The sequence below is a fragment of the Rhinoraja longicauda genome, chromosome 1, assembly GCF_053455715.1.
Source record: "Rhinoraja longicauda isolate Sanriku21f chromosome 1, sRhiLon1.1, whole genome shotgun sequence".
Taxonomy (NCBI): Eukaryota; Metazoa; Chordata; class Chondrichthyes; order Rajiformes; family Arhynchobatidae; genus Rhinoraja; species Rhinoraja longicauda.
The window spans coordinates 115,898,878-115,970,966 of record NC_135953.1 but is presented as its reverse complement, the minus strand read 5'-3'; the positions used below and the strand labels follow the sequence as shown (position 1 = coordinate 115,970,966).

General features: G+C 39.6%; 1 protein-coding gene across 2 annotated transcripts; it reads left to right on the top strand.

Annotated features, from left to right (window-relative positions):
* The first annotated feature begins 13,492 nt into the window (after nucleotides 1-13,492).
* On the top strand, nucleotides 13,493-68,168 carry tbc1d9 (TBC1 domain family, member 9 (with GRAM domain)). 2 transcript variants are annotated; one of them, XM_078404885.1, is made up of 22 exons: nucleotides 13,493-13,597; nucleotides 14,272-14,410; nucleotides 27,194-27,304; nucleotides 30,125-30,243; nucleotides 30,557-30,785; nucleotides 32,808-33,069; nucleotides 33,224-33,431; nucleotides 37,434-37,634; nucleotides 39,245-39,421; nucleotides 42,824-42,974; nucleotides 43,770-43,984; nucleotides 44,422-44,539; nucleotides 46,376-46,661; nucleotides 47,093-47,222; nucleotides 52,279-52,377; nucleotides 52,483-52,551; nucleotides 56,304-56,544; nucleotides 57,388-57,453; nucleotides 61,817-61,906; nucleotides 64,938-65,012; nucleotides 65,154-65,257; nucleotides 65,358-68,168. In XM_078404885.1, the coding sequence occupies exons 1-22, from the start codon at nucleotides 13,538-13,540 to the stop codon at nucleotides 66,048-66,050; spliced, it is 3,843 nt and encodes a 1,280-aa protein (XP_078261011.1). In that variant the 5' UTR covers nucleotides 13,493-13,537; the 3' UTR covers nucleotides 66,051-68,168. The 2 variants fall into 2 exon arrangements, with proteins under 2 accessions (XP_078261011.1, XP_078261004.1); XM_078404878.1 differs by having other exon boundaries at nucleotides 65,151-65,257; nucleotides 65,358-67,768.
* The last annotated feature ends 3,921 nt before the right edge of the window (nucleotides 68,169-72,089 follow it).

Below are 72,089 nucleotides of genomic sequence, written 5' to 3'. Positions count from 1 at the left end.
ACCATCCGACTCAGCAGGACCGGTTCAGAGCAGCTATGGCCCTGGGGATGAAGCTGTTCCTGAGTCCGGAGGTGTGGGCGTAGAAGGTCTTGTAGCGTCTGCCAGATGGTAGAAGTTCGAACAGACTATTGCAGGAGTGTGAGGAGTCTTTATGAATGCTGGTGGCTTTCCTGAGGCATCGTATGTTGTAGATGCCCTCCAAGGCTGGTAGCTGTGTTCCGATATTCTTCTGAGCTCTATAGGCTACCTGCTGAAGAGCTCTCCTCTCTGCCTCCGTGCAGCTGAGATACCACTCAGGGATGCCATCCGTTAGCATGCTCTCTATAATGCAGCAGTAGAAGGTCGTCAGCAGCTGTTGGGGCATCTATGCTGTGAAGTATCATAAATCAGGTAGAATATTTTGTGTATTGTCCTTTCAATGTGAGCTACCACATTGTGATATATAAATCTGAAATATTTATGCAATCAATGTTCCCTAAATTCTAAAAGCATCAAGTATAGCAACATCATGCTTATATGACTACACCAATACCTGAACCAATAATCCAGAGATGTGAATTACATCCCATCATAGGAATTTTAAATAATGTTAATTAACTAAATCTGAAATAAAAAGCAAGAATCAGTAAAGGTGACCTGCTAACTACTTGCCTGTCACACATTTCATCTGATTTATCAGTTACTTACAGTGTAGGAACTCTGCTGGCTTCATGCATTCTGCCTGATATCATAAGAATGTGATTTGATTTTTATTGACCTGATCTATTGACAGAGTTGTATTGAAATGAGTACAATATCAATATCAAAAATAAAACCCGAAGGGCCACGCAGCATGGGTCTAACATCGAGCATGACAATGCTGAGTAAATATATCGAAGCCCTCCTAACTAACATTGGGGAGACAATCAGGAAAGCCTGGTTAAGAACAGCCTGGCATAGTTCTTGACCAGGCTTTCCTGATTCATAAACAAAAGACAATGTGCTGAAAGAACAGCAGGTCAAGCATCATCTGTGGAGAGAATTGAGATGATGTCTTGGGTTAGGACCCTTCTTCAGTCCTGAAATGTCATCTGTGCATTCCCTCCACAGATGCTGCCTGACCCACTGAGTTCCTCCAGCACTTTATCTTTTAGCTCAAAATTCCAGCATCCACAGTTTCTTGCAACATTCCAAACTCTCCATTACCATCCCTGGATATATCCTGGCCCATAGGCCACCAGAAATTCATTCAGTAGAAAATGATTGTGGGAATCTTTCATTAACACTCGACCCCATGAAATCTTTAAATTAGGCAATACATGTGCAAGGCCCTCCCTTCAGCTGACAAGTCAGCTGCCTTCTGTATAACACTCCACTTTGAAAAAAGAACACTGATGGTAGTGAGGACCAAAAGTATACACAATGCATTAGTAAAAGTTCCAAACATCACACAACAATTCATTCTAAGGATTTTGAAGAAGATCTATTCCTTTCTTTACAAATGTTTGAGGCAAACATTTTGAACTCCTGTACTGGCTTCTTTCTTACGTCTCCAAAGACGTACAGGTATGTAGGTTAATTGGCTGGGTAAATGTAAAAATTGTCCCTAGTGGGTGTAGGATAGTGTTAATGTACGGGGATCACTGGGCGGCACGGACTTGGTGGGCCGAAAAGGCCTGTTTCCGGCTGTATATATATGATATGATGATATGATATGAAAATGTTATTACGAGCAAATTTCATCACAGGATTTAGGGAAATATTTCAGATTTATATATCACAAAATGTTATTACGAGCAAATTTCATCACAGGATTAGGGAAGTGCAATTGTGTACGACTGTGCTAAACAGTGCTTGGAGTACAGGGCAGAGTTTTGGTCTCCTATTGATGAAAAGATGTATTTGGCAGGAAAAGATTGCAACGAGATACACTAGTTTGTTATCTGGAATGGCAGGTATCAGATTAGCCATGATTTTGATGAATAATGGTTCAGTGTCAAAAGGCTGAGACTGACTGTTATTAGTAGTAATAAATAGTACACTATTTTTATGTTCTTAAATACTACAGGCTTCCTGAAAAGCAAAGCAGGGTGTGTGGGACTAATTAATATATTGAATAAACAGATTTTTTAAACATGTAAACAGATGGTTTGGCTCAACAGGTATACACTGATGTATGTGCTTCACATAAGCTTCTCCCTCCCACTTCCTGCCAAATGTTTATTTTTGTTTCATTCAGGGAATATGAATATTGCTTAGATCAGCATTCTTTCTCCATTTCCAATAGCTCTTTGCAATAAGCCACCTTCTTGACCTACTGTAGTTTGTGAAATAATGGTACATCCATACTGTTGTTAGTATGGAAGCTGGCATGACCCCTTTGTTTTGATGCAATCCTCTGCCTAGATTTTCAGTCTTCATGCTGCAACGACATGGTGCATGCGGGACCTGGTGTAATCGCCAAATTTAGCAGTCATAGCCTTTGCCCTCTGCACTGTAATAGCTATCAAAAGAGGAGGAAGAAGGCAAGGCAGATGAAATAATATCAGGTGCATCTAATTACCCCATATTTAGTTAAGGACCGATCCATTGATTCAGAGGCATTATTTTAACCACATGCGATGGAACCTGATTTGGGCTGATGTGGTGAGTTACCATCATGACATATTAGTAATCAATTATAACGATCTCCAGCAAAAGACCACCATTTCCCTTTTGCAGTCAATGCTATTACCATCACTCAGTGTCGCATTATCAATCAGTTCTGTTGAAGTATCCTGGAAATGTCCTGACAATGATGAACCATTGAAATTTGTCTACCAGATTCAGATGAGTTTATTGTTATACATTTATTCCTACTACCTTTATTCCTACTACCAAAATGCATGACTCCACACTTTGCTACACTATATTCCACCTGCCACTTCTCTGCTCACTCCCCCAACCTGTCAAAGTCCTTCTGCAGAGCCCGTACTTTCTCTACACTATCTTCCACTTATTTTCGTATCATCCGCAAACTTGGCCACAAAGCCTTCAATCCCCTCGTCCAAATTATTAATATACAACGTGAAGAGTAGTGGCCCCCGCACCTACTAGTTACAGGATGAGAAAGAAGTGATTGATTCAGGGGGAAATAAGTTGTTTTTAAGTCTGAACATCTGGGTTTTCAATTTCTGATATCTTCTCCCAGAAGCCAGAAGTTATAAAATGGAATGGCAGGGAGGCAGGTCCTTGATGATACCACCAGCCTTCCTGATGCAATGTGCCATGAAGATGGACTTAATGGAAGGAGGTGATGGACTGGGCTGTGTTCAGCACTCTCAGCAAGTTCAGGCGATCAAGTGCAGAGCAATTGCTATACCAGGCTGAGATGCATTCCTTCGGAATACTTTCTATAACACATCTATAGATATTTGAGAGAATCTTTGTGTGCATACCGAATCTTCTGATGCCTGAGAGGAAATACGCTGATATGCGTTTTTGACCACCATAGCAGTGTGAAGACTCAGTTGGCTAGGTTGCCGATGATATGATGGCTAGGAACTTGAAGCTGTCAGTCATCTCTATAGCTGCTCTGTTGATGAGGACAACATTCTGTTCACCCCCCCCCCCCCAACCCCGCTCCTCACTGGCTTCCCTAGTAACCACAAACTCCTTTGAGTTGCTGAAGTGCTGAGGTTAGGAGCTAGAAACATAGAAACATAGAAAATAGGTGCAGGAGTAGGCCATTCGGCCCTTCGAGCCTGCACCGCCATTCAATATGATCATGGCTGATCATCCAGCTCAGTAGCCTGTACCTGCCTTCTCTCCATACCCCCTGATCCCTTTAGCAAAAAGGGTCACATCTAACTCCCTCTTAAATATAGCCAATGAACTGGCCTCAACTACCTTCTGTGGCAGAGAATTCCACAGACTTACCACTCTCTTTGTGAAGAAATGTTTTCTCATCTCGGCCCTTATCCTTAAGCTGTGACCCCTGGTTCTGGACTCCCCCAACATCGGGAACAATCTTCCCGCATCTAGCCTCTCCAACCCCCTAAGAATTTTATATGTTTCTATAAGATCCCCCCTCAGTCTTCTAAATTCCAGCGAGTACAAGCCCAGTCTATCCAGTCTTTCCTCATATGAAAGTCCCGCCATCCCAGGGATCAATCTGGTGAACCTTCTCTGTACTCCCTGTAAGGCAAGAACGTCTTTCCTCAGGTTAGGAGACCAAAACTGCGCACAATACTCCAGGTGCGGTCTCACCAAGGCCCTGTACAACTGCAGCAGAACCTCCCTGCTCCTAAACTCAAATCCTCTTGCTATGAATGCCAACATACCATTCGCTTTCTTCACTGCCTGCTGCACCTGCATGCTTGCTTTCAATGACTGGTGCACCATGACACCCAGGTCACGTTGCATCTCCCCTTCTCCCAATCGGTCACCATTCAGGTAATACTCTGCTTTCCTGTTCTTGCCGCCAAAGTGGATAACCTCACATTTATCCACATTATATTACATCTGCCATGCATTTGCCCACTCGCCTAATCTATCCAAGTCACTCTGCAGCCTCCTAGCATCCTCCTCGCAGCTAACACTGCCACCCAGCTTCGTGTCATCCGCAAACTTAGAGATGTTGCATTCAATTCCCTCGTCCAAATCATTAATATACACTGTAAATAACTGGGGTCCCAGCACTGAGCCTTGCGGTACCCCACTAGTCACTGCCTGCCATTCCGAAAAGGACCCGTTTATTCCTACTCTTTGCTTCCTGTCCGCCAAACAATTTTCTATCCACCGCAACACTGAACCCTCAATACCGTGTGCTTTAAGTTTGTACACCAATCTCCTATGTGGGACCTTGTCGAAGTCCTTCTGAAAGTCCAGATATAACACATCGACTGGTTCTCCCTTATCCACTCTACTAGTTACATCCTCGAAAAATTCTATAAGATTCGTCGGACATGATTTGCCTTTGGTAAATCCATGCTGACTTTGTCCGATGATTTCACCACTTTCCAAATGTGATGCTATCACATCTTTAATAACTGACTCTAGCATTTTCCCCACTACCGATGTTAGGCTAACTGGTCTATAATTCCCCGTTTTCTCTCTCCCTCCCTTTTTAAAAAGTGGGGTTACATTAGCTACCCTCCAGTCCTCAGGAACTACTTCAGAATCTAAAGAGTTTTGAAAAATTATCACTAATGCATCCACTATTTCTGAGGCTACTTCCTTAAGCACTCTGGGATGCAGCCTATCTGGCCCTGGGGATTTATCTGCCTTTAATCCATTTAATTTACCTAACACCACTTCCCGACTAACCTAGATTTCCCTCAGTTCCTCCATCTCATTAGACCCCCGGTCCCCCGCTATTTCCGGCAGACGGTTTATGTCTTCCTTAGTGAAGACAGAACCAAAGTATTTGTTCAATTGGTCTGCCATCTCCTTGTTCCCTATGATCAATTCACCTGTTTCCGACTGCAAGGGACCTACATTTGTCTTAACTAATCTTTTTCTCTTGACATATCCATAAAAGCTTTTGCAGTCAGTTTTTATGTTCCTTGCCAGTTTTCCCTCATAATCTATTTTCCCTTTCCTAATTAAGCCCTTTGTCCTCCTCTGCTGGACTGAATTTCTCCCAGTCCTCTGGTATGCTACTTTTTCTGGCTAATCTGTATGCTTCATCTTTTGTTTTAATACTATCCTTGATTTCCCTTGTTAGCCACGGATGCACTACCTTTCCTGGTTTGTTCTTTTGCCAAACTGGGATGAACACTTGTTGTAGTTCATCCATGCGACCTTTAAATGCCTTCCATTGCATGTCCACCGTCAACCCTTTCAGCATCAATCGCCAGTCTAGCTTGGACAATTCACGCCTCATACCCTCAAAGTTACCTTTCTTTAAGTTCAGAACACTTGTTTCTGTATTGACTTTGTCACTCTCCATCCTAATGAAGAACTCTACCATATTATGATCACTCTTGCCCAAGGGGCCTCGCACAACAAGACTGCTAACTAACCCTTCCTCATTACTCAATACCCAGTCTAGAATGGCCTGTTCTCTCGTTGGTTCCTCGACATGTTGGTTTAGAAAACCATCTCTCAAACATTCCAAGAAATCCTCTTCCTCAGCACCCCTGCCAGTTTGGTTCACCCAATCTATATGTAGATTGAAGTCACCCATTATAACTGCTGCACCTTTAGTGCACGCATTTCTAATTTCCTGTTTGATGCCATCCCCAACCTCACTACTGCTGTTAGGTGGTCTGTACACAACTCCCACTAGCGTTTTCTGCCCCTTAGTGTTTCGTAACTCTACCCATATCAATTCCACTTCCTCCAAGCTAATGTCCTTCCTTTCCACTGCTTTAATCTCCTCTCTAACCAGTAACGCTACCCCACCTCCTTTTCCTTTCTGTCTATCCCGCCTGAGGAGGAGTTGGCTGCGCCTAACGGCTGCGGCTCTCTGGCAGTCTGTTGTCTTTTTTTCTTTTTTTTTGTTTGTGTCGGTGTTGGGATGGTTTTTGTTTCTGTTTTTGGCTGTGTATGTGTGGTGGGGGTGTGTGGTGGGGGTGTGGGGTGGGGTGGGGGGGTGGGGCGGGGGGAAACCTTTATTTTATTAGGTCTCTTCCCCGGGGCGCGGCTCGGCTGCGGGCCTTAACATTGCCGGCGCAGCTCGGCTGCGGGACGTTTCAGTGCCCGGTGCGGCTCGGCTGCGGGCCTTAACATTGCCGGCGCAGCTCGGCCGCGGGACGTTTCAGTGCCCGGTGCGGCTCGGCTGCGGGCCTTAACATTGCCGGCGCAGCTCGGCCGCGGGACGTTTCAGTGCCCGGTGCGGCTCGGCCGCTGGACTTAACATCGCCCGGTGTGGCCGCGGGACGTTTCAGTGCCCGGTGCGGCTTGGCCGCTGGACTTAACATCGCCCGGTGTGGCCGCGGGACGTTTCAGTGCCCGGTGTGGCCGCGGGACGTTTCAGTGCCCGGTGCGGCTCGGCCGCGGGACGTTTCAATGCCCGGTGCGGCTTGGCCGCTGGACTTAACATCGCCCGGTGTGGCCGCGGGACGTTTCAGTGCCCGGTGCGGCTTGGCCGCTGGACTTAACATCGTCAGCGCTGTTCGGCCGCGGGACGTTTCAGTGCCCGGTGCGGCTCGGCCGTTGGACTTAACATCGCCCGGTGCGGCCGCGGGACGTTTCGGTGCCCGGGGCGGCTCGGCCGGGGGGGCCTTCCATCCCCTTGCGGGGGCTGTGCGTGTCGTTTGCCTCGGTAGGGGTCGAGCTGCCTGTCCGTGGGTGCGGGGGGAAGAGAGGGGAAGTTTTTGTTGCCTCCATCACAGTGAGGGGGTGTTTGGAGTCACTGTGATGGATGTTTGTGTTGGGGTCGGGTGTCCTGTGTTCTTTTCTTTTTGCTGTATTTTGTGTGACTGCTGAAATTTCGCTCGGTGTTGTGCCGAGTGACAATAAAGTGTTGTTATGTTATGTTATATAGAATATCCCTGGATGTTGAGCTCCCAGCCTTGGTCACCCTGGAGCCATGTCTCCGTAATCCCAACTATATCATAATCATTAATAACTATCTCCACATTTAATTCATCCACCTTATTACGTATACTCCTTGCATTGAGACACAACGCCTTCAGGCTTGTTTTTACAACTCTCTTACCCCTTATACAATTATGTTGAAAAGTGGCCCTTTTTGATTTTTGCCCTGGATTTGTCTGCCTGCCACTTTTACTTTTCACCTTGCTACCTGTTGCTTCTACCCTCATTTTACACCCCTCTGTCTCTCTGCTCCTGCTCCCATCCCCCTGCCACATTAGTTTAGACACAGCTAGGTTAGACACAAAGTGCTCAGCAGGTCAAGCAGCATATCTGGAGAAAAAGGATTATTTTTTTCTGATGTTGCCTGACCCCCTGAGTTACTCCAGCATTTTAGGTCTTTCTTTGCTCTTAACCAGCATCTGCAGTTCTTTGTTTCTACATTAGGGGTTCGGTTATTGTTCTGATACCACAATAAAAGACTCCCGATCCCTTGCCTGAATTCTGTCTCATCTGGCCGACAACAGTAGTAATAGCAGCAAAATTAGAGATTTGTTTTGTGCTTCCACTGCTATTTTATGCTTCTAATACTACTACTATTTTATGGCCGTGTTCTCTCAGTGGCTGCAGCAGTTGATGGGTAGCTGCTTCTTTGTAGCTGAAGAAGTTGCAGATGGCCTTGATAGACAACTTCAAGAACTTTCATCAGCTGGCCATGAGCAGTGCACCAAGAGTTACAGATGAAATTTGACCATTTTTATCAGCATAGCAATATACCCTGAGCCCGATTCATGTGGGCAATTCTTACGTTTGTATTTCTAAATACCCCATTTATTAATTTCATAATAATGTTTAATTTTTAAAAATGACAATAGGTTTGTTTTTAGAAATCATGATTGGGAATTTTATTTCTCTGTCTTTGTTGAGGAGATACAGCCACAACAATGAAAGGAGATTCGTCAAAGTGAACAAAAAGAAATATTGTTATCATCGGTAGCATCCGGTAATTGAAAAGATCATGTTTTAGTCTTTTCTGGAGTTTACACGCACTTAAAAACACTCATAAAGTAATAAAACAACGTTTACCAGTAATAACAGAGAGTTGGAAAAAGTAAATACAGCATTTTTGTATCTCGACACAGGCTTCTTTACATTGTCCTTAATGTCAATTTCCTCTTCTTCAGCAAAAGCCAATTGAAATTACGAAATGCAGATTACATTGGCTACTGTGTTGAGGCTACAGGTAGGCGAGAGTGCTGTGCTATTCTGGTTTCTGACCTCAGCATCTAAATTTCCTTCCTACATTATGAAGACAAACAAGTTTCACTCTCAGCGACCACCAGAGGGAAAGTCTAAACCACCAACAACTCATTTTAGCCACCCAACTGGCTTTTTGGTGTCTCAGCTCTCTTAGGTTGTTAACTGCAACATATATACATGATCAGACTGTGCACAGTGGAGAAAGCTTCACAACTGTGGTTAACCTTACTACCATTTTTTTTTAAAGTCCCATGCGTGTTAAAATTAATGGCATGTTAACAACTCTCACTAATGTGCAGGTTTATTCATTCCATACCTCTATCTCAAAACTGGAACATTCCCTAAAGTTTGACAGTTATTTTCACTTTCTCCTTATGAGGGAGCCTTCAATTGCAGATACATGTTCTGCAATAATGGGTTTAACCTAGAAATCAGTGATCACAATACCGACAATACCTGCATGTACAAATGTAAGGTGTTTGGTGCTGTGAGAACTTTGCCCATTTTCACATTTTATTAAAATCGTGATTTTATTTCTGAATATGAGAAGAATTACATGTGGACTCAAGAGACTGCAGATGCTGGAATCTTGAGGAAAACACAAAGTGCTGTGGAACAGGCAGCATCTGGGGAGGGAATGGATAGGCAACATTTTGAGTCAGGACTCTTCATCAGACTGATTGGAGTAGGGGGGAGAGAGTAGGGGGGAGAAAGTCTGAAAAGCAAGGTAGGGACAAGACAAAGCATAGCAAGTGATGTGCATACAGTTGAGGTGGGTTTGATTCGTAGAGGCATGGAGTAAGCGACAAAGGCTAGAGGTGAAAAGGAGACAAAACGGTTTCAGATAAGAAATGAGGAGGAGTGAGATGTAAAGGAAAAGGAAAGGATGTGTTTGCAAGGAGACAGGGAGAGTGGAAAGAGGAGAGAAAGGGGAATGGGGGACTTGGGGATGGGAGATGAGTGTATGATGGAAGGGAAATGAGTAGGGTGGCAGGAAGGTGTAGGAGATATTATGATACGATGAAAGCAACCCAAGTGAAAAATGAGGTGCTGTTTGTTCACTTTGAGTACGCTATCACTCTGGCAATAGAGGAGGCCCATGACTGAAAGTTTGCTATGGGAAGGACAGTTAATTATATGTAACTGATGCCAATAAAATACAGGCAGAGAAAAGTCACTCAGCACTGAACATTAAAATCCTATCTGGAATGGCTTCACAACATTTCTGAAAATTTTATGAGATCTACTGATATGTTATTTATTCAACCACATGACTACGCATTAGGCAATTTATTCAGAGAAGAGATATCTGAAAAGGAGGTTATGTTCTGCACCATTATATAAATTTAGCTGTCCATTTCTGTGCTAAGACATAGGAAACAAATTTCAATTTCATTAAATTAGAAGTATTTCTGCATTACTAGCAATTTATTCCTTAGGTCCTCCTCAAAGTCTTTCTTGGCAGTGTTCCGGGCCCAAGAACATGGGGGTTTCTGTTCTCTATAACCTTCCTGAAATTACATCTTTGATTTTCTTCTGTTATTCTTGTTCTGGGGAGTAAGATATGGTTATGTAATCCTCTACCTGACAGTCTGTTAACATACCATCCAAAAAAACAATCCTTCAGATGCCAAACTAAAAGCACGAACATCCAAAGATGATTCAGCAACAATAACATTCTAGCTATTTCACATGGCAGGATTTGGTAATCACTGTGAACCAAAGTTATTTCTCTCATTTATATCAAGAGTATGAATACACAATTTTATTAAGAACCAATACCTGGAATGAAAGGAGAGTGAGAGTGATCCCAAAGATGTGTGGATTGGTAGGTTAACTGATTGCTATAAATTCCCCCAAGTATGTAGATGAGTGAAAGAATCTGGAGGGCAGTTGATGGGGATGTGGGAAGAAAAGGTTATAGACAATAGACAATGACAATAGGTGCAGGAGTAGGCCATTCAACCCTTCAAGCCAGCACCACCATTCACCGTGATCATGGCTGATTATCCACAATCAGTACCCCTTTCCTGCCTTCTCCCCATATCCCTTGACTCCGCTATCATTAAGAGCTCTATCTAACTCTCTCTTGAAAGCATCCAGGGAATTGGCCTCCACTGCCTTCTGAGGCAGACTTCCACAGCTTCACAGCTCTGAGTGAAAAAAAAAATCCTCATCTCCGTTCTAAATGGCCTACCCCTTATTCTTAAAGTGGCCCCTGGTTCGGGACTCTCCCAACATCGGGAACATGTTTCCTGCCTCGAGGGTGTCCAATCCCTTAATAATCTTATATGTTTCAATAAGATCCCCTCGCATCCTTCTAAGTTCCAGAGTATACAAGCCCAGTCGCTCCAGTCTTTCAACATACGACAGTCCCGCCTTTCCGGGAATTAACCTCGTGAACCTACGTTCAATAGTAAGAATGTCCTTCCTCAACTTTGGAGACCAAAACTGCACACAATACTCCAGGTGTGGTCTCACTAGGGCCATGTACAACTGCAGAAGGACCTCTTTGCTCCTAGACTCAACTCCTCTTGTTATGAAGGCCAACATTCCATTAGCTTTTTTCACTGCCTGCTGAACCTGCATGCTTACTTTCAGTGACTGATGAACCCAGATCTCTTTGTACTTCCCCTTTTCCTAACTTGACACCATTTGGATAATAATCTGCCTTCCTGTTCTTACCACTAAAGTGGATAACCTCACATTTATCCACATTAAACTGCATCTGCCATGCATCTGCCCACTGACACAACATGCCCAAGTCACCCTGCATCCTCTTCACCTTTCATACGGCCACCCAGCTTTGTGTCGTCTGCAAATTTGCTAATGTTACTTTTAATCCCTTCATCTAAGTCATGAATGCATATTGTGAATAGCTGCGGTCCCATCACCGAGCCTTGTGGAGAATTAGTGTGAGAACAAGATTGCTCTGTGAGCTAGCACAGGAGAGCTGTATTGGTCTCCTATGTCATAATGAAGTATAGAAATTGTACAGTAATTCATGTTATGTTTTACATTTTTGCTCGGGCACATTATTGAGGAAAAGTAGAGAGTGCTTTATTTTGCATATAGCTGTGCTACATCTGAGAATGCTTAATGCTAAATGGAAAGCAACATCGCTCACGTAAATTGGCATCTCTATGCTTGCCCTGAAAAGATCTGAGAGATGTATCACCAATTGCAATGTTTACTTAAAAATGTTGAATGAATCTAGCAAATCAGTTTTATAGTATCTTACAAAAGATGGTTATGATTATAAGTAGATTTTCCAAGTCCTCTTTGAATGCTATAATGCAATGGCATAATAGCGAGGGAAAAACATAAAGAGAGCAAAATCACAATTTCCTTATCTCTATACAAACTAATTGATACTGATCTCATAAAAGCTGAAGCCAGAATTATGTTAATGACTTCCCAGATAAGATATTTTGTATGTTGCAAATCTATAATAGGAGCATACTAACATTGTTTGCCCTATCACTGGTTTATTCCATTCAAGACCAAACATGTAGAATATGGATAATGATGCAAGACCTCTGCAATTACTATTCATACATAAAGAACACATATTCAGCCAGGAGAGTCATAAATTCAAAAGGATGATTTCATTCCATAGTACGCAGCAGTTGTCTGCCAATCACAGCCTTTCTAGTTTGACTGGATTTTTACCATGCCTTTGTACAAAAGATAATCTCTCATTTAAACTGTTCAAACGAGTTTATGAAAACAAAACTGCCTAATGTTATCTTGTATGGGCCTACCATAGTTAATAAACGGATTATTATCAGGGAAATGTGTAGAACAACTGTCCACACAACATTTAAATCACCTTTCAATTGTTTGTTTACAATTGAGCAAGAGGCTGTTTGGTTAAATGGCACGCTTGAGAAATCTTTTTTTATCTTTTTAAAACAACTAAATGATTTTGAAAAGTGACATTTTTGTTATGGTGCTGCACCCTATGTAGAGTGGGAGTGAACAAAAAACAAGTGTCAGTTAAATCATATGTACTGGGTTCCCCAGAACTTGAGTTTGACAGGCTCTTTTTGGGGCAGAGCTTCAGCTTATTTTCTTTGTTTAGTTGCTGCACGATGTAAAACTATAACTTTATTCAGAAAAATTCATACCAACTCTTTTAAGAAAATGCAGCTACAAAAACTAATAATCAATTTGCCCTTTCCAATTTGATCACGTATAACACCAGGTTATGTGATTGGTTACAGCAACAGAAAGATCTTCCAAGATGTCCTATTTTCACCTTTTAAAATATTGGTTATTGACCTTTAATCGGGCTCGCATTGAAACGGGCTCGGTGATTTTATTTTCGGTTATTGGCCAACGATTTGTCAATTATATTGCTGGTTAATCCCAAATATTTCCGTGTCAATAAATGAAACAAACATGGATGGTGAGATCTGCTGAAGAGTACTGTTCTTGTTATTTAAAAAAAACATTGTCAAGGCTCTGCCAAGATTCCTGTCCACGAGGAAAGGTTTTCTGCAGCTTATTTATTAGTACAGTACTCTGATCCTCAGAAAGCACCAAGGGTCAACCAACCCCCGCGTTAAACCAGCGGCTTTTCTTCGCCACCCAGTTGCATTTTATTGGGTTCCAATATGGGTCAGACGCCTCTGCATTTCCAGATCCACGTTCGCGACGGTGTGGTCGTTGTTTTTCTCTTTCTGGGGCGGGGAGGAGGGGGTTTAAAATGCACACCGCGTCCTGCGACATTCACCCGAAACCCCAGAACAAAGTGTGTAGGAAGGGTGTGCAGATGCTGGTTTACAGCGAAGAAGATGGATGCAAAGTGAGTTGCTCCAGGACAATAGCCCAGGTGGGTGATGTAAGACGTGATGACTGATGAGGGGGGAGGGGGACGTTGCCGCCGCTGTCAGACGGTGCCCGCTCCGTCCTGCTCCGCGCCGCTGCATCAACAGGAACGGACGGACCTCCCTCCTCCAGTACCGGGTCCTCCCGCGACCCCCCTCCCTCCCTCCCTCCCCGCTCGCGCCGCCACTGACGTCCCTGGAATTCTATTTTTTGAACAACCGCGGAGTTCGAATCCGGTTGCTTGAGCCTGCGTGATGACGTAGGGCAGCAGCGCCGTGGGGGGACGGGCGCAGCCGTCGCTCTGCATCGGGCTCGGCGATTATTGTTATTGCTTTTTGTGTTGTGATCGTCACCTATTTCGCTCGTCAACAGCATCCCTCGTCGTTAAGAGATCCCCGTTTTTCGTTGTGAAAAGACAAAAAAACGTCGCGGGAGAGTGTCGCCGAGCGATTGGGACGTCGATATAGACTGGGCTGGGTGTTGGGGGAGTGACTGACTGACCCCTCATCATCTCCCGATGATGTCGCCACAGCTCGGCTCGTCCGTCCGCCGCTGCTGAGATTTATCCTGCTCCTCGCCTCCTGTCCTGCTTTATATATATTATTTCTCTCTCTCTCTCTCTCTCTCTCTCTCTCTCTCTCTCTCTCTCTCTCTCGGACTGTTTGCTTGCTGCTGCAGCTGCTGTCAGCTATGTGGGTCAAGCCCGAAGAGGTCCTGCTGGCCAACGCGCTGTGGGTGACTGAGAGAGCCAACCCGTACTTCGTGCTGCAGAGGAGGAAAGGACACGGGGAAGGCGGCGGCGGCGGCGGGCTGGCGGGTAAGTCAACCCGGTGCAAACCCACCTTGGCTCCGCGACCACACGGGCATGCAAACGTCCCACATGCGTGGCACGGCATGGCACGGCCAACATTTGTGTGCGTTGGGTTGCAGCGCGGAGAAACATTCATTTCTGCAAATTGTTAACTTAGAAGCAAAGGATTCTGCGTGTAATATCCATTGCTTGCATTATGGTTTTACAAACATAGATTACCCCCCCCCCCCCAAGGCAACATGTTACCACTGTGTGGGTACGAGAGTGTGATTTGTTAAAATATCAATAGTAATTGTGGGTGTATTTCAGGTGTAGACTTGGTTCCACAGATTTGTGTAAAATCTGTCAATTCAGCATCTCTCAGTTGAGATCGGTTTACCATAGGTCACATCAGAGCTGTTTAGTCCTTGCGATGTAACGTATCAATTCCGTTATCTAATAACACTACATAACACCCCATTTGTGTCTTTTCCCCCCGTGAAATACCGTGACCTCTATTTTGAATTTTACTGACATTTAAAAATCGGTTTTAATAAGAGTTTTAAGAATTGACTTATGGTTTTCTCGGATTCCAAAGAAACGATGATATATCCCATTAGTTGAATTCAACCCAGTGAAAAATACCTTTCTTAAATATCCTGTGATTGGTTTACACGGTTGCATTGTAACTACTGGAATTTTTCTCTTGTGTTAATGTTTTTCAACGTATATTAACATTTATTACAACATGTAAATATACTCTCTGTTGGCATTTATTGTAGTTTTTGCATTTGATAAAAATGGTTTTTGCTGAACTTGGTTGCATTGATTACAGGATCTTCCAATGCAGGAGGTTCTGCCAGGCAGATTAGACTAGGCATGCCTACACTTCCAGGGGTAAAAAGGAGGAAAGAAAAACAACAAGCTATGTCACTGTAGATAACAGATGCAGAAATGAAATCAAGTTACCTTAAGTTGTGGAATTCAATCATGAGACTGCAGTGTGATTAGATGGAAGATCTAATGCAGTGTGATTAGATGGAAGGGGCTGTTCATCAAGCTTGTGATGGGCTTCATTGTAACTCTGCAAGGGGCCACAGACCAATAAGTCAGTGGGAATGAGAATTAAAGTGGCAGGCAACAGGAAGCTTGGGGTTGCCTTTGTGGATTCAACGCAGGTGCGGTCAACCTGCGGTTGGTTTCTCCTGTGCAGAGGAGACCACGTGGAGAACACAGAATGCCGTACACAGGATGAAATGCAAGTGAATTGCTGCTTACTTGGAAAGAATGTTTGGATTACTATAAGGTGGGAAGAAAGGAAGTGACAGAGCAAGTGTTGCTTTCCCTGGGTTTTGGTCACCATGTTCGAGGAAAGACATTGTCAAGGTGGAAAGGGTTTTGGAGAAGATTTGCAAGGATGTTGCCAGGACTTGAGGGCCTGAACTATAGGGAGAGGTTGAGCAGGCTAGAACTTTATTCCTTGTAGTGCAGGAGGATGAAGTGTGACCTCATAGAGGTGTACAAAATCATGAGAGGAATACATTGGGCAAATGCACAGTGTCTTTTGCCCAGAGTACGGGAATCAAGAACCATAGGACATAGGTTTAAGGTTTTTACACAAAGGGTGGTAGGTGTATGGAATGTGCTGCTGGAGAAGGTAGTTGAGGCAGATACTATTGCAATGTTTAAGAAGCATTTAGACAGGTACGTGGATAGGATAGGTTTAGGGGGGTATGGGCCAAATTCAGGCAGGTGGAACTAGTGTTGGTTGATGTGGGCAGGTTGAAGGGCCTCTTTCCACGCTGTATGACTCTGACCTGCAGTTGCAAGGAAAAGTGTTGTATGGTGGGGTTATTTGAAGAACGAACCAGGGAGCCTTGAAGGGAAATGTTGAAGGGAGGTGCATCTGGTGGTGGAATCTCTTTGAAGATGGTGGACATTGCAGAAAATGATCTATTGACTGCAGAGGCTGGTGGATAGAAGGTGAGGAACAGGGGTGTTTTATCCTTGTTCCATCCAGAGGAGAGGAGGGTGAGAGCAGAAGTGTTGGAAATTAATGAAATACAGTAAAGTGCTTTGTTGACATTGGTAGGGGGAAAGCTATGGTTTGAGAAGAAGGAATACATTTGAAAGTGCCTATCTCCTATCCATCTCTTGTCATCTATCAATATCTTATAATTACAGATAATATGACAGGTGGGGGAATTTAATGCTTCATTCAACCCAACTGTTTCCTTTTAGTTGACTTCCTACTGCCCACGCCAGTATATTACCATAACACCATGGAAAGAGATAGGTCAATAAATTAGAGAAAGACATTTCTAAAATATTAATTGATGTCTTCTCACGTAAATAATTATAAAGCATAAATAGTTCTGTGGAGATTTGTTTAGAAACATGTATATACATAATGGTGATTAAAACTCTGCTGCTCCAGATATTTTTTAACACCTGCAAGGAAAGCTATTTCAATGATAATATAGGCAGGTCAAAGTTCTTTCAATTTTTTCCACAATAAAATGCTAATAATAGGACTTTTTTAAATGTAACATTCACCTTGCATCAAAAAGTTATATGGACTATTTTACAGATTGTTTACAAACTTGGAGACAGACAGCTCTAGATCAGCTGTTAAAATGACAGTTCCATTGAAAATTGATGGAGATGCTCTATGGCACATCTCTGTTTTCATCACTGAAGTATTTGTAACCCTGAAAATGGCCAGTAAATTGAATGATCGCTTCAAATGTTTTTTTTATTTATGTGAAGGCACTATAATTTCACACTTTTCTACTGTATATTTGAGTTATTTGCAATAAATTGTAGTGTAACATATATCATTTTGTTTTCAAATAAATGTTATTTCTTGCTGCAACATCAGCCTCATTCTTCCTCTAGGATGCTTCACTGACTCTAAGTTGGGAACTAAATTTAATCCAATGGGAAAATGCTAAATCAAGAAGCGTGCTATTGTTTATTCACACCGTTTAGATTTTACAACAGGTTATCCATATTGCAGATTGAAGTCTTTTGTGCTGAACGTATGCCTCTGGATATTCGGGCAACTTAGTATTGATTATGTATGTGCATTACCTATTCTTTGCAATGGCCAGTTTAATGTTGGTGTTTTGCTGTTTATCTTGTTGATAAATATTGAATTAGTACATCAAAATCAGTGTTAGTGGTTACATATTAAAATTTATATGTGACCCAATGAGCCTCTGTAGTAACTTCTAGTCCAAATAATTTGGTGATCGTTGATGTACCACTGTACTATAATATGAGCCATAATATTATGGGAATATAAAGGAAGTGAAAGACAAAATATAGGAACAGGGATTTTAAGTGGCTTAGCTGTTTTAATGCATTGGGGCATTTAAGTTTCCAGCTTAAAATTTGCTGTGCAAGGAATGTGGCAGGTTATTTCTATATCCAGCTACATTATGTTATGCAATTACAAAAAATATATTTATAATTCTTAATTTAATGATACAATTAGCTTATTGCCAATTAGAGACCGATGGACACATTTCTCATACATTTAAACACTGGTCATGTTCTATAAAGTTGGGAATTCACCAAAATGACATTTTCAGGTAAACACAGTTTTAAGGCAAAGACAATTGGAACAGGATATGCAATTATTATTTTTTTCTGTAGGATGTGCTCTCTATACATGCCTTTATGTAATAACTTTGAATTGGCTATTATTCAGTCAATTAGCAAAAGTGAGATGCTACAGTTCTGCCACAGTGACAGTCTGTATTTAATATGGTGTATTTACTTTGGCAGTTTCCAGTATAAATTTGTAATAACTTTCAAAAAGTATGAACAGTTGTAGGGGGGATAAAGTTACAAAGTGCTGACAACTCAGTGGGTCAGGCAGCATCTCTGGAGAACATGGATATGTGGTTTCAGGTCAAGACCCTTCTTCACAATGACTGTGGTAGGAGGAGGGGAAGAAAGCTGGAAGAGAGGTGGGGCAGGACAGAGCCTGGTGAGTGATAGATGAATACAGATTTGGGGGGGGGGGGGGGGGGGGTGGTTAGGCTGGACAAATGCCAAAGATGAAAAGGCAAAGTGTGAGAAGGATAGAAGAGGTGCACAATGAGGCCAGAGGAAGGAATATAGGTGGAGGGGAGAAATGGCTGCCAGTCCAAGTGTGGCACAGAGAAGAGAGGGGAAAGGAGGAAAGAAAAAATTAAGAAAGGGATTTGTTTGTTTGTTACCTAAAATTGGAGAATTCAATGTTTATACTGTTGGGTTATAAGCTACCTAAGTGGAATATGAGGTGCGACCTTGAATAGTTGTGAGTTGTTTCAATCTTAATGCAATAAAATCATACTTTATCAAAGAAAATAAGGCTACAGTTCAAATATTTTCATAGACTATCTGAATACCTGTGAAATGGTACCACGAGTTCATTTTGTTCCAATTAACATGTTTAACATGGAACATAGAACAGTACAGCACAAGCTGTTCGACCCACAGCATCTATGCCGAGACCAATTCTTATCTGCCTGCACATAAACCATAGCTCTCCATTCCCTGCATATCAACTTGTCTATCCAAAAGTCTCTTAAATGCCACTTTTGTTCCCGTTCCCCCATCACCCTGTCCGTACACCCTCTGTGTGTTTATTTTTTTTAAACTTGCCCCGCACATCCCCTGTAAACTTTGTCCCTCTCTCAAATCTATGACCTCTAGTATTTGAAAAAATTTCCATCCTAGGAAAATGGTTCTTATTGTATATCTTTGTCTCTCACAATTTTATATACTTCTATCGGGTCTCCCCTCAACCTCCGGGATTCCACAGCAAATAATTCACGTCTGTCCAAGCTCTCCCTGTAGCTAGTATCCCCTAATTCTGGTAAACCCCTGCACTCTTTCTTAAAGCCTCCACGTCCTTCTTGTAATGGGGTGACCAGAACTCATCAGTGATAAGTTGTACTCTGATGCATAACTAATTCAGCTTTAAGGGAACCTGGATACATGAACTATAAATGAATTATAAAACTTTAGTAAGAGAGATTTGATTTCAAATAAAAAACAAACTACTGAAGTAACTCAGCAGGTTGAGCATGTGTGGAAGCAAAGGAATTATTATTTTAAATTGAGATTCAACATCAGCACTGAGGCAAGTATAAAGAGGTGAGAAGGAAGGGTGGGCAGATGATGGGTGGAAACAGGTAATTAAGGGAATAATGGCCAGATGGGAGAGAGGAGGCGCTAAGAACAAAGGCTGAAAGATGATGTGGAGACGCAAGAGGCTTCAGATGTTGGAATCTGGTAACAAAAGAAAGGGATAAGTAGAACCCAATAACAGATGGATGATGGGCTGATGGAACCAGTTGGGGAAGTTGGCGATCCAGTGGGAAAAGTGTGTGGATGATAGGAAGATGTAACCAGGTGGGGGACAGAAGAACCGGCTGGATCAGAAAAAGAGATGAGAGTGAGAAAGTTGGAAAATCATTGTTCATTTATTGGATGGCCAAACATGATGCCAAGATCAACCTGCACATACATATCCCTCTATTCCCTGCATATCCATACGCCTATCTTAAATACCACAATCGTATCTGCCTCAACCACCAGCAACGGCAATGCACTCCAAGCACTCGCCATTCTCTGTTTTAAAAACTTTCCCCAAGCATTTCCTTTAAACTTTGCTCCTCTCGCCTTAAAGCTATGTCTTCTGGTATTTTATTTTTTTCCATCCTGAGAAAGAGATTTTGACTGTCTACCCTCTCTATTGTCTCTCATAATTTTATATACTTCTATCAGGTCTGCCCTCAACCTCTGGCTTTCCAGAGAAAACAATCCAGATCTGTCCAACCTCTCCCTGTAGCTAGTACTCCCTAATCCAAGCATCATTCTGGCAAACCTCTTCTGCAACCTTTCCAAAGCCTCCACATGCTGTAATGGAGTGACCAGAACTGCACACAATACACTAAATATGGTCTAACCAAAGTCCTATAAAGCTACATCATGGCTTCCTGACTCTTCTCTCAATGTCCCAGAATATGAAGGCAAACATACCATATGCCTTCTTTCTACCACTCTATCTACTTGTGTTGCCACTGTTAAGGGATTATGGACTTGGACCCCAAGATCCCTCTGTTCATCAATGCTGTAAGGGTTATGCCATTCTTTTTTTTTTCTCCATGTATTCGATCTCCCAAAGTTCAACACTTGCACAGGTTAAACTCCATCTGCCTTTTCTCCGTCCATTTCCTTAGCTGATCTATATCCCACTGTATACTTTAATGCTGTATACTTTATCATCCCCAAATGTAAGATAAATTATTTTAATTTCACATGTCCTGAATCTAACTGTGGTGGTTTTGCATAAACAATGAACAGCGTGAACAGTTTGCAGTAATTGAAATTTTGACCCCATTCTTAAGAGATTTGGTCTTTTTCCAATGGCAGATTCTTAAAGTAAAATTGGCTGTTTTCCCCAGAAAGTAGCTTGGCAGAGTTCATACTAAATAAACTGTGGAATATGGTCAGGTTTTTGTTTTGAAGTTATTAAAATTCAGACTAGTTCTTTAGCTACTTTGCCAAATTCAGATAGATCAGTATATCACCAAGGCTGATTTCCAGCTCTGTAACATTAGCTGACTTTCTTTTGCCTTTTACTTAAAACATGACTATTCCCATATTGTCTTACCCAGCAATCTACAGTCTACACATGTCATGCACCTTTTCAATCCATGTACCTGTCCAAATGTTTTTAAATATTATTATTGTACCTGCCTCAACTACTTCCTCTGGCAGTTCTATTAATACACCCACCACCCTCTGGGATTTAGAAACTGTCAAGCTCCTATTAAATCCTTTCCCTCTGATTTTAAACCTGTGCCCTCTAGTTCTTGATTCTTCTTCTTCTCTGCATAGTCTCCAGTTAAATTGCATCTTTCCCACAAAGGGTGACCAAAACTTAATTCTCTGACCAATGAAGGCCAGATTGACAAAAGCAATCTTCACCTGCTGCCACTTTCAGGGAACTATGTATTTGTACTCCTAGGGCCCTCTGCTCTGTAACACTCATGGGGCCCTGCTATTCATTGTGTAGATCCTACCTAGATTTGACTTCCCAAAATCCAATGCCTGACACTTTTCTGAATTAACCCCCATGAACCACCCAGTCGCCCAGCTTTTCAAAATCCTTTTGGTAATTCTTTAACCATCTGTCTATGCTACACCAATTTTTTGTATTGTCTAAAACATAATGTCTTTCCTTTTAACATGAAAGGTTATTTGGCTTGTTGAAATTATGACAGGTTTCAGAGCAATCCCATCAATTCTGTTCTCTCCATTTAGTTCCCTGTAATCTATTATCTATTACATGCCCATCAACTGTCCCCTGATTCTTCTAACACCTTTTATGCTTGGGGCAATTTATAGTAGCCAATTAACTTGCAAATGAGCACATCTTTGGGATGTGGAAAGAAACTGGAGCATCTTGTGGATATCCATGAGATTTTAGGATGATTATACAATCTCCATGCAGCAGTGCCAAGGGCTACAATCAAATCCAGCTCACTGGAGCAGTGAGGCAGCAGCAATAGCTGTCATCAACGTGCCTCATCTGTCAGACCCCTGGGTTTACTGATCTTGCTTAGTTCCCAGTTTAAAAAAATAAATTGAGGCATTGCTTATTGGGCAGTATTGTGCTTGTTTTGACCAGTGGTTTTCCTAGAAAACTGTCAGTGGTCATCTATTCACCAATAATGATATTCTTGTATTGTGTAGTCTTGCCACAAATCCATCTGACGGGGCTCTAATAACTGGATTGTGCATTTAAATGCATTTTAAATTTAAATGAAGAGGTAACCACTCTTTCTCATGTTGAGAACAGATAGAGGCAAAATTAAACATTAGCTTTTGAATATTCAGCATTGCTTGCTTATATTGAATTTGTTATTAAGCGCCTTTCAAGAAAAAATGTTTCTGAACTGCTGTTGTAGCCTTCGGAACAAGCTTTACAGCTCGTTTTCAAAGTGCCCATTTCCCTGCAGGAATCTTTATTTTCCAGAATGTTTTTTTCCCTCCAATTTTTGCATACCTTTTGGAACTCTATATTAAAATTACTACATGTGAATTAGAAAAGATGATTTCATATTGCAGCGATTCAAGACTGCTACTTACAGGTTAATTGTAAGATAATTTCAAAATCTCAAATGTAAATTCTTAAGTCAAGCAGCAAATGTCAAGGAAATAACAAAGTTTAATTATTAGCTGATGACTTTTATCAGAGGTCTTATCAAAGTCACAAGATGACATGTTATATTCAACCATTCTTTCAACCTTCTTTCTTTGTGCATAGTGCTCAATGTGGTTTCTTTGGCAAGGTTATCATTGCATCTAATTCCAATATCTTTCATTTGTTCATCAGCTGGAGAGCTGCCCTCACCTGGTCTGATTCTTATCTACTCAGTCATAATCTGAGAGTTACCTAAAATTGCTTCTCTTCCTGTTCCTGTACTATTAACTTTGTGGTTCTTAGAAGAGGGGGTTAAGGAAAGATTTTATTTTCTGGTCTTTGGTATTACCAAATAAACATCTTGCGTGAGCAAGATCACAAGTGTGTATTAATTTTACTCCACTTTGCTTTCTATCATTTTCAATCTCTCCCACTGTCTCCGTTTGTCTAATACCTAATCACAGATGAGTAGAATTTTTATTTGTCCAACTAAATGTTGTAAAGACTAAGTGTCATCATCACTGCAAACTTTATTCTCTATGCAACAGACTCCGTCCCTCGCTTTCTGAGGCTGAACTAGATAATTTGCAACCTAAGTATCATATTTGAGCCTCCGATGAGCTTCTAGTCACATTTATTTCTTCATTAAAATGACCTAGTATTGCTTATTTCTCTGCTGTTTACCGCTTAACTGTGACTGAAACACTTGTCCAAACACCTGCTGTCTCCTTACTCAATGGTCTCCTACAAAGCTCTCATCCTGACTCGCACTAAGACCTAGGTCTTGGAAATAATTGAGTGACTAAAGCCTTCATTGCGTAGAGAATCTTTTGAATTCTGTCCATTTGATATAGAAGTGGCATGCAACTCGAGTAACAGATCTGCTGTTAATTCTTTTGGAACATAAACTGATATCATTGTGGTCTTGGAGGAAGCTCAGCTTCTTGCTGTCATAATGCAAAGGGGCTTTTGGGGTACAATCGCAGCCATGAATTCTGTTCTTCAGTAGATTACTCCAATTTCTGGGGCACTGATGTGGGGCAGTGGGCTTTGTGCATAAAGAATCAACTGTGCTTTGAGGAATTGAGCAGTCACTATATCCACACACTGTCACTCAGCCAATGCTTTTCTGTTGACTGTCTGCCAAATATCCTCAACTACTGTTGAGATGATGCTGTCTGAAGCCAGATCTCATGGGGATTGATCTGGTTTATCTTGAATGTTAAGTCTCTATTAACGAATTGGTTGTTTTCCTTTACTATACTACAGTAGTTAGAGTGCAGACCTGGCCTTCCATTTACCTCGTTGGAGACCTTTGAACTATCTTTAATCGGACTTTATCAGACTTCAATGGTATACATTGCCCTCCATAATGTTTGGGACAAAGACCCTTTATTTAATTATTTGATTCTGTACTCCACAATTTGAGATTTGTAATAGAAAAAATCACATGTGGTTAAAATGCAGATTGTCAGATTTTAATAAAGGCCATTTTTATACATTTTGGTTTCACCATGTAGAAATTACAGCAGTGTTTATACATAGTCTCCCCATTAACCGTCCCCAGTTAATGTTTGGGACACAGCAATGTCATGTAACTGAAAGTAGTCATGTTTAGTATTTTGTTACATATCCTTTGCATGCAATGACTGCTTGAAGTCTGCAATCCATGGACATCACCAGTTGCTGGGTGTCTTCTCTGGTGATGCCCTGCCAGGCCTGTATTGCAGCCATCTTTAGCATGCTTATTTTGGGGGCTAGTCCCTTTCAGTTTTCTCTTCAGCGTATAAAAGGCATGCTCAATTGGGTTCAGATCGAGTGATTGACTTGGCTATTCAAGAATTGACCATTTTTTAGCTTTGAAAAACTCTTTTGTTGCTTTAGCAGTATATTTGGGATCATTGTCTTGCTGTAGAATGAACTGCCGGCCAATGAGTTTTGAGGCATTTGTTTGAACTTGAGCAGATAGGATGTGTCTACACACATCAGAATTCATTATGCTACTACCATCAGCAGTTGTATCATCAATGAAGATAAGTGAGCCAGTTCCTTCAGCAGCCATACATGCCCAGGCCATAACACCCCCACCACCGTGTTTCACAGATGAAGTGGTATGCTTTGGATCTTGGGGAGTTCCTTCTCCCCTCCATACTTTGTTCTTGCCATCACTCTGATAAAAGTTAATCTTCGTCTCATCTGTCCACAAGACCTTTTTCCAGAACTATTATTGCTCTTTTAAGTACTTTGTGGCAAACTGTAACCTGGCCATCCTATTTTTGCAGCTAACCAGTGGTTTGCATCTTGTAGTGTAGCCTCTGTATTTCTGTTCATGGTCTTCTGTGGACAGTGGTCATTGACAAATCCACACCTGACTCCAGAAGAGTGTTTCTGATCTGTCGGACAGGTGTTTGGGGATTTTGCTTTATTATAGAGAGAATCCGTCTGTCATCAGCTGTGGAGGTCTTCCTTGGCCTGCCAGTCCCTTTGTGATTAGTAAGCTCACCAGTACTCTCTTTCTTCTTAATGATGTTCCAAACATTTGATTTTGGTAAGCCTAAGGTTTGGCTGATGTCTCTGACAGTTTTGTTCTTGTTTCTCGGTCTCATAATGGCTTCTTTGACTTTCATTGGCACAACTTTGGTCCTCATGTTGATAAACAGCAATAAAAGTTTCCAAAGGTGATGGAAAGACTAGAGGAAAGACTAGGCGCTGAGAGCTCTCTTATTCCTGCATTAAGGAGGCAATGAAACACACCTGAGCAATTATAAACACCTGTGAAGCCATGCGTCCCAAACATTATGGTGCCCTGAAATTGGGGGACTATGAATAAACACAGCTGTAATTTCTACATGGTGAAACCAAAATGTAAAAAAAATGGCCTTTATTAAAATTTGACAATGTGCACTTTAACCACATGTGATTTTTTTCTATTACAAATCTCAAATTGTGGAGTACAGAGGCAAATAAATAAATGATGGGTCTTTGTCCCAAACATTATGGAGGGCACAGTATTTTGCACTAAATGTTGTACCCTTTATCTGCATTGTGGACAGTTTGATTTTATTCATGTATAGTCTTTGACCTGCTTTGACCTATAGTCTGTTTACATGCTATTCACTGTACCTCAGTACACGTGACAATAATAAGCTAAACTTATTTCAAGCTTATTGGCCTCCTGTGTCCTTTGTAGTGTAGAATACCACAGGCTCACCAATTGACTGAGAAAGCTTCTTGAAATCTTGACTGAGGACCCTGAGGGCAGGTATGAAGGGAATGTACCATGGTAATTAGATGATGCTTCCATGCAAATAATAATTCATTGCTGTAATAATTTGACTGACACTGGCAATGTGGTCTTTACCTGCAGAGTTTTGAGTTGTAGCAAGAGCAAGCGAATATCTACTAAAACATACACGTTTGCCTACTGTTCTTCCTTTCGATCTAGGTATGAGAATTGGTTCTCTGGGCAAATTTGAATTGCATCTTACAGCTTGTTATACTCTGTGTGTCCTACTAAACTACCCATGAATAATCTACCCATGTTTGTGACCAAGAGGTATATACAAAAATCTTTTAAATCAAGAAAATAATCTTCAGCACCTTAATTATAGAATAATCTAAATTAAATGTATAAGGTAGAGCTGCCGCCTTACAAATTCGACCCGTCGATCGGCGTGGAAGTCCCAATGAGATCAACATTGGCCGCCTCACCCAGCCCAAGTGCCACATTTTTGGGGAGACTTCCGAATGTGATTTCAAGTGTGCTCTCCTAATTTTGTCCAGATTAAAGGAGGTACCGGGCCACCAGTTGATGGAAAATCAGTGTTGGACCTGTAAAAGGAATTGGTAAGATCTGCAGGATTTTTTTGTCTGGATAGACCGCAGCACAAGGAAGGAGTACATAATCTTAAGGTGGAAAGTGCTTGTAATATATTTTTAAATAGTTCCTAAATGTAAACTGATCATTATTTTTCATTTTTCTGTGACAACGTGTAGATTCCTCATTATATTTCCCTTCTGGTCATTGAAATATTGCAAATTTGGGAATTGTTTTTTGTTTTGAGGAAAATTATTTGAAGGTGTAATTACACCCCGGTGGTATTAAATTTATTTGCAGATATCAATGATACTATTTTGTCCAAATAGTATCATTTGTATAAAAACTTTAAGGGCATTTTTCCCTTCTTATGCGGTTGCATTTTTTTGCATTTCAGATCTCAAAAGGTTTTTTAAAAAACCATAATTTTTATCTCAACATCTTTACTCTGATGAGATGAAGGGACTTAACCTTAACCTAAAATATTGACAGTCCATTTCCTTCCACTGATGCTGCCTGACCTGTTGAGTTTCTATAGCAATTTCCCTTTTGTTTTTGCTTCATATTCCAACATCTTCATTCCCCTGTGCCTCCATTTCTAAACAGTTGAGATTTTACAGTGATGGATCTTTTCTAACTTTTCACTTTTTCTTTTCACAATCAGGGCATTTAATTGATCTAGTTTGTGTATGTGTATATAAAAAAGAATGATTTTTTGTAAGATTATTGCAGGAATTGTTTCTAGTCATCTAATTGTAAATTTGCTTTGGAAATTCAAATGCAGGGTTGCTCGTGGGGACACTTGATGTTGTATTGGACTCCAGTGCTAGAGTTGCACCATATAGAATCCTTTATCAGACTCCTGAATCACTTGTATGCTGGACAATTGCATGTGGTAAGTTTTAGAATAACGAGGGTATTTTGTGTGTAATTTAGCAACTTTAATTTTTAAGAAAATCAAAATTATTTTTAAGCCATAGAGAGAACGATATTATTTCTGATCAAAGCTTTTCTACGAAGGTACGACATATATCACGGATATTTTATAAAAAGCATCATAATGTAATACATCAGCGCTAAAGGTATCACAAAATGCTGGAGTAACTCAGCGGGTCAGGCAGCATCTCTGGAGAGAAGGAATGGGTGACGTTTCAGGTTGAGGCCCTTCTTCAGACCCTTCTGAAGAAGGGCCTCGACCCGAAACGTCATCCATTCCTTCTCTCCAGAGATGCTGCCTGACCCGCTGAGTTACTCCAGCATTTTGTGATACCTTCGATTTGTACCAGCATCTACAGTTATTTTCCTACACATCAGCGCTAAATATCTCCTGAAAAAGCTTTAACCTCTAAGGATTCTAGATTGAATTCAGTACAGTAATGAAGTACCGTATTTTTTGAGTAATTTATTAAAAATGGAGTTCAATTGCTTTTTGGAAACTTGTGAAATCTGAACATTTGAGGATCAGATGGGAACATGGTTTTGAGGCACACGAGCCCTGATCGAATTGAATGGTGGAGCAATGTAAGTGCTTTCTGTCCTAGTCTGGTCTCTAGTTGAGTTCTCACTCATCCACTGGAGGGAATGAGAAATGCAAAATGCTGTAAATTAGCTATTACAGTTAGGACTAGAAAAGATATTTGATAGTGGTAAAAGGTAAAATTATACTAAATAATCAACAATTATATGTTTCGAGGCACTTCAGATGCATTAGGAGAAAAGGGACATCTGAGCTAAATTTTGGGAGTAATGACCAAAATTCTGATCACAGAAATGGGCTCTAGTTTTTTGACTGTTTTGGAGGACAACGGGGAAATGAAGGGTTGGGCCCCACTCTTCCATGCCGACTAATTGTTCAAATGAGCTATTCCCGTTTGTGTGCACCTGGTCCATATCCCTCCAAAGCTTTCCTATTCATTCATCATTCTAAGTGTTTTATTAATGTCACAATTGTACCCACCTCTACCACTTCCTCTGGCAGCTCATTCCATTTACACATGTGTGCGAGTGCACCTGTCTGTCTCTTGGGATTCATTCCTTGCTTCTCTTTTAAATCATTCTCTTCTCACCTTAAAAATATGCCCTCTTGTTCTTAACTTTCCTACCCTGAGCAATGTACTTTGGCTATTCAGATTGATTTTATATACCTCTATTCAGATAGCCCTCAGTGTCATACGTTGCAGTGTTAAATGCCCCAGCTAACAATCCTGCCCTTGTAACACAGCCTTCAAACCTAACAACATCCCCTTTAATCGTTTTTAGCACTCTTTCCAGCTTAGTGACACTTTCCTAAATCAGGGAGCAGAACATTACTACGAATATGGCCTTACCAACACCTTACCCCAGCTCTCATTTTACGTCTCGACTCTTGTACCCATCATCCTGACTGACAAAGGCAAGCACGCTAAATGCCTCTTTCACCATCCTTTCCTGTACTCCTGGTCTCAGTGCCTATACTCCTGGTCTCCTGGCTACAACATCCCAGTGCCCTGCCATCTACTGTGTTAGTCCTGCCCTGGTTTGTTCTACCAAGATTTTCTTGAACACATTTAACATTCCATCCCATCCAAGCCCTCTGAAGTATGGCATTCTTTATTGATATGGGGAAAATTGAAATCCCCCACTTGGGTGCAATATAACATTCCTTGTGTAAAGTTAATCTGAAAGTTTGCTTGTGAAATTTATTTTGTATTTCTAAGCTATATTTGTTGAGCACTTTCTGATTATACTTCTCTCAGAAAACTGTCCATACTGGAATTCCCTCCTTTTATATATTCCTCCACTTCCATCTCTTTTTGGTTTTCATGGGAAATCTTAATCCAAAGTGTCAACAATTCCTTCCTCCTTATCACTGATGCAGCTTGGCCAGCTAGTTCCCTCAGCAGTTTCCTTTTTTTTGCTCCAGGTATCATCTGCAGTCTCTTGTGTCTCTTTAAAATCATTTTTGTTTGGCTACTTTTTGGCTTGCAGGATTCATTTTTTCTATAATTCTGTGAAATGTCACGATATTTTTCTGTTAAAGACAAGTTGTCAAAGGAGAAAAAACAAAGTAAAAATGTGAAAACAACTGAGTGAAATGTTACAGAATAAATAAACCAAAGTAGGGTTTTTGCTAAATATATTTATCAGTAACTTTATATGGCTGACATGGTTAATACTGAATATTAATAGCTCTGATAATACTGCGCACCTTATTCCTAGATTAATGCCAGTAAATGATCAACCAAAGAAATAAAAAATAATAGAAAATTAAAACTGTAGAAGCTGGAAATCTGAAACAAACAGAAAAATTGGAAGCCCTCAAAACAGGCTGCATTTGTGGAAAAATAAACTCTTTAATGTTTCGGGTCAAGGGCACTTTGTCAGATCTGAAAAGTCAACTTTGTTTCTCTTTACATAGATGCCTGCTTCACTGAGTGTTACCAGCATTTTCTGTTTTTGTTGGAAGTTTATTAAAATTGGAACTAGTCAAAATGCACAACCTCCTCATAAGGGACCTCAATCTTTTATTAAGAATGATTAAAAATGTATGTAACTGATGCCTGGCAGGGCCCTTATTTCCATTAATACAGCCCTATTTTAAGGATACAAATTTTATTTGTTCTTTATTTTCTACCTTGACATCATTATGATGTCAAATGAATAAACTAACATTGTGTTTTTAGATATTTGAGTAGAAATTGACCTTGAGGTTTGCAATTATTATTATTTTCCTTAGGTGGCTCAAGAAAGGAAATAACCGAGCATTGGGAATGGATAGAGCACAATTTATTACAAACACTTTCAATCTTTGAGAATGAAAATGATATCACTACATTTGTTAAGGGTAAAATACAGGTTGGTGTTTTAAAAGAATATTAAAATTAAAATGAAGGTGTATACATTATCTACATTTGAATAATATAACAAACTTGTTGAGTATATGTACAGCTATATTTAAATGAGAACGGATATACTAACATTTTTAAGCATGCAAACAAAATATTGATTCCCACCTCCAGGAATAAATGCTTTTGAATCTATTTGCAATAATCACTCAATGTATAAATATATTAGGACATGATAAACAAATTTCATGAAATTGTAGTACATTTTAAAATATAGAGTGACTATTTATTGAACTTGCCATTTATTTTCTTTTTGATTTTAGGGTATAATTGCAGAATACAATAAAAATAACGATGTAAAAGAGGACGATGACACAGATAAGTTTAAGGAAGCTATTTTGAAATTTCGTAAACTCTTTGGGATGCCAGAAGAGGAAAAACTGGTTAACTATTATTCTTGCAGTTATTGGAAGGGTCGGGTTCCACGACAGGGTTGGATGTATCTGAGCATCAACCATCTCTGCTTTTACTCATTTTTGTTGGGAAGAGAAGGTATGCATATATGTTTGTACGCACCGTCAGGATTGGCTATTTTTTAATTTTGTTGTACTCGTTGCAATGACAATAAATGAATATTATTATTATTATTATTATTATTATATAGTATTCTTTGGCATTTTATCTTCAATTGAGGGAGTTAGGAAATAGGTTATAATTAGTATTATTGGATTTTTGCAACTCTTTTATGAAAACTTAGTTTCACTTCAATTCTCAGCAACCCATCACTGTGAAATACTGGTGAAATAATAAAGATGGGATTATTTGTGAAATTGCATAATGGTAGAAATAAAATAATTAAAATCGTACAAATAAATTAAACCACATGTTAATTGAGTTAAAATGAAATTTATAAACTATATTAATGACTACATTAATATAGCCATGATCACATTGAATGGCGGTGCTGGCTCGAAGGGCCAAATGGCCTACTCCTGCCCCCCTGACATCAGTCTGAAGAAGGGTCTCGACCCACAACGTCACCCATTCCTTCTCTCCCGAGATGCTGCCTGACCTGCTGCGTTACTCCAGCATTTTGTGAATAAATCTACTCCTGCACCTATTAGAAACATAGAAACATAGAAAATAGGTGCAGGAGTAGGCCATTCGGCCCTTCGAGCCTGCACCGCCATTCAATATGATCATGGCTGATCATTCAGCTCAGAAGCCTGTACCTGCCTTCTCTCCATACCCCCTGATCCCTTTAGCAAAAAGGGCCACATCTAACTCCCTCTTAAATATAGCCAATGAACTGGCCTCAACTACCTTCTGTGGCAGAGAATTCCACAGACTCACCACTCTCTGTGTGAAGAAATGTTTTCTCATCTCGGTCCTAAAAGACTTCCCCCTTATCCTTAAGCTGTGACTCCTGGTTCTGGACTCCCCCAACATCGGGAACAATCTTCCCGTATCTAGCCTCTCCAACCCCTTAAGAATTTTATATGTTTCTATAAGATCCCCCCTCAGTCTTCTAAATTCCAGCGAGTACAAGCCCAGTCTATCCAGTCTTTCCTCATATGTAAGTCCCGCCATCCCAGGGATCAATCTGGTGAACCTTCTCTGTACTCCCTCTAAGGCAAGAACGTCTTTCCTCAGGTTAGGAGACCAAAACTACACACAATACTCCAGGTGCGGTCTCACCAAGGCCCTGTACAACTGCAGCAGAACCTCCCTGCTCCTAAACTCAAATCCTGTTGCTATGAATGCCAACATACCATTCGCTTTCTTCTATTGTCTATTGTCTATTGATTTAGCCTTCCCTTCCTGAATAACTGCTCACAGGATTCCCTCGTGTTGTCTACCCATTCTTAACCTTTAAGCATATATCTTAATTTATGAAAATAAATATTAAAAATTGTATAAAATAAGTTGCTTATTTTTATATATTCTTTTTTTTTCCGATATCAAGGGTAAAATTTTCTAAAGTGCAATAACATGACAGACAACCAAGGACAGGATGTATGATATAATTTTGTGGAATTATGATAATATTAATTTCCAGACGCCAAGGCATAAGTAAATGCTACTCTTCATTTGAAAGTTTCTGATGACATGTCTGCTAGAAAATTACAAAATAACTGTTTTGCAGATTAAGACAGTTGTATATTTTTGCTGTTATTTATTGCATAAAAGGTTAACTAGAAACTTGAAAATATTGTTCCTCTCTTACTTTGTATTATGACATTAATCAAGTGTAGTTAATTGTGGAACTGAACATGTACTCCACTTCCAAAATTCTGTTCTATTAACTGCAAAGAATCCAAATTTTTGTGAAGTTCATGCAGTCAACACGAGTGACACCAGAAAATAAATTTCGGCACTGTTTGCTTTTGTGTTTTTGGAAATGTAACAAACTATAAATGCGTTCTATTTCCTTGAATATAATTTATAAATGAATTAAATTCCTCCAGTTCATTATACTGTGAAGGAGTTTGGGAAATAGAATTTGTTTTACCTTCTCCTTGCAGCAGTGGTTTGGAACAAAGAAAACAATCTGAGTTTTTCACCTTCTTCTAGCCAAGTTGGTGATCCGATGGGCAGACATTATTCAGCTAGAGAAGAATGCCACACTGCTATTTCCTGAAATGATCAAAGTGAGCACAAGATGTAGTGAACATATTTTTTCCGTCTTCCTCAATATTGGTGAAACATTTAAACTAATGGAACAACTAGCCAACATTGCAATGAGGCAACTTCTTGACAATGAAGGCTTTGAGGAAGATCGATCACTTCCAAGACTAAAGAAGAAGTCTCCTCAAAAGGTTTCTGTTTTAAAACGGTTAGTGATTTGCAAATTTAATTTAGAAGTTCATATTAAATATAAAATTGAATATTATTAGTGAATCTGTAATTTATTTATTTATTTATTACTTTGAATGTCATGGTACATTTTTAAAATGATGAACTCTAAAGAAATCTTTTTTTAATTGAAGGGATCTCGATGCCAGGGCAAAAAGTGAGCGATACAGGGCATTATTCCGGCTTCCTAAAGATGAACGTCTGGATGGTCACACAGACTGCACCCTCTGGACACCATTCAGTAAGATGCATGTTGTGGGTCAGATGTTTGTGTCCAATAATTACATCTGCTTCACCAGTAAAGAAGAAAACCTGTGCAGTCTCATTATTCCTCTAAGAGAGGTGTGTATGAACGAAAGATGTTAATGTTTATTCTCTGATCGAAAATTCTAACTAGTGTTTGTATTTGGTTGGGGTACTTTGTACTTGTTATATCATTTGTGAAGTTGTAAATCAGGCAAGCAATTGGTTATGGCTCAGACCTGTTCACCCACCATTATTTTCACTTTTATGTAAAATTACAGTGCTTCAGCAGAAAATCATGCCATACATGGACTATAATTTTCTTGCATTAAGTAGTCATGTGCTATTTTATATCTGTAAGGAAATGAATGGTTAGTTGAGTAATATTACTATTTATTTTATCTTTCATTAATTTCATCAGATTTTTAGCTTTTGTATTTCATTTAGGGTGAAAATGTAATCCTCAATTGTGCTTCAATTTAGACCGCAGAAATTAAAAGAAAAGGCAGCAAAGACATTGATCATTTTCAGATAATGACAGACAAGTTTGTTTTGTTCACTTAAGTATTGGAAAACGGGAATAGTGATTTCCTCACCCCAACATATTAATACCGAAAATCGTGATGGAAGAATGACAGCTTATGACGAAATGTCTTCCCAGGGTTATGAATGGCAATGTGGTTAAGTTAAAAAGTTATTCATCTAATTGATTCCAAGATCTAATATTTGTGAGATAACATTGTTTTCTGGAGAGAACCCTTCTACAACCAAAAGTAAAGTGGACAGTTGAAAACGATACCTAAAATGGTGTTTTCGTTCAATATTCCACCAAATGTCATCTTTTCGGATCAACCAACTAAAATTATTAATGGAATATGAGGTAGAGGACTTGAATAGTATTGTTGAGTACTTTAAGTGTTTCGCTTCCGCTGTAAACTGTGGTATAAAATAGTGTTCAGAAAAATGTCTCTGTACAGTCATAGTCAAGTTCTGAGCTTAGAATTTGTGTCTAATGTGAAATACCTTACAGAAGTGCAAAGATTTAGCACATTCTGGCCCTACTGATTATCGTTGCACACCTATTCAATCAATCAATACTTTATTACAGACTCAAGGTCCAGATAAAAGCCAAGACATTACATATAATAAACAGACAGAAGCACAATAAGTTACATACAAAAGCACAGTAAGTTACTAACAAATTACTAACAAAAGCACAATAAATTACATACAAGCACAATGCATGGTTTAAAGCATCAGCCATCAGTGATCAACAACAAGACAACTATACCAATGTCTCCACAACTGTGATTGGTAGTGTGTAGTACTGAACCTTATTAGTGATAATGCCAAGATGATCTAATTTTCAGAGTAATTAATTCAGCAAATAAATGCATACATTAAATTTCCTAGCACGGCTTGTAGGGTATTAACTCCTGCAGCCACAAGCATTTCACTTGCACTACACCATCTAGGTCTCTTAAGTAATATCCTCATGGCCTCATTAAAAGCTACCTGAAGACTCTAAGCTATTTTTTTAATAGTTTGACCACAAGTGTGCAGTGTCGAGTAGTGTACAGTATGCTCTGAACAGAGACATCTTTACCCCATCTGTACATGCACCAAACTTGGGAAGAGAATGTTTGCTTGTGCATACATCATGCGGCGTTGCCTATAAATATCCTCATCATCTGTCATTTGTTCTGTAACAAAATATCCAAGATATTTTACCCTATTACATACACTAAGATTATTATCAGTCAATTTAAAATCAGGACATTTTAGACATTTATCCCCTTTGGTTCCACAGATCATAACAACATTCTTACTGGCATTATATTTGATATCATGTTCCACACCAAATACAGAACATATAGCAAGGAGCTGCTGTAGACCAGCGCTAAATGGACTAAGGACCACAAGATCATCTGCATACATAATATGGTTCACTAAAGTGTTACCAATCATGCACCCAGTATTACAGGCTTTCAATTGCTCGGACAGATCATCAATATAGAGATTGAAAAGAACTGGGGACAAGATTCCCCCTTGTCTAACACCATTACTAACCCCAAATGGGACTGACACCATATTGCCCCATTTTACTTGCATAGTCTGGTGGGCATACCAGTAAGCCAGAATTCTCACAATGTATTTGGGCACCCCCACTTTGACTCAATTTAACAAACAACTTTCTATGATTAACACGGTCAAAGGCTTTGGAGGCATCAATAAAGCACATAAGGACTGATGAATTTTTACCTCTATATTTGTTTACAATTTCCTTTAAGGCGCAAATGCACAAGTCGGTGCCATGTTTAGCTTTAAAACCAAACTGGTTATCTGTGGATTGAACAAACTCATTCAATCTATTCAGCGGAATTTGTTCTAGGACTTTTGATAGTATACTTGCTAAAGCTGTGGGCCTGTAATTATCTAGGCTGCCCACTTTACCAGCTTTGTCCTTAATGACTGGCACTAACAGAACAGACAACACTGAGTCTGGTAACAAAACGTGAATCATAAAGCCAGTAAAACAAATAGCAAGGAGAGGAGCTATCCTCATACTGGCATATGAATAGTAACAATAATTGCTGTGAACTCTGGAGAATAAAGAGCCCCATTTCCAATAGATTTGCCTTAATTATGAACTGTAGTTCCCTTGGTGATACATGTGAAGAAAAATCCTCTACACTAGTAGTTGACTTTGTATGTGGATAAATGTGAGGTTATCCACTTTAGTGGCAAGAACAGGAAAGCAGATTATTATCTGAATGGTGTCAGATTAGGAAAAGGGGAGGTGCAACGAGACCTCAGTGTCCTTTCACATCAGTTACTAAAAGTAAGCAGGTACAGCAGACTGTAGAAAGCTAATGGCATGTTGACCATCATTGCGAGAGGATTTGAGTTTAGGAGCAAGGAGGTCCTCCTGCAGTTGTACAGGGCCCTGGTAAGACCACACCTGGAGTATTGTGTGCAGTTTTGGTCTCCTAATTTGAGGAAGGACATTACAGATGCTCTCCGACTTACAATGCTTCGACTTCCGATATTTCGACTTTACTATGGTGCAAAATTCATACATATTCATTAGAAACCGTACTTCGAATTTTGAATTTTGATCTTTTCCCGGACTCGCAGACCTCCGCCGCCGCCCTGTTATCTCCTCAGCCCGGCCACAGGATCAACATTTACCCACCACCGCGGCTGCAGCAGTGTCACTCAAACGGCCTCCTGGGCGCATGCGCCAGTTAGCGAGGAGGCTTCTGGGAGTATTCAATGCATTTTCGACCTACAATATTTTCGGTTTACGATGGGTTTGTCGAAGCGTAACCCCATCGTAAGTTGAGTAGCACTTGTATTGCAATTGAGGGAGTGCAGCGTAGGTTCAGGTTAATTCCCGGGATGGCAGGACTGACATATAATGAAAGAATGAGCTGACTGGGCTTGTATTCACTGGAATTTAGAAGGATGAGAGGGTATCTTACAGAAACGTATAAAATTCTTAAAGGATTGGACAGGCTAGATGCAGGAAAAAAAATCCCAATTTTGGGGGAGTCCAGAACCAGGGGTCACAGTTTAAGAATAAGGGATGGACCATTTAGGACTAAGATGAGGAAAAACCTTTTCACCCAGAGAGTTGTGAATCTGGAATTCTCTGCCACAGAAGGCAGTGGAGGCCAATTCACTGGATGTTTTCAAGAGAGAGTTCGATTTAGCTCTTGGAGCTAAAGGAATTAAGGGGAAATGGGTACTGATTTTGGATGATTAGCCATATTCATATTGAATGGCGATGCTGGCTCGAAGGGCCGAATGGCCTATTCCTGCACCTATTTTCTATGTATACACATGGGAATAACAATGTAATTGAATAGTTGATTTTTTAAAAATACAATGGCACATTGAAAATTTGAGTAGCAAGAGATCTGAGAAGGTAATTCTGAATTTGGACTTCAATCATAACAAGAATTTGTCTCACTAACTTGCTCAGGAAAAGCACATTTGATTAATGTTAGATATAAGTTGTGGGCTTTTGTTTCTGCTAGTCATTTGCAAGTGATGCAAACCAAACTGTACCTTGAAGGATGTTTTTGTTTCACTTAGGTGACAATTGTGGAAAAAGCAGACAGCTCAAGTGTGCTTCCAAGTCCATTATCTATCAGCACAAAAAACAGGATGACTTTCTTTTTTGCTAATCTCAAAGATCGAGACTTCCTAGTGCAAAGAATTTCTGACTTTCTGCAGCAAACAACATCAAAAATATATTCTGACAAAGAAATGATGGGCAGTCTCAGTTCTGATGAGGTATGTGGAATGAATTGTGTTTAAAATCTGTGTGAAATTACATTTAACAATTGTTTGGAATGAATCTTGATAGCTAAATCTGGAGCTCCTGATAGGTGGCAAAGGTGAAGGCATAGTTTAATTTGAGTTATTTTGTGAGTTTTTGTATGTATGACCAACTTAGAAAAAAAAGATTAATTTTACTTGTGATAGTTTAAGGGGTGAAAAATGGAAATTCATTTTATGCTTAATGAAACCCAAAGTTCCACTCCCGGTTCTTTCCTTCTCTCAAGCCTGTCAGGTGCACTCCAGAGGGTAGACCCCAACACAGTGCTACCTGAGACAAAGCCATCTGGAGACCTTGCTAATCACCTGGAATATGTAGAGGAATAGTGAGATTGATCCTCTGCAACTGGGCCAGATGATTGCAGGCGGGCTGTAGGCCACAGCTCTAGGCAGTTGGCTGTGCCCAATGGACGAAGCATTAAATTAAAAGTATATTTTCTTGTCCCTTTAGAGAATGCAATCTTAAATAGCCACAGATGATACAAACTCAAATTATATTTGGAACTTTTGTAAAATTGAGAATGGGCTAAAGAATATAATTTGGCTTGTTCAGTAATGGAATGAAACTTACGAGAGAATTTATTTTAAACTGTGACAAATTGGCAAATCAACCAGCTCTGATATGTATATTTAATATGTATTGGCTTGTTTACTCAGTGAGCTAGTGGAGTTTTCAATTCAATTCCTTTGTTCAAACCCAGTTTAAGATAAGAGACTTCAATGACTGAAGGTTTAATGAGTTTAATCAAATTTTAATTCCAGATTGCTGTAAATTATTAAACTGACCTTGATTGGAATATTCTTTCCATGGGATTGTAAATACTTCTGGGTACCTGGAAGAGAAATTCAGATTGCATTTTATATTGCTGCACAGAGTTAGATTTCAAGCCCAAAATTAAATCACTTATTTTTTTGGATGTGTAATGTTCACTGCAAGTTCCTTCCAAAATGCTGCACCTAATGCAATTATTATTGGTGTATCATATCATATATATATACAGCCGGAAACAGGCCTTTTCGGCCCACCAAGTCCGTGCCGCCCAGCGATCCCCGTACATTAACACTATCCTACACCCACTAGGGACAATTTTTACATTTACCCAGCCAATTAACCTACATACCTGTACGTCTTTGGAGTGTGGGAGGAAACCGAAGATCTCGGAGAAAACCCACGCAGGTCACGGGGAGAACGTACAAACTCCTTACAGTGCAGCACCCGTAGTCAGGATCAAACCTGAGTCTCCGGCGCTGCATTCGCTGTAAAGCAGCAACTCTACCGCTGCGCTACCGTGCCGCCCATGTACTTAGACAAGTTAGGACCTTTTAAATCGTGATAATCAAAGTTGATATTTGGGCAAACATGAAATGCCAAAACATCATTCTTTAAATACACATAACTATTGTAACTCTACTGAGATCTTTTATTTGTAGTGAAACTTTATGACACTTGTATATTCAAAAGATTTATAAAATATTGTATTATGATTGGCCGTACTTACTAGAAGCAACAAGACCTTATCCGAAGAACACGATTCACGACTGCAATCTAACTATTTGTCTTTCAGGTATTTTCAAGACAAAGCAGTGTTGTTTCATGTAGCCAACAGAAGAGTCTTGGTTCCACCTCGGATACAGATGGAGAACGGCAGCTCAGTCTCAATGGGAATAGCGTTCCAATAGCCACACAGACACTAATGACAATGTACCGTCGTAAATCACCTGAAGAATTCAATCCCAAAGTGGTATATGATGTTTACTGAAGTCTCTGTAGTTACAATACCGTTTTGAGATGATCTGCATTTTGCGATTGTTAACCTGTTGAACTTTTTTTTTTAAATTCTTCCAGTCCACAATGATGTAAAGAAATAGTAAAAAATTTCAGCTCCTAGAATTGCTACATGCAAAGCAAGATCCCGTTTATGAAGTTTATATATTATTGTGTATGAAAATTTTGCTCATTACTTTTAGAGCTTTACCAACTAGTTTAGTTTATTGTCACATATACAAAGATACAGTGAAAAGCATTTTTGTTGTGTGCTAACGAATCAGTGGAACGACTATACCTGATTACAATCAAGCTGTCCATGGTGTGATGAGCATGCTATGAGGATGCTGGGTGACTTGGTCAGGTTGGGTGAGTGGGCAGATGCATGACAGATTCAGTATAATATGGATAAATGTGAGGTTATCCACTTTGGTGGCAATAAAGAGAAGGCAGATTATTATCCGAATGGTGTCTGGTTATGAAAAGGGGAAGTACAACGAGACCTGGATGTCCTAGTCCATCAGTCACTGAAAGTAAGCTTGCAGGTACAACAGGCAGTGAAGAAAGTTAATGGCCTGTTGGCCTTCATAACGAGAGGAGTTGAGTATGGGAGCAAAGAGGTCCTTCTACAGTTGTACAGGGCTCTGGTGAGATCACACCTGGAGTATTGTGTGCAGTTTTGGTCTCCTAATTTGACGGATATTCTTGCTATTGAGGGAATGGAGCGTAGGTTCACGAGGTTAATTCCCGGGATGGCGGGACTGTCATATGAAAGAATGGAGCGACTGGGCTTGTATTCACTGGAATTCACTGGAACTTGACTACTGGAATTTTTTGAGGATGTAACTAGGAAAATGGACAGGGGAGAGCTACAGGATGTAGTGCACCTTGACTTTCAGAAAGCCTTCGACAAGGTCCCACATAGAAGATTAGTGGGCAAAATTAGAGCACATGGTATTGGCGGTAGGGTACTGACATGGATAGAAAATTGGTTGGCAGACAGAAAGCAAAGAGTGGGGATAAATGTGTCCCTTTCAGAATGGCAGGCAGTGACTAGTGGGGTACCGCAAGGCTCGGTGCTGGGACCGCAGCTATTTACAATATACATTAATGACTTGGATGAAAGGATTAAAAGTAACATTAGCAAATTTGCAGATGACACAAAGCTGGGTGGCAGTGTGAACTGTGAGGAAGATGCTGTGAGGTTGCAGGGTGACTTGGACAGGTTGTGTGAGTGGGCGGATGCATGGCAGATGCAGTTTAATGTGGATAAGTGTGAGGTTATCCACTTTGATGGTAAGAAAAGGAAGGCAGATTATTATCTGAATGGTGACAAGTTAGGAAAAGGGGACGTACAACGAGATCTGGGTGTCCTAGTGCATCAGTCACTGAAAGGAAGCATGCAGGTACAGCAGGCAGAGAAGAAAGCCAATGGAATGTTGGCCTTCATAACAAGAGGAGTTGAGTATAGGAGCAAAGAGATCCTTCTGCAGTTGTTCAGGGCCCTAGTGAGACCGCACCTGGAGTAATGTGTGCAGTTTTAGTCTCCAAATTTGAGGAAGGATATTCTTGCTATTGAGGGTGTGCAGCGTAGGTTTACTAGGTTAATTCCCGGAATGGCGACTAGGCTTGTATACACTGGAATTTAGAAGGATGAGAGGGGATCTTATTGAAACATATAAGATTATTAAGGGGTTGGACACGTTAGAGGCAGGAAACATGTTCCCAATGTTGGGGGAGTCCAGAACCAGGGGCCACAGTTTAAGAATAAGGGGTAGGCCATTTAGAACGGAGATGAGGAAAAACTTTTTCACAGAGAGTTGTGAATTTGCGGAATTTTCTGCCTCGGAAGGCAGTGGAGGCCAATTCACACGATGCATTCAAAAGAGATTTAGATAGAGCTCTTAAGGCTATCGGCATCAAGGGGTATGGGGAGAAGGCAGGAACGGGGTACTGAGTATGGTTGATCAGCCATGATCACATTGAATAGCGGTGCTGGCTCAAAGGGCCAAATGGCCTACTCCTGCACCTATTGTCTATGTATCTATGTAAATACAGGATAAAGGGAATAACTTGCAAGGTAAAGTCTGATTAAGAATAGTCCAAGGGTCTCCAATGAGCTAGATGGTAGGTCAGAACTGCTCTAGTTGGTGGTAGGATAGTTCAGTTGCCTGATAACAGCTGGGAAGGAACTCCCTGAATCTGGAGGTATGCGTTTCCAAACTTCTGTACCTCTTGCCTGATGGGAGAGGGGAGAAGGAGTGTCTGGTGTGAGACTCATCCTTGATTATGCTGGTTGTCTTGCCAATGCGTGAAGTGTCGATAAAGTCAATAGAAGGGAAGTTGTTTTGTGTGATGGTCTTGGCTGCGTCCACAATTTTTTGCAATTTCTTGCGGTCTTAGATAGAGCTGTTCCCAAACCATACTGTGATGCATCCTGATAAACGCTTTCTATGGCGTATATGTAGAGGTTGTTGTGAGTTGTTTGGGACATGTACTTGGTCGTTCTGCATTCCCGTCCAAAAATTACACACGGACAAAGTTTTCTTTTGTAAACAGTCTGTTTACAAATTAAAAATAACCGTACTCTGCTCCATAAAAACATGCTCATGTGAGGGCATGATTCAGCTGCAGTGTGTATTGTGATGCAGGCTTGAAATACATTGGCTAATAGCATGTCAAAAGAGCATTACCGTTTTAGAAACCAGAAATTAACATTTTTGTAGACAGGACTTTGTTTTGACCCTTGGTGTGTTAGGAGATGCACAATGACAATCCAATACAATACAATACAATATCTTTATTGTCATTGTACAAGTATAACGAGATTAAGAATGCCACTTCCATATCGATGCTATAAAATAAATAAAACTGCAAAAACAACAAAAGGAAGGGAAAAAAAAGGAAACAAGGTAAAGTGCAAAAAGGTCAGTTGTGCCAGATGACCATGGGGGCAGAGACAGATCATGGGGGAGCTCTCAGCAGGTCCGATTCAGAGCAGCTATAGCTCTAGGAATAAAGCTGTTTCTTAGTCTGGAGGTGTGAATAAGCGAAATTGCACCTAATATTAGTCAGTGCCAAATATGTGAACATTTTGTTATATTTCCCATGTCATGAAAAAATGTTATTTTTTTCAGTGTAGATTGGATATTTACAGAACACTGTGACTAATGAAGAAATGCAATGAAGTGAATCTAAAGACTTCTCAGTCATGCAGCTAACTTCACGTCAAACTTTATTTCCAAAATACTACAAAAAATATTCAGTGCTAGCTTGTGGCTTTATATATTGATATAATTATTTTTTAAATAACTTTTTTTACACTTGGTACTATCCAGAATTTTGAATGTTGCTGATTATAGTTTTTGTCAATAATTAGGCAAAAGAACTAATGAAGGAACAGTCTTGGAAAATTCATTTTGCTGAATTTGGGCGTGGAGTGTGCATGTATCGCACAGAGAAGACACAGGAGCTTGTATTGAAAGGCATTCCAGAAAGCATGAGAGGGGAACTTTGGTTATTGTTCTCAGGTCTGTAAAGACAGATACTTTCTAATAGAAACTTTTTATAGTGTTTTAAAGCACAAAGCTTGTTATCATTGAAACAGAAACATATATCACTGCCTGGTTTTGTTTATTGCTACTGAATTTTTGCATTCTTTTCAAACTGTTACTCATTTTGTGTACTTTTGATTATGTAATGTTACATACAAGGTTTGAATATTTTAGCCATTAGCAATAATAACTTGGCAAACGCCCCTCAATTATTTGTTGTCTTTATTAAAAACACAATTAAATTCTATAATTATATTCTGTAATGTTCGGCCATCCATTTTGCTTTAAGAATGTACCCATCAAATTGCAGATATTTAATGTAAACAACTAACCAATCATATTTGTGGAGTAATGGAATGCACTGGTTTATGATGTGACTCTAGTCACACGAGGGCAAGAGTGAAAACCCCATATTAGTGGCAGGAATGGATGATTTTAAGTGTCAGGTTATCATCATTACTATTTGCGTAAATTTTGAATACTGGAAATGTCCAATTATTGCCTGGGATGGCAACAAAAACACATCCCAAACGTGTTGTAGCAGTTTTAATGTCAGGTGAACTAGCAATTGCCATTTTTACCTTGAGCCAATGATAACATTAAGTTTCATTTTCCAAATTTGGAATATACAGAGTCTTAAATTATTTTGCCTGTCCTTTCTTGCTTCTCCACTATTTCTATAATTCTTAATAAACAGGAGTAGAGATTTGGTTAACAGCATCCAGGGGAAAAGCATGGAATTTCCTTTTAATATAATTTACTTTGTTTCAGGTGCCATTAATGAGATGGCCACCCATCCTGGATATTACTCTGATTTGGTAGAGAAATCCATTGGAAAATATAACCTAGCTACAGAAGAAATAGAGCGGGATTTACACCGCTCCCTTCCTGAGCATCCAGCATTTCAGAATGAAATGGGAATTGGTGCTTTACGAAGAGTACTCACTGCGTATGCATTCCGAAATCCTAACATTGGATATTGCCAGGTAAATATTATTGTAGTGTTTAAACTTGCAAAATCATTAACAAAATCATTGCTATTAATTTGCTCACAGCTCTGGTTCTTAAATAGCTTCTTACGAAAATCAAAGTAAAGTCAAATAATTACGTTGTCCAAGTCAATGATTTTATGACCAACAGGCAAAAGTTTAATATTTTCATTTAGGGGACAAATATTTGGAAATATTTTGTATGCAGATAATTAAGATGTGAAATGTCCCACAAGTATTTGGAATAAAAATCAAGAAGGAATAGGGAAAAATCAGTACTAAATGAATAACATTTTGTAGAATAAGTTGGCTGCTTTGTAAAATTCTGTCTTTGTTACGGTAAACTTGCTTTAGTTTAATTTAAAAAAACATTCTGAGCAAAAGTTTTTTGTTTAATTGTACAATTTATTACTGAATAACGTCTATGCATACAGGCCATGAACATTGTCACTTCAGTGTTGCTGCTATATGCAAAAGAGGAGGAAGCTTTCTGGTTGCTGGTTGCACTCTGTGAGCGAATGTTGCCAGACTACTATAACACTCGAGTGGTTGGTAAGAATGCAATTTTTGTAATGGAATGGAATACTTTATTGTCACATGTAACTAGGCACAGTGAAATTCTTTGCTGCATACCCAAATGTATACAAATAGCAGCCACCTATGGCGCTGACGAAGTTCCAAAGCATGCCGGCTCCTCCTTTTGTTCTCCCGCCCCGGTTCCCCCACGCCGGGGTCCTATTGTCCTTTGTTCTCTCTTCCCCCCCCCCCCAATTGTCCATTGTTCTTCCTCACGGCGGTCCCCCCACGCCGGGTCCTCCATTGTTCTTCCCCTCCCCCTTCACGGTGTCCTCTATGCTCTCATCGACTATGGGTCGACATGTGAGGCATTGCCGCCGCCGCGAGGCTTCACCGCCGCCGAGGCCCCATCGTTGCGAGGCTTCACCACTGCTGCTGCATCACCGCTGCTGTCGACCTCGCCGTGGTCGACTCCCCACTTCATGCCTCCGTGGTGCCGACCCGTGCCCCAACCGCGGGCTCCGTCGGCCGCTCCTCCAACCCGTGAGGCCGGCTCCTTCATCTGACCCGCGAGGCCCCGGCCGGGCCCCGACCCAGGCTTCTACCCGGCGATCCGGAAGGCATAGAGACCGTGGTGCCTCAATAAAGGCCTCTGGCCATGTTCCCAGTCCACAGCCGTGGCCCGTCGGGAAGCCTTCTGGCCGCCCGGCATTTCTCAAATTGAGGAATTAAGGCATCGAGTCTATTTGAGCTGATTGAAATTGAAAACACTCATACCCCAAAAATATATATCTGCTGCTTTGACTTTTCTCTATCATTTATACTTTGTATGTGGTCCCATTAAAAACCTAGTTTTAGCAGCTACATCTTCACTGTTCATGAAAGGAGCTTAATCAGTGCTGTTGAAATGTTGGCACAGATTTGATGTTATAGTTATTGCAATTATGTGTAATATTAGGCGTGTTCCAAGAGTACTTCTGAATATACAACTTTTTCACCAGTCTTGCTAAGGTGGCAAAAGATATGAGCAATAAAAGCTCTGCTGTATTGTCGTTTCTGCTTCTATGTGCAAGTATTCACTGCTGAGGAACATTTATATGGATTAAATAACTTTTCTCAGTAATTTTCTTTTTGTTGGCATTTTAAAAAAACTTTGCCAACTTGGAAATTTCCATCAGTGCATAGTAAAAGTGTTAATCCTAGAGATACTATTAGTGATTTGGTACACCTCTGAGGATGACACCATTTGAAGCTTTTCCACTGTATTAGAATCCATGTGAATTTAGCTACTGGCAAACTGTAATATATCCTCAAAAATATTATTTCTCTAAGTGACTTCTAATTACACATAAGTTATAATTACTGCTGAGCAAAGAAATTGACCAGATTTAAATTTGTTTTATATATACTGTAATTCCTTCGCATGATTATTTCAATTTTAAGTTAAATGTTATGTGACCCAATCTTTATTTAATATTTAAAAAGTTATGTTAAATGTCTTTCTTTTGCTTCTCGTGCTGACTGGGATTGCCTTTCCAGCCTGCTAGTGGATGCCTAAGATCTTTTAACAAAAGCATTAAAAATTAGTGTTTGAGAAGAGTAATGAAGAATTACTTTCAGATTCTCGTTTGCTTTTTCCTTGCACACAAAGATAGCAAATGGAATGACCAATCTAGCTTGTCCCATGATGATATCTACATGTGCTATCCCACCTACTGCCTTGATAGGTAATGGACCAGATTTGAAGATATGTGGCAAATGGGGAAGCACATCTGGAATGTATTGCAATTAAAATATTACACTTAGCTATATGAACTCAAAGCGGTTATTCTGAAGCTTTAACAACATTTGTTTTTCTACTTTTTTCCGTAGGTGCATTAGTGGATCAAGGTGTGTTTGAGGAGCTTTCCCGGGATTATGTACCACAGCTTTATGACTGCATGCAGTATTTGGGGGTTATATCCACCATTTCGCTGTCCTGGTTCCTCACCCTGTTCCTCAGTGTAATGCCTTTTGAAAGTGCTGTTGTTGTTGTGGACTGCTTCTTCTTTGAGGGAATCAAAGTAATCTTTCAACTCGCTCTTGCTGTACTGGATGCTAATATTGAAAAGCTTTTGAACTGTAAAGATGATGGAGAGGCAATGACTATACTTGGAAAGTGAGTTCATTTTGAATACCAGTTTATTAAAAAATTTATGCAATAAAGTTGGATGGGTAAAATGACTCGTCCCCGCATGAGAGATGATTTGCAGCCAAGCAAATCCTAACAGTTGCAATAACAAACTTCATTAAGCATTTTTTATAACCAATTCTATCTTTTTTTATTAACACTTACTCTTGATGGATTGATACATTAGTGATGCATGCTCTTTATCATTGGTATATATAATATGTATGCTCACAAAAATGTTTGTACATTAGAACAATGGTATTGAAATGTTAAGTATTAGGAAACTTTCTTTCATGGTCTGATGATCATTTATTGTAAAAACAAAGGTGTATCTCTCTAAACACTAATCAGTATTATCTTCTTGTGATTGTTGAATGAGGAAAATTTCATAGCATGAACCCTTTGTTTTTGTTCACCAGGTACTTGGACAGTGTGACAAACAAGGACAGTACGTTACCAGCCATCCCTCATCTTCATTCTCTTCTCAGTGATGATGGAGATCCCTACCCCGAAGTTGATATCTTCAAACTGATAAGGGGTTCATATGATGTGAGTGCCCAAATGAATTTCAAAATATTTAACTGGGTATACTGCGGCTGAGGATATTTGTAAATATTGTCTATCTGTAACTACATAAAGTCCATGTTTAGTTGAGGAAAGAATGACTTGTCAGGAAAAAAAAAATTGAAAAGCAAATGCTTAAAATAACACTAGTCAATTAGGTGCAGTTAACATTGCTAATGAGTCTGAAGGAGTGTCTCGACCCAAAACGTCACCCATTCCTTCTCTCCAAGATGCTGCTTATTAATTAATCGTTCAGATAGATAAGGAAAAGATTTGAACTGGCATTTTAAATAAAACTAAATTTTATAGCCCAGTACATCTCCTATGCTATGTCACTTGGGCCATGGAATCTAATGACACCCTTCACTGCACAACTGCATTACTACATGCTGTAGGACCTTTAAACCCATTATTCACTCCTCCCCAGCCTCTTGCTTGAGATACTATGACTATTTGCGTGCTGTGATATACAGGTTGAGCACTGGCCACAGTTTATCTCATTGGATTTGTGTGGAGCAGTTGGGGAGAGAAAATTCTCATTTCTCCTTTTTTCCTTCCTTTTTCTCTTGTCTTTTTCTGTGATCCAACTGACTTCCACCTCACAATAAATTCTGGTTGTCTAGATTGCACTTGGTCTCCATGTAGATGAGGCCACGTTGGGAGTTCTGTCTTGAAAGCAGTTTGAGTTACAAACGTTTCTTGGAAATAGAATCCTGTCGTAATCTGGAGACTTTGTGTATTGGCATCTTGTATTCATGCACCAGGAATGCACAAAAGCAATGTGTGAATTACTAAAGCTATGTGGTATTCTGGAGGTTTGTTGAGTTGACTAACAGAACTGGAACTGGTGATCCTGTGAATAAGTATACTGGGAAGAGAGTTATCAGAGATTTTTCCAATGTAAACTACATACTGGATAAAAGTGACAATTTTATAAGATCAGAAATGGGCCCTTCAGTCTAAATCATCTATAGTAACCAAAATACCCCATCTAAACCTGTCCCATTTTTTTGCTTTTAGCCCATACCCGTCTTGTCCTTTCCTATCCATGTACCTGTTTAAATGTTGTATTTACCACAACCACTTCCTCTGGAAGTTAGTTCCATATATATACTGACCACCCTCTGTGTGTAAAAGGTTTTCCTTTGGGTTCTATTAAATCATTTCCCTCTCGCCTTAAATCTATGCTCTCTAGTTTGTGATTTCTCTAACTTGGGAAAAAGAAAAGGGGGACCCTATCTCTCTTATGATTTTGTACTGTAAAATTACCCCACAGCCTCCTGCCCTTTAAGGAACAAAGTCCTAGCCTGCCCATCCTCTCCATTTTCACTCAGTACTGGCAAATTCCTCGTAAATCTACTCTGCACTCTTTCCAGTTTAATGTCATCTTTCCTATAGTAGAGGACCAAAACTAAACCTATTCCAAGTGTGGCTTCACCAATGTCTTGTACAACTGTAACATAACATCCCAACATATATACTCATTTCCTTGCATGATAAAAGCCAATGTGCCAAAAGCTGTCTTCACTATCCTATTTAACGCTACGCTCATTGAACTATATATTTGTACTCCTAGATCCCTGTGCTGTATAACACTCGCCATCACCTAAACTTCACTGTAAAGATCCTGCTCTGGTTTGACTTCACAAAGTGTAACACCTCACTCTTAACTGAATTCAGCATTCCTCTGCCCACATGCCCAGTTGATCAAGATCGTTCTGAAATTTCTGATAACCATCTTCACTGTCTATGATACCACCTACTTTGGTATTATCTGCAAACTTGCTTATCGCGCCTTGGTATATTCGCATTAAAAAATCATTCAAGACATGACAAACAGCAGTGGACCCAGAATCATTCCCCAAGGCACAGCACTAGTCACAGGTCTCCAGCCCGAAAAACAAACTTGCACCAGCACCCTCTGCTTCCTACCATGAAGTCCATTCTGTATCCAGTCAGACAGTAACTGTAAAGAGAGAAACAGATTTAACATTTCAGATCAATGACCATTCATCAGAATGTTCTGATATAGTTGAAATTACATTAGCAGTGGTATTCTGACCAATGCTCAGTTGATTAACGTGCCCAGAACTGACAAGCCTGTAATTTATTAGAATGTTCTCATGGAAGATCATTATCCTGAACCATTAGCTCTTCTCTCTCCACAAATTTTACCTGACTTGCTCCCTATTTTGCCTGTCCACCCATCTACCTATTTTGCATCTACCCTGTACCTTACAGTTTGTATTCAGTCTGAAGAAGGGTCTCGACCCGAAACGACACCCATTCCTTCTCTCCAGAGATGCTGCCTGTCCCGCTGAGTTACTCCAGCATATTGTGTCTACCTGCGATTTAAACCAAAATCTGCAGTTTTTTCCTACACATTCTACCCTGTACCTTTTCTACTGTGCTTTTATATCGAACCAGGTTAAGGAGCACTGTGCTCTCTTGAGACAAGTCCATTAAATGGCACTTAAATTCCAGCCTACCTCATCTGACATCTCCATGCAGATTTATTTTTGGAGCACCTTTACCATATTTTACTTAGGAGTTCTGGAAGCAAATGTCAAATTTGTTTACATATATGTGCAGGATAAGTCGTTTTTGATTTCTCACTGTAGAAATGCACTTACAAATCCACTTTCTAAGAAAATCAAATTGAACGAGCTAAAATTAATTCTATCCCAGGGCATCTTTGACAGGAATTTCTTGGAAACCGTCTTAGAGTCATAGAGTTTTACAGCATGGAAACAGGTCCTTTGGCCTAACTTTCCCACATCGGCCAACATGACACATCTACGCTAGTCCCACCAGCCTGCGTTTGGCCCATATTCTTCTAAACCTGGCCTATCCATGAACCCATTTCTTTAATGTTGCGATAGTACCTGCCTCAACTACCTCTTCCGGCAGCTCATTCCATAGACCCACCACTTGTGTGAGAAAGTTACCCCTCGGGTTCCTATTAAATCATTCCCCCCTCGCTTTAAACCTATGTCCTTTTGTTCTCAATTTCCCCTACTCAGGGGAAAGTAGGTAAGACTCTGTGTGTCTACCCGATTTATTCCTTTCATGATTTTGTACACCTCTATAAGATCACCCCTCATCCTCCTGAGTTCCAACGAATGAGTCCTAGCCTGCTCAACCTATCCCGAAAGCTCAGGCCCTCGAGTCCTGGCAATATACTTGTAAATCTTCTCTGCGCCCTTTCCAGCTTGACAACATCTTTCCTATATTATGGTGCCCAAAACTGGAAACAATACTCTAAATGCGGCCTCACCAACGTCTTGTACAACTGCAACATAACTTCCCAACTTCTATACTCAATCTCATGCTTCAATCATTTTTTTGTCCTTGTAATAACAGATCTTGTAAAGTACGTGATTATATACTGGGTACTTCTGATTATGTGATGTTTATGCATGTACTTTTTGATTACATAATATTCCATTTGCTACTTCTCCAATCTAGTGCACAAGATAAAGAGCTTGTAGTATTGTGCCAAGGATCTTCGCACAGATTGAAGATTGCTCATCAATTAGATGACAAAGAGCCAGAACATGTGTCTTTTTCATGCTGAAATCATGTAAATAGTGTTCTCCAGGGATCAGTTCCTGGCCTCAATTATTACAGTTCCTATTAAAGACTTGGAGAGTAAAAGTGTAAGATTGTTGATGACACCAAATCAGTGGTTGCCATGATGATATCTGGATTATGCAACAACATTTGGATAGGTTATGAATGGGCATAATGTTGACAAATAGAATTTAATATGGGAAAGCGTGAGGTCATGCACTTCGGTAAAAAGGGTCAAAAGATTAATTGTTGTCTTAATGGAGAGAGATTTCAAATAAATAAAGTACAGAGTGGTCTAGGTGTTATTGTGCATGAATCACAAAACACTTGCAGGTTGATGCAGCAAGTGGTTAGGCAAATGCAAAACTGGCTTTATTGCAAGAGAGATGGGATTGGAAATGGGAAGACTTGGAACAATTATTGGTGAAGTTAAACTGGTAACAACCGATACAGTACATTGTATTAGTTCCCTTTATCTTATAGAAGAAATACTACCATTGGAGACAGTCCAAATACTATTCACTGGATGAATTCCCGAAATGAGAAGATTGTCCTATCATGAGCAGTTAAAGATGTTGGGCCTGTATTCTTTCGGCTTTACAAGAATAAGGTGTGATGTGATTGAAAAGTAGCATTCCTAGGGGCATGACAGGATAGATGTGTGATGCTCCCTCAAGTGTGAGAGTTTTGAATGAGGGGGCATAGTTACAATAAATGCATTTGATCACTTAAACTGAGGTGAATTATTTCTTCTAGAGGGTTTCTCAGGAGGGTTGTGAAGGCTAAATCGTTGAACACAGTTAAAGAGGGAGATACATTTTTGAAAGATTTAGAATTCAGAGTCACAGGGAACTGGTGCATGAGAGGAACTGAGGCTAGGGGCAGATCAGCCGGGATCACATTTAATAGTGCAACTGACTGTTGGGTCAGATGACCAGCTCCTTCTATTTTGTTTTGTGTTTTGTGTGATTTGCAGAGTGTGTCCACATAAGCTAAGATCCATACAACATTCATGATTGACATCGCCAGGCATGATCATTTGGAAGAAGATTTTGTCTAACCACCTTGCCGTGATATTGCATACAAGTTCTTTGGGGATTTTATTTACCAGAAAGTTAACTGGTTCAACTACTCCACAAGTGTGGTTCCAAGATCAGTTCAGTTCAGAATACCTAGCTTCTGACTCTCAAATCCTCCCATCACTCTACTTCCTACTCATTCGTATTATGGAAATATCTTCACCAGAAGGGCTGCAGGAGTTTGAGAAGTCAGTCCCATCACTATGACCTCAATGGCAGTTAGGGGTGGGCAGCCAGTACTGGCTTTACCAGTGACTTGTTAAATTTGTAAAACTTTTTTTAAACGATATGAAGTAAAGTTTGTATAAAACATTTGAAAATGGTTATTGTATTAGTGGTGTCCAGTATATTGATAACATATTTAAGGTATATTTATTTAATCTTTTCAGAAATTTGGCAGTATTAGAGCAGATGTGATCGAACAGATGCGGTTTAAGCAGAGACTGCGAGTCATTCAGACACTTGAAGATACTACAAAGCGTAATGTTGTAAGTGCAGTGATATATAATTTACTAGTTTTGCTTAACGTTGCAAATTCTGCTCAATATGTAGACTTCAATCTAGAAGTAGCTTTCATTTCTTTTAATGTTCAGGTTCGAGCCATTGTGACAGACACTGCATTCAATATAGATGAATTGGAGGAGCTCTATGTTCTTTTTAAGGTAAGCAAGTTATCTATGAGAGAAATCTTCTTGGCTTAGTTGGTACATGAAGTATTTCAGTAGTAAGTGTCCATCGAGATATTGTATGCATGTGGTTAAAATACAAATGAAATGCATCTCAAATGGAAATGCAAGTGTGCGTGCGGTCTTTTCAGAATTACGGCTACATTTGTGGAAGAAATACAAAGGTCTGCACCTACAGGCTTTCAAAACACCTTTGCCAACATTCTATTTGGTCCCATCAAAGACAAAATATATAAGTCCCAAACTGCTCTCCGTTTTGGGCTGTTGTTGGTCACAATCTATCTGGATGTGTGATTTGAAACTACACATCAGCTATGTTGCACATTCTGTTGTGCAACATTATTACATGTTATAATTACACAATATAATTACACTTTTAATTCCCCTATATTTAGCCTAATTCAATCTATTTAATTCAAACAGTAAAGGGACTTTCTACATAAATAGTTCAATGACTTAAACTGAATGTTTCTTTTACTAACTGCAAGCAACGTTTCACAGACAAGTTTAATTTACCTTTAGTCACCAGTTCACAGTATTGTTCATTTCATAGATCAAAACAGACTGAAATATTTAAATAGTATACATCAGTGAAGCCCTTGGAAGGAGTAAGTAAAACAAAATCTAATGCTGTTCAATCAACAGTAATAGGAGACAAATAAACTGATGAATTAAAATATTAGGAAGTACACTGCTGTTACTTGGAGGCTGGGGTTAAAGTACATAATTGAAACCACATTTTAATATTTAATGTTATTTTATTGCTTTGCTGTAAATTAATTCAAATTTCATTGAGCAGGAAATAAGGAGAAAACAATTGGATTTCCTTTATTTAGTTTTTAATTGGTAATTATTTCTGATTAGGTTCTCCAGCCTTTTAAAGTTCCAGCAGATTTATTTACTTGTTTTGCTTTTTTTCCCCCAGACTTAATTAATTATAGAAACATAGAAAATAGGTGCAGGAGTAGGCCATTCGGCCCTTCGAGCCAGCACCGCCATTCAATATTATCATGGCTGATCAATATATAAATATTGCTATATCAAGTGAAACATATTTGCTCTGATTGCTGATTATCAGTTGGTGTTGCCAAAGTTTGGTAGAATCTATAAGCTTGGATAGGACAAAAACATGGTTAAATATTAGGTTAAACAGCTAATGGAAATTAAATACCGTAATAAAGTTATTTATTGAAAGTTACAACAATTATTTTATTTGAAGGAGGAATATTCTTTTTGAATACAGTGCAATCATCTGATGCACAAAATGTTGATGCATGTGTTCATCCAATTTATTATATATCTCACTGTTAAATCTGCATCCATTGTGTCATTTGGACCGTAAACCATTTTCTTGATATGGTATCTAAATATGGATCTGCATTTCAGGAATAATGTAACATGCTGTAAAATAGACACTTTAAAATATTTTAGAAGAATTTTTAGAACTTCAGCTTTCTCTCTTCCCCTACCTTTCTCTGTTTAATAATATTATGCTATTTTTCCTAATTATTTGGGGAATAGGCCAAATCTAGATGGTGAATACCAGTGGTTCAAGTAAATGGGTGTTGGTTGTTTTGTATAAAGGTTGGCAAATTCAGCTCTTTGCCCTCATTGTCAGATGCTAAATCCCCAAATTTGTTGACCTTTTCCAATCGACAGATCTGTTAATACATTCTGTCATAGGACTCAAATGGAATCTTAATAGCGGGGCATTAACTTTAGGGTGGCACAGCTGGTCGAGCTGCTTCCTCACAGCGTCAGAGACCCAGGTTTGATCCTGACCTCGGGTACTGTTGGTGTGGAGTTTGCACGTTCTCCCTGTGACCGTGTGGGATTTCTCCGGATACACCAGTTACCTCTCAAATCTCAAAAGCGTGCGGGTTTGTAGATTAATTGGCCTCTGTAAAATTGCCTCTGCAGTGCAGGGAGTGTGAACGGGTTATCGATAGTGTGGACTTGGTGGGCCATAGGGTCTGTTTCCATGTGGTATTTCTAAACTAAACTAAACTTACTGAGATTTTCCCAGCAATTGGTTGAGGCATCAGTTTTGGATTCTGTGCCAGGGTACACACTTGGTGTAGATTCTCTGAGCTCAAACTTCTCACAGTGATTTACAGCTTCAGAGAAGGTAGGTAAAATTGTGGCAAATTACATTTTTTTAAATTGCGTTGAAGTAATATTTTAAGTGTTTAAGTGCTTTTACATGGTCCCTTTTTTAATTTATAGTATTATTTGTTTAATTAGTTTATGAATCTTTCTAATGGTCAGGGGCATTAAAATCATAAGCTGATTAGCTTCCAGACAGCAAAACTAAGGGTGTGTTTTTTCTGTCTGTCAGAATGTTGCTCACTTGTTTATTTGGGCAACACTAATTCCAGCCTGCTGATATGACCCAGATTTTCATAGACAAAGCATTGTTCACTGGCTTGCTAATCGGGTCCAATTTATTCTTGGTCAGTTTGTTTAGCCAAACAAAGTGAGCGGGTGAAATGAGGAAACCAAGCAAGAATTTTAAATGGCACATCTAATTTATCCCAATCTTTAAATCCTGAGCCTGGTAATTCGATGTCCATTCCCTCATATCCATGTGTGTATCTAAAACCCTCTTAAATGTCACTATCCTGTCTGTTTCCATCAGCACCCTAAGCAGCATGTTCCAGGCACCCACCACCCTATTTTAAAACAAACTTGCCCTGCACATCTTGTATTAAACTTTGCGCTGCTCACATTAGATATATGGCCTCTAGTCTTTGACATTTCTTGAGAGAAAAGTTGTGACTGTCTTCCCTATCTATGCCTCTTATAATTTTGTATACTTCTGTCAGGTCTCCCCTCAATCTTGCTCTATTGGTAACTCAAATTTACTGTACCTTAATTGGTGCATGTGACAATAAACTGACCTTGAAACCATCTGTCTGTCTAATCTCTCCTTGCAGCTAATACCCTCTAATCCAGGCATCTTTCAAGTAAATCTTGTTTGCACCCTTTTCAAAGCCTCTACATCCTTCCTGTAATGGGGTGACCAGAACTGCACTCGATACTCCAAAAGTGGCCTCATTCTCAAGTGTGACTAGAAAACTTCCACAAGTTTCAAAGCTAATGAGCGAGATGAAATATTGGAATTAATTAGCCACTCATGGTAATGAAGTTTGGAAAAAAACTTCCACAAATATCACTTTGATAATGTTTTAACAATTCATCTTTGGAAGAGAATTATACAGATGTTTGACAGTGACCATGAAAATTAAAAAGTTTGTTTTAGATTGGGAAGATCATTTGTAGTGCATTGGTTACTGTGCTGCTGCATGCCAAAGGTAAATGTAAACCAATTTTGAATATTAACAATGAGAGGTTAAACTTTTTTATGCAACATTTTCTGTCCAGGAACCATGATTGGTAAGAATTCTCAGTATCTATTACATGTTCTGTGAATGGAGAAAGTGTGATAATTAGCAGTCTTTCAATTTGTTCATTGGGAACTTCTTCCATTGTTTCCGTTCCTTTAAATGCTGATAGAGCAAGCCCTGACCATTAGAGCTGGCCATCTTTCTGCAAACTAATGACAAATATAATCTATATAAATCCATAAAAATGTAACTTTTAAACATATCCCTCATTTTTGGAAATTAATGAATATTTCTATTGCTTGCCTTACAATAAAACCTCGTCTTTGTTTTCACCATTTGAAAATTGTGAATATGATGTTCTTTTAAAATGTTCACATTTAGGCTGAGCATCTCACAAGTTGTTACTGGGGTGGAAATAGTAACGCCACAGACCGCCATGACCCAAGTCTGCCGTATCTTGAACAGTACCGTATTGACTTTGAACAATTCAAGGGATTGTTTGTACAACTTTTTCCCTGGTCATGTGGTGCACATTCAGATATACTGGCGAGACGCTTATTTCGACTACTAGATGAGAATGGAGACTCTTTAATAAACTTCAAAGAATTTGTCACAGGATTGAGTAAGTAAGGTTTACCATTCACTGTTGTGCAATGCTTTACCATTAATAAGTAAATGGAAAGGTTTAGATGGGGCATGCACATTAAGATATTTTATAAATAGATTAAGCATTATCAAAAATAAATGAAAGATTACATTTTTTATTGGCAATTTAAACAAAACGGCACAATAGTTGAATAATTGCCCATGCAGCAAGATGGGACATCAACATGAGGTTGGACTTTTCACAGAGAACTTGAAATCGTAAACTGATACTGAGGGGTGGTTATTCACGTGATGAGGAACAGGTCTGATACTGCACCAAGCAAGGTTATGGTATGAAGTTGATGGTGCAGGATAAAGTTATTATAAATGTAAATTTAAATTTTTTAATAATATTTAACCACTTTTTTTTAACACTTCAAATGGCAGTGGAGTTCAAGGGAGAGAAACCAGCATTAAAGCTCAGCAGAAATTATATTTCGCATGAGTAAATGGGTAGACCATTAGAACATTTGTCATAAGATGAAAATGTCAAAAACTAGAGGGCATAGCTTTAAGGTGAGAGGGACAAAATGTACAGGAGATGTGCATGGCATGTATTTTACACAGATTGATGGGTGCCTAGAACTCCAGGGTTGATGGAGGAAAATTCGATAGTATTTAAGAGGCTTTTCGATAGGCACATGGATATGCAGGGAATGGAGGGATATGAATTGCTTACACACAGATGAGATTAGTTTAACCTAGCAACATGTTTGGCATGGACATTGTGAGCTGAAGGCCTGTACCTGTGCTTTACTGTTCTATGTTTATGAACTATTCTGAAGTTTTTTAAATCAATTTCAATAATTTGTTTTCATAGGTACAATGTGTCATGCAGATCTTGTAGAAAAATTGAAGCTGCTGTACAAAGTACATGTACTTCCTGGTAAGATTATTATTTCTGTATAACAGGTAAAAATGGTACGTCATTCTCTAGTCTGCACTCTTTTTATATAATTGGTCATAACTCATCAGTGATGATATCACTGGTAGGAGAGAAAATGTGTATGAGACTATTTTAATGGGCTGGAGGAAACTGAAAGGGACAGGGTAATTTGGAAAGGAAGTGTTGGGCATTAAAATGTACCCAATCTTCAGCAATTATTATCAAGTCCGAGAGTACAGAAGTTCAGGAAGACATTTTTCCTACACGCTTAACCACTCCATTCCAGGTGATAATACATTTTCACTGCTTTTAGGTATGAACTTTCAGGAGCTTGGAACTTAAGTGGCATGTTATGTTCATGTCAAATATCAAAGCATACTTGAATGTTGTGGATGCATTGGTGCATGCAAGCATGGCCTGCTGCATTTTCTGAAGAATTGTGCTCTGTGCAGTCATCAATTATGTACTCATTTTTAACTATATGGTTGAAGGAAGATCATTGATGAAGCAGTGAAGATGTTTAGGGGTGAGAATCTGTCCTGATGCTCTATCCATAGGTCCATTAGCCAAGGTTGGATTCTGACCTCTGGTGCTTGTGTGGATTTCACACAATCTCCCCATGACTGCATGGGTTTCCCCAGATTGTCTAGTTTCTATGATCTTTTGAAATTGAAGCTCTAAAGTATGGAACAAGTAGCCATGGCAAACCCAATCTCTGCAGTGGGGGAGCAAGTTATTGATGTGCAAGTCCTGCTTGATACTGCTTTTGGTGACAGCTTTCATAACATTGCTGATGATCAGAGAACAGACTGATCGGGTGATAATGAACTAGATTGATTTGTTATCATTTTGTGAACAAGAATACATGGGTGGTTTCCACATTTGTCTGGTTGATGCAAGAGTTGTACATGTATTGGAATAATATAGCTAGAAATCTGGCTACTTCTGTAGTGCGTTTTCACTACTAGAGCCATGTTGTCTCGTCCCTTTTACTGTACTACTCTTAGCCATTACTTAATATCATTTAGATTGAATTGAATTACCTGAAGACTGGCTACTGCATGCTGGGGACTGCAGGAGGAGGTTGAGATCTATCGTGCGAATGGTGCTTCAGTTTGCAGGTGGTTGCAAATGCTTCTGTCTTGTCTTTTGCACTTATGTCCTGGACCCTACATTCAATGTGGATGAGAATGTTCATATTTCTGTTATCTGTTTAATTGTCCACCACCATTCATGATTAGATGTGACAGGACTGCACAGTTTCAATCCTATCCTTTCATTATTGATTGCTTGCCTTATATTTGGTTTTTAGCACATCAGTCTCCTTCAGCATTGCCCATTTTTAGAGAAGTTTGTTGCTGCTTCTGATTTATCATTCTGGGATCCTTACTAAACTAAGATTCCTTGCCTTGGGTTTAGTTATGGGGTGAGGCTGCAACTTGGAATGAAATGGACTTTGCGACTATGAATAAGCCACAGAAGGTTCAGTTCTCTTCCGCCCACAAAGGAATGTGCATGGACGTTGTAAGGCTTATGTTGATCCTACTTTTTAAAAAAAGGTGGTGAGGTCAGGATTGTTATTAAGATCAGGATTATTACAGAGGAAGTTTCTTTGCCACTTTTAACCTGATGCTAAGAGACTTTGAATGTGCAATCAATGTTGAGGGCTTCCAATAATCCCATCTGTGCACCACATCTGGTGGATCTAACTGCCAGTGGGTGAGGACTTTTCCAGGGGTTCTGATGAGTGAGTGTGGCATGTTGGATCTAAGTTATGTTTCCCTGACCCCAACTGTGAATCTGTAACTTAACGAATTTGTGGTGTTGTTCTTATGGTTTAGATATCATAAATCAACTAGATCTTTACAATGTCAACTGGGAAACAAGTGCCTTTGAGATTTTGACTACAGTTCCAGTTGATGCAGGATTGTCAAATTTTAATTTTATAATGTTTTAACATAGTGGTATTTATGCAATTTGCTTGGCCATTTCAGTGGGAATATAAGCAATAACATGGCTATATTAAATTTGAGTAAAGCCTACTCTCCAAAATGATACCATCAAATTTCAGATCATAGATTCTTGCTGTCCATACACATGCAATAACGGCACAGCATCCTATATACCTGTGAGTTTGAACAGCTCAGTATTAACTTCACGTGCTGATCTAGGAACCTGCAGTGGATTGTAAATATTCAGAAATGTTTGGGAGTATTTTGCCAGTATGTCCAAATGCAGTTCAAGCTATTGAAATGTAATGGATTACATGCTGTGATTTGTAAGCTTCTAGAATTCTGCAGCATCCAGGTTATTTGAGTTTTCGTATCTCGGTCATGCCATTGTGCAAGGGTTGGTACAGCCTACTTTAGAAAGAACGCTAGAATATAAAAACAGGGATGTAATGCTGAGGCTTTATAAGGCACTGAACAGACTGCATTTGGAGTATTGTGAACAATTTTGGGCCCCATATCTGCTGGAGAGGGACCAGAGGAAGTTTACGAGAATGATCCCAGGCACGATTGGGTTAACATAGGATGAGCGTTTGATCGCACTGGGCAGGGGTTTAGAAAGATGAGGGGAGATCTCATTGAAACTTACCGAATAGTGAAACGTCTGGATAGAGTGGATGTGGAGAGGATGTTTCCACCAGTGAGAGAATCTAGACCCAGAAGCCAGATCCTCAGAATAAAAGGAAGTACCTTTAGAAAGGAGATGAGGATTTTTTAAAATTAGAGGGTGGTGAATCTGTGCAATTCATTCCCAAAGACAGCTGTAGAGGCCAAGTCAATTAATATTTTTAAGGTTGAGATTGACAGAAAACAGGATAATGGGTTTGAGAGGGAAAGATAGATCAGCCATGATTGAATGGCGGAGTAAATTTGATGGGCCGAATGGCCTAATTCTGCTCCTGGAACTTATGAACTTAAGAGTGCCTTCTGCTACTTCTCCCAAAATTAGAAATGTTATCCATCTGCACAGATGCTTTAACCAGTGATAAAGGGTTGACCTGCCTTTACTTCAGAGCTTTTCCATGACCCAAAAATGTATTGACCTGGAGGACATGTTGGCCAACTGTTGATTGCAATAAATGAAGCACTAAAGCAAAATAATGGCGTTTATTCAAAATAGAAATATTAATGGCACAAATGGGCATCGGTAGACGCTAGAAACCCAGGTTCAATCCTAACTGCGGGTGCTGTCTGTATGGAGTTTGTAGGTTCTGCCTGTGATTGTGTGGGTTTTCTCTGGGTCCTCTGGTTTCCTCCCACATGCCAAAGATGTGCGGGTTTGTGGGTTAATTGGCTTCTGTAAATTGTCCCTTGTGTGTCGGATAGAACATAGCATATGGGTGATTGCCGGTCAGCGTGAACTCGGTGGACCGAAGGGTCTGTTTCCGCTCTGTATGTCTCAAACTAAGCACAAAAACCTACAATTAGAAACTTGGGGTTTTCTTCCTGAGCTTGGTTTGAGCATATTGGTGTTATGACAAAAATGGAACAGAGTTTAGCTGTCTTTTTGGTTGTTTGCAAATGTAAGAAAAAGTTGTTCTGTGCACCAATAAAAATAGCAAGCCCCGTCCACAAAATTACATTTAACAGCTGACTTGAAGCGTCCCCACTACATTTATTGGTTCTCAAAACTAAAACATATTGAGGAAGAAGGAACTGCAGTTGTTGGTTTAAACCAAAAATAGACACAAAAAGCTGGAGTAACTCAGCGGGACAGGCAGCATCTCTGGAGAGACGGAATGGGTGACTTTTGGGTCAAGAAACATATTGAGCATTTGTAAATATCTCTAACATTTGTAAAAAGTCCAAATCAATTAGAACTTAAGCCTAATATTAAAAATAGATTTAAAAAAATAACAGACAATATAATTAGCTCAATTAAATGTAACAAAAATTTAAATTTCTGTGCAGTCATCCTTTCAGCTGTTCAATTAAAATAAGCGTATCGCTCCAGTTCCAGGTTTATCCCACGGCAGGAACAGCAGGCAAATTGCAATGTTTCTTTGGTAGATAACTGCAGAAATTCTGTTGGAATCTAAGAGATATGCAGTGATCCGTTTGGGTCTTCTGTCTTGGGGTATGTTTTTGAATGAGTCAGGAACTTGTATACAGTTGAAGGTTACATGTCAACAGTTTCCCCACAGACCTGATGGCATTTTAGCAGAAGATTGAGGACCAATGTTCCACATTTCATTACATGCGTCCAAAGATGTGGGAAACTTTCAAATTGAGCAATTTAAATTGGGTTAAACCATTAATCAGACTGTCTACTAATATTTCGCTGTTGCAAAAATATATATGTTCAGAAAGGTTTCCAAGAACGGAATGAAGATGTTTTTTCTTATTGTCCTTAGAAACGTTTTTCAATGAACAAGAGGACCCTGATTCTGCATTTGAAGCTACACAATACTTTTTTGAAGATTTATTGCCTGAAACTGTTCATGGTAGGTTTTATAGTTATCTTACTGTCTTTTTTAAAATACAGGTTAATTTGCTAAAACACGTATTTTCATAACACGAATTGGATTGAATGTGAAAATATATTTTGTATTGCTTGGGCCCAATTAGAGAACAACTTAAATGTTACTTTGGAAATTAACAAGCACAAAAGAAAGCTATCTTGGGGTTGAAAAAAAAAGTCTGAGTAAAATAAACCGTTTCCATCTAACCTCCTTGAAGTAATTAGACACCATTGTCTCTTAAGAACACAGTCAGTTTCACCATAAGTAGGCATTGAAATTGCCAAGAACTACTACTTACACTCAAGAGTAAAGACTATTTAATTGCCATATGGACTGGGAACTAAACAATGAAATTCTTACTTGCTGCAGCTTTACATGCAACAACACAACAAATAAATATACGATGATCAACAAATGCCAATAATCAACACATGACCACTAATACAAGGTAACCAGATAATTGTAGTGTAACTGATACAAAGTCCATACTAGTTTGTTGCTGAGGTTGGGTTGCACAGAAATGTTCAAAAGCCTGCTGGTTGCTGCAAAGAAGCTGTTCTGGAGGTAACGGTTCTCAGGCTCCAGTACCTTCCTTCCCAATGGTAGCAGCGAGATAAGAGAATGGCCAGAGAGATATTAGCTGCGGGGGAGCGAGCTTGAGCTTCGGGGTGATTGCGGGCGGTCGCAAAGCGCCCATATGCGGAGAGCAGCCGTCCCTGGGCCACCGCAGACCGGAGCGCGAGTCCTCATCCCTGGGGAGACGCAGCCCGTAGTGCGAGTCCCTGGGCCGCCGCAGCCCGGAGCGCAAGCTTCCGCCTCCATCAGCAGCAGACTGAAGGGCGGCTCGCTATGGCTGCAGACTGGGCTGAAATCCGGCGTCTGGTAGCCGACTTCCAGAGAGCGCAGTTCGCCAGCAACGTGCAGAGGTAGGTAGGAAGGGAAAAGGATAAGAAAGGAGGGGAGAGAAGAAGGTGTGGGGGGGGGGGGGGAGCCTTTGCAGCCATTCTCCTGCCTGGGACCAACTGCTTTGCAGGTCGGGCCCGGATAGATTCCCCCTTTCGCCAGTCCGGAGTCACTTTTGATGACTACTCACTGGTATGTCTTGAGGCAGCCATGCATCCTGCACTAAAGGCCGCATTGACTCCAGATTGTGTGACTTCTGAAACAGTTTAGCTCAATCCTTCCATCAAACCCATTTTCTTATTTAGCGGTAGTGTACTTCAGACGGACTAGTTCTCTAATCGTTGTCATTTTAAGGCTGCACGACTTCATTAACCACCAAGAAACAAAATAAACACAACTGCATCGCTGAAAGTTAATATTAACACTCTGTTGACCAAAGGCATTGTTTTAAAATTGCCAGTTTTAATAAGGAAAAACTCCACTGAATTTCACCCAAGTCTTAGCACACAAACCCTCAGATTTCCTTACACAGAAGTGTATAGCTAGCTGTACTATAAAAAACAGTTGTCATCAAGTGAAGTTCAGTGAAAGGCTTCTGGAGAAGTGCAAACAGGCAACCACTGCTTATAACAAAAAGGTCTCCAGCAAGGACTGAATATGAGTGGACAAACATACATTAGAAACTCTGTTGACTTAGTTTGAGGACCGAAAATGAAACACTAGATACATGTACTTTGCTGGATTGAACCATTGTCAAGTCAAGTCAAGTCAATTTTATTTGTATAGCACATTTAAAAACAACCCACGTTGACCAAAGTGCTGTACATCTGTTTAGGTACTAAGGGAAAAAAATGAAACATACAGTAGCACACAAACATAACAGCACATACAAAACAGTTCACAGCGCCTCCTCAATGGGCCTCAAACGCTAGGGAGTAGAAATAGGTTTTGTGCCTGGACTTAAAGGAGTCGATGGAGGGGGCAGTTCTGATGGGGAGAGGGATGCTGTTCCACAGTCTAGGAGCTGCAACCGCAAAAGCGCGGTCACCCCTGAGCTTAAGCCTAGACCGCGGGATAGTGAGTAGCCCCAAGTCGGCCGACCTGAGGGTCCTGGAGTTAGAGAGGTGGGTTAGAAGATTTTTGATGTGGGGGGGAGAATGTCCATTTAGGGCTTTATATGTGAATAGGAGGAGCTTGAAGTTGATTCTGTACCGTACAGGGAGCCAGTGGAGAGAGGCCAGAATCGGCGTGATGTTGTCCCTTTTACGGGTACCCGTCAGGAGTCTCGCTGCGGCGTTTTGGACCAGTTGCAGGCGGGACAGGGACAGGCGTGGACTATTTCATGTAGATAAACGATGGAGATAACAGCTTGAGCACTGGACATCACAATTTCCTGTATTGAAAGTTCATCCTGTGTGGGGGTGGTTGTAAGTTTTGTTAAATTGCAAAATTCTTTTTTTTCACTCAAAATTCCTTTTGTTTTTCCCATCTGTGTTCCTTTTTTTTGGTTTGACAAGGTTGGCAGCTCTGTACATGTTGATCATATGGGATTCAACAGTGTTTCTACTGGTTGCAAAAAGTACCTTGCTCAAGTCATGTTCAGCATTTCGACAACATTAAGAGAAATTGTGATGGGAAAAATAGATAGCAATTTAAGTAATGAATTAATTCAATACACTGAACAGTTTTCTGTTCATCAGATGCTGTCCATCAGATGTAGGTCTAATTAACAGATGTCCATTCAGGATTCTTGTGAAATCTTGCAGAATATGGACCTACCAGGTAGTCAGACATTGTGCCATACCATGCTGTATAAGGGAGAGAAGTATTTGAGATCTTAATAAATAATGGGGGCTACAATGCATTAGTTTAATCATTGATTTTTTAAGATTGAGAAAGAAATGGGAACAGCGAGGAGAAAATTAATTTAAGTTGGTAAATTTGTTAAATGGCATACAGAAATATAACAAGAAAAGACATTGGGGGAGAAATTAAAAAGATGCAATTAAAACAAATATTTTTAAATCTTTTAAAATGTGGCAGTTTTGCCCAAATGTCCAAACATTTTACAGCTGAATGGTGGATAATAAAATGGCTTTTATTTGCCCAGTTACAGAAATTGAGTCAAGGACAAAAAGTGAAACAGAAGATGGCTTTGTCACTGTAAACCTGAGGAATGAAAAAGGTAGATTTAAGGTTAACATTTTTAAAGAAATATATATTTTTTTGAGATATCATTTTCATAAGGATAAATATAATTTTGTCTCAACTTTAAAAATGGATTTTAGTACAATAAATTCAACCTTTTTTTGCTCTGTTGTAGCAGAAAAGCAACAAAAATCACGTGATTATCGACATTACATCAGAATGTGGGCCCGGGAAAGGGAGCCTAAGTTGCAGAATATCAAAGACTTGCCCAAGCTGAATCAGGTAAATTGGATGCTTCCGTACCCTAACTTGTAAGTAAGAAGTTAGTAGCTTCAAAACACGCTGGTATTTAATGCACAATTATTTTTTAATCCATTGGCAGGAGCAATTCATTGAATTGTGCAGAACCCTGTACAACATGTTCAGTGAAGATGCAAATGAGCAAGAATTGTACCATTCTACTGCAGCTGTAACCAGTTTACTTCTGGAGATTGGTGAAGTAGGAAAACAGTTCATCAGTCAGGCACTCCAAGAACCAGGTAGCAGTCATGACAGTAAAAGCAAACTGCATCCAAGGAGAGAAAACCAACCATTACATTATGGACAAGGGGATTCTTTCTCTTCCATCCTCGAAGCAATAGAGGATGAAAAGGTGTCTTCCAGTGAGATGCAAGAAATTAAATTGGACGACAGTTCACCAAAAGAAAATGGTACTTCTTCAGCAATGATAATTTCAGATGACGAAACCAAAGATGATACTTCCATGTCCTCGTACTCTGTGCTGAGTGCTGGCTCTAATGATGACGAGAAGTTACAATGTGAGGATATAGAGGACACAGTGCTTGTTCGTAATAACAATGAAAACACTCTTCCCAGGAGCAATAATATAGACAAAGACTGGGCTATCACCTTTGAGCAGTTTCTGGCTTCTCTTCTAACAGAAAACGCTTTGGTGAGATACTTTGAGAGGGCTGGGCTAGTGATGCCTGGGATTACAAATGCTAAGAATGTCAGGATGATGGGAAAACAAATCACATCAGTAAATGACTATGAGATTGCTCCAATCTCAGGATAAGTTCATTTCTGCTGCTGTGACATATTTACATAATGTTTTACAAACATATAGACCAATGAAATGTTCAGTAAACAGTGTACAGTAGTTTCAGGAAAGTTGTCCGAAGTATTGTATCTTGTATTGTAAATTATAAGATGAAATTTCACCCTTCTAAACCCATGTTATGTTCTTGGCCATTAGGCATAATACTTTAATTTATAACATCTCTGTAGCAAACTGGAGCACCTGTACTTTTTTTCTCATGCTGCTTTTTAAACCAGAGCAAGTATTTTTGTTTGTTAATCATACGTGACCAGTTGCTCCTTGTAACTTTGTTCAATTGTGTCTTCTAATGTTATTGAGACCATTTCTGAAAATTTTCATTTTTATACTAGAGATCTGTTCTATTACGACTGTGTCATTTTTCAAACTGAAGTTGCTATCTTAAATTGGTTACTTCCCTTTTTTAAAAGGATTGTTGGATGTTGGCTTGACCGTTAAAATTATAGGAACAATACAGAGAATAATATTCAAACATCAGTTTAAAAGACTCCGTTAGAATGGTTAATTGTTGTTAAATTAATATAGGACGCCTGGCAGGAAGAACTAAGCAGTTATTTAATGATTGAAAATGTCCAAGTATAAAAATTAGCCAGAAAACAAAATAAAGATTGTAAATCTAGATAGACCTAAAATCTCCCCTCTGCATCAAGTTGTATCCCTTGGTGAGGCCCATTGAGGAGAGAAGGGTCAATGGGGAGAGAGACATGCACATAGTTGGAATTGTACATTGGGGATATAGGAACATGAAAGCATAAGATTTATAATAGTTTGTAGGGAGAGACAACGAGACAAGAACAGCAAGCAGAGAGAGAGATTCCAAATCATGACAAATTTAGTAGTGTGAAGCCCAGATCTGAGGGTCTATGTCCTGGGTCTGTGATTATGCAGTCTTTTTTTCTATGTCAATAATTTATCTGATATCTCATCATTGAAATCTGGCTCCTGGGCATTCTGGATCGATTTCCAAATTCAACAAAAGTACTCAATATTTGTCACTAGAAACTCAATACTTTTATTTCTAAGCTTACAAAATCAGCCATTCTAATGGCGAGACTATAAAAGAAGCCTTTTGTAAAATGTTATCAAAAAGAAATGTATGTCCTGCGTTCACATCAAAATACATTCATAGGTTAATTGGCCGCAGTTTTCATGATGCACACTGATTATTATGAAGTTGAGGCATGATTGCCCTGATTCTAAATATCATGGAGTTTAAATTCACTGGTGGTAGGCAAGGCCCAGTAAGGCCTGTGCTGCTCCCTTGAGCCCTAAAGTTGCCAGCGTCCTTCAGTCCAGCTTTTCAATAGTTGTGGTAGATTTTGAGTTTTCTTGGCCAAAAACAGTGAGTCATGTTGTGCTCAATCTTACCCATTAACCTCATAGCCACACTTATCCTTCATGGTTGTACAGCTCCCAACAGCCTCATAGCCTTAGTTCCAAGGCCATTCTGCATGCAAAACAACCTGTTTCACTATTTTTAATTGTCTCTGCTTATCAGATGCATTTTAATAAAATTGATTTAACAAAATTTAAATTATGTAAAGATACATTAAACAAACATCAATTTGGAACAAATATATAATAAAATAAAGGAACAAAAAAAAAACAGCTTGCCATTTATTTTAATGATGATCAGCAACCCTATTTAAATAAATGGGGCTCACTAGTTCTGACGGCCTTTGCTGGCATGAAACTGAGAGGCCAGGTAAGGAAGTGTATCCTGTCCCTCTGTTCAGTAAGTTACGAGATGTCCCTGGACTCTATGTTGGACAGCATGTGGATGCGGAAATCTGGAATTGCTGGCATGCATGTTGCAACTAGTCAGTCGTCTACAGAAATGTGAACGGGATCGCCAGCAAAATACTGCCGATGAACAATGTCGCGATGTTGTCAGTGTCATTTGTTACTGCACAATCTCTATGGTGAACTTTTCCCATTTTGGGAGAAGACCCTGGCAGTTTAAAGCTTCCATCCTGGTATATAATCGATGGGCACTTGGTCTGTTCATATCTACAATCAAATGTTAGTGTTATTGGCAATTAACCAATTGAAATGGGACAGAAACATTTTTCTGAGCATTTTGTTTATCCAGAAAGGTGAATCCATAGAATAGACATGAGATCTTAATGTTCCTCTTACCACACGTGTGGCTACGCTTGCTGCATGTTTTAATTTTCTTTTTGTTATTTTAGATTTTCAGCATCTGCAGTTTTTTTTCATTTTAACTTGCATTGGTTTATTTAATTGACAGTGAAAGTATTGTGAGATAAGTCATTTTCCTGTAAGCTATTCTCTATACCCTCAAATATTCAGGCTATTGCAGAATTGGATTCTCAGGTATCTAAAGAAATAGCACATGTTTTAAAAGATCTGCTTTTGTGTTGCCTCTTAGCTGGGAGATATCTATCCAGTCTAATCATGGTATGGATTTTTTAAGCAGGCAGAAGAGCTGCTGTCAGCATGTCATTTCACATCTTTTTTGACATAGTGGTCAATGTATATGCTGGCATTTGAAGTAGTTCATTCAAACTGCACGTGTGGATGAATAATTTGTATTACCCTCTCCATATTTAAATAACATGGTATGCAATTGTTGAATTATCGTAGTACCATTATTTCATCTACAATTATAGAAAGGTGGACTTACACAGGTTTTTAGTCTTGGAACAGATCGGCAGAGCAATGGTGTAAGGAGTAAATGGGAAAAATACACTTTAGATATGACAACATAGCACTCATTATATTCTGCTTTGAAATAATCTGATTACTTGATAATTTTCTATTCTGTATTGTATTTCACCTCTTCCACTCATTGAAATCCATTAAGTACATCAATTGAGTGCTAATGCATCCAATCAATAGTGTTACATTACAATATTATGTTGGTTGATACTCTTGATACTTGTAATATGCTTACCGATTGATTGCATGTAAATGTATTGCACAGTAAGGTGGATGCTTGTGCAATATCATTCAAAGCACATGAAAGATGGTTTTACATTAGAAAATTACTTGGCTTTAAAATGTCTTCATGATCTGTTTGCTATCAGATCCACATTTATCATTTCCTGATGCATTTCCTTAAGTGCCAGTGTTAAACTTTAAGTAATTCTTTCCTCCAGGGAAATGTCAGATTTTCTTTGAACGAGCTGTGCAGTGCATGGTGTCTCCTCAGCATTGATTTACAGACTTCACAGAAAGCAAAATTACTGGCTATGGGAATTGAATGGAAGGATGCTGCTTGAACTTCAATAATTAAGCAGATTGCTGTAATATTTGTCTGAGAAGTTATTAGATTGATCTTGAAATGCATATTTAATAATATAATGAAACAACCGATGTAAATTTGTCTTGTCCAACTAACAGAAGTTGAGTAAGGGACATTTAAAATTAAAAGATAATATACTATGCGTTAGATCAGGCTGCAATGGTGAAGAGAGAAGTAATTTTTCATGCAATTATCTACCTAGGCCCTGGAGAAACTATGCTTAGAACACTTAGCAAAAGATTTTTTTGCTTTGGAGATTTATTGCATTGATTCCTAGGATGGGAGTGTTATGAGGAGAAATTAAGCAGTTTTGGGCCTATTCTATCTAAAATTTAGAAGAAAGAAACGAGTGAGAGTACTCATTGAAACAATCAAAACGCTTACAGATCTTAATGGATTAGATGCAGGGATGATATTACCCCTGAATCAGTCTTGTACTGGGAGTAGTCATAGACTCAAAATAAGAATTGACCATTCAGGACTGAAATGAGATGTAATTTATAACCAAAGATGGTAAAGTAGGCTTAAAATGTTTAAAATATGGGTAGATTTTTTAACATTAAGAATCCAGAGGTACGGAGTGCTGATAGAAATTGATGCATCAGAAGTGATTTAATAAACTAGTGGGAAAAGTAAATCAAACCAATGCACACTTTTGAGACCTAAAGTGTTCTGCTGGTTAAAAACAAACATGGGTAAATGGGACTATATTCAAGTACAATGGTCCGTATGAAAATGGTGGGCCGAATGGCCTGTTTCTGCTTTACATGAATCTGTGGTCACTAGAAAGTTTAAAAGTGCTTTGATCTCCTAGAGCGGTTGAGATGAGAACTTGAAACCCTTCAGAACCGTTGCACCCATTAGTTTACTGTTTTCCTATCCTCCCTAAATTTTCGCACCTTTGAAATTCTGCTACTCGTGTCTGACTGCACAATTAGCCCCATTTTTGGTGGCCAATCCTGACCCACATTCCATCTCAATGGTTCTTTATAGTTACGTATGCACAACATAGTGAAATTATTTTGCACAACCCACAAATGCATAGTTATCACAATTTTGGTGCTGTTTTAAAATAAAAGCAAATCTGTGACCCAAATTTAAAATTCTCTTCTGCTCAAACTCTTCCATGGCCCCACTGCTTACTATCTTTGTAATCTCTTCCAACCCTATCTACATTCTTCTGTTTTGATTCTTGTACACATCCTTAATTTGCTTCATCCTGCTGTTGGAGCCCATGTCTTTAGGTTTGTAGTGTTTACTATTATTGATAAGATCAGGAGCATGTCAACGTGACAAGGTTTGCAAAGGCTGCAGAAGCATTTAAGCTGCATGGGTCATGAGGTGGGAGATGCAGTTAAGTATGAATGTGTACACTTTAGAAATAGGAAAAGGTGGACGGAACAGTCTTTAATTTGACATTGTGCAAGATGCAGCTCATATGATTACTAAGTCCACAAATATTTGCAAATTCAATTACATAACACTTTCGGCATTAAGCAGTTGGGGTGTTAAAAGATAACAACTATTTCCCGATTTGTATCACTTCAGAAAGTTGTAGGGGTACTTCTTGTGTCAGTCACCCTTGTGGCTGAACATAACTTCCATTCCAGAGGTATTTGGGCCACATCATCCTGGGACTGCCTATCATTTGGATAATTCCTGGGCTCACTTTTTTTCCCCATGTAGTGTTAGACTTAGACCTAAAGGGGCAAATAAATTACTCGCCTGCATTCTCCAGCCCTGCAATATACTAACAACTTCCTTCCACATTAAAACTACTGGTTACTTGCCTACCTGACCCAATTGCCGATCTCTAGATCTCTCAATCATACTTGCTATTTGAAGACCAGCCCCTAACTCAATCATGCATCCTCCATATCCCTCCATTCCCTTTCAATTATACTTTTGCCTCCATACCTTTCCCACCTTTGACTCAAGACATCGCAAATGCCCTTTGTAATCCACCCCACATCACCCAAAATATTAAGTTCCGGTGCCTCCACTTCCCTACCCACCCCGCATCCATGGATCATGGTAGTTCAATTGGTCTGAAATCTGAATGCCCTGAAAACAGCCCTGGAAAGGACTACCAGAAGACACATTTTCACTGTTAATTATAGTTTATTAAGTAGAGTTGATTATTGTATGCTTAAATCTGGCGAGGTAGTTATAAAGAAAATCTTGCTTGTAGTGGAATGACAGGTGCACAGACTACAGTTGGATTGCTCACTAAATTACAGACAAATTCACTCAAATTATGAATAGAAATGCCTTTTTTTTCCTGTTACAATGTTGGCATTAAAATAGAGCAATGGTAGGATTGTTTGCATCGAGTGACAGCAGCAACATTGACAAAATTAATATTTATAATGCCCAAATAAACCATGCAACACATGAAGAACTCATGAATGTTTAAGTAGGACAGACAGTATCTCTGGAGAGAAGGAATGGGTGATGTTTCGGGTCAAGACCCTTCAGTCTTCCTTCTCTCCAGCGATGCTGCTTGTCCTGCTGAGATATTCCAGCATTTTGTGTCGATCTTCGATGTCATCTAGCATTGCAGTTCCTTCCTACACATCATGAATGTTTAAGATTGCAATTAATTATATGGGAAGGAAAATAAACTTGAATTGCAAGTGGTCCAGTGCATCACAAGACAAAAGAAGAATTAACATGCCATTTACTTAGAATGTGCATGCATACACTTACTCTCAGACTTGGCCTGGGTG

Coding starts and splice junctions, on each gene's coding strand:
- tbc1d9 (XM_078404878.1), top strand. CDS start 13,538: ATGCTGGTTTACAGCGAAGAAGATGGATGCAAAGTGAGTTGCTCCAGG. Junction 33,432..37,433: donor TCATTATTCCTCTAAGAGAG/GTGTGTATGAAC, acceptor TGTTTCACTTAG/GTGACAATTGTGGAAAAAGC. Junction 42,975..43,769: donor ACTTTGGTTATTGTTCTCAG/GTCTGTAAAGAC, acceptor ACTTTGTTTCAG/GTGCCATTAATGAGATGGCC.